Raw genomic sequence first — 72,089 nt, 5'->3', positions numbered from 1 at the left:
CATGGCATGGACTCGCCGAGTCCGAAGAACAGACTCGGCGAGTAGCATGAAGATTGCCCAGCACCACTCAGCGAGTGGTCTTGCTGAGTTAAGGGATTGACTCAGTGAGTCAGGGAGAGTCAGAGTGGGTTGACAGGTGGATTGAGTCAAGCTGGGACTCGCCGAGTTGTTCTTGATACTCGACGAGTTGAGTCGTGGAGGCCCCATAACTCATGCCAGGTGGAACTCATCGAGCTAGGAGAATACTCATCATATCAAGTGAGGATCCCAGGGAAATCAGTGTATGCTCATAGACTCGCCGAGTCGCTATAGTGCACTCGCCGAGTCCGGTCAAAGTTGACTGTTGACCATTGACCAATGTTGACCTATGTTGACTTGTTAAGGGATAGTCAACCTTGGTTGTGAAGTGTTATTTAGAGATGTATTGTGTTATAGGAGGACTATAGATCGGGAGATCGAGCACGAGTGATTTCAGGGACTTGCGAGTTACCGAGATACGCGAGGTGAGTCTTCTCACTATACATACCTTGAGTAGGTAACTAGAGTTATGTGATAGAGTGCTTGTATGCTATATTTGTGTTATGTGTTGCGCTGCATTATTCTTTGTGATTTATGTTGTGCATGTTTACAGAGTTAGAACTTGAGGGTTCACAGAGTTTGGGTGCATGGACCCACAAAGTTATAGCCTCGAGTGGCTAATATGTGTTATATGTGGTATTTTGGGGAACTCACTAAGCTTTGTGCTTATAGTGTTTGGTGTTATTTTTTCAGGTACTAGTGACGACCGCGGGAAGGCACCGACTTGATCTGTACACACGCATGGGATATATGATTTTGAGATTTTGAGATTTTTGTATTACTTGAATTGAATTTCAAACATGGCTGTTTTATGAATATTAAGTGAATTATGTTTTTATAAAATTCGAAAAAAATTGTTTTGAAATTTACGGTGTTACACACACACACTCTCTCTCTCTCTCTCTCTCTCTCTCTATATATATATATATATATATATATATATATATATATATATATATATATTCACAAAGAGTCCACCTACTCGGTTATTTCTTGATTTTAGAAATAATTTAAACATTAAAGATTTCTCAGTTCAAACTACGAGGGTGTGTTAAATTGTTTAGCTATATTTTATTCGTTGTATAATTTAGGGACTCATTTAGTAACTTGTATCCCATGTCTATTGTTTCAATACAGGTAACCTTAATTACAGGTTTTCACATTATTCAACAGAGAGCAATGAAATTTTGAGATGCAGTTTCATTTTTTTAAGGTACAAGAAAGGAAAGGATTCATGATTAAGAGTATGATTATTATTTTGATCTTACAACGATTCTAAGTTATGCAACTAATATGTAATGAAAAAAACTGTGAATGAAATATTGCATGAATACAATATGTAAGAATTACCTAAAAAGGACATTATCTGGTTGATATCTAATACGCAAGGACAGATTCAAACATTTTGTTTTGATTTTCTCTTGAATGGTCACACGGTGACATTCCTAATTCGTACATGGCATTGTCTGATTTTCGAATAATAAGGACAAAGTATGGTCGTAATTACCTTGCTTGGTTACTTGCATTACAATAAAGGACAAAAAGAAGAGTTGTCAAAACAATGATAAAAGTAATATCCAAATAAAGATAAAAATATTACTCGGATAATACAAAAAAGGGAGATAGAAAACAAAATTGTACTAATGCAATTTAAGGTTCATGGGTTTACAACTTTTACATAGACAAAACAAAAGCATTAGAAGAAACACATATCACATGGGTTATTATGGAACCAACCGATTTACATCAAAATTATACCGATGTATGTTCAAACGCATGTGCATAGACCAAAAGAAAATTAATTTCAAGGGCGTGAACTACAAGCAATTTTAATAAATCGTATAACTACACAACTCATATGAAGCATCATTTGGGTTCCAACAAGACTTTTAACACTATTTTCACGTTTGAATGTTTATCAAGCATGTGTGTACTCATTGCAACCAACACGTAAGATCAGTTCTTTTAATGTCTGTGAGTCAACATGAGAAAAAAATAATAATCTACAAAGTGTCTGAAAATTAATTCAACAAATGAGCAAAGTGAGTCCAATTGTGCGATATAACTTATTGTCACAACAAGATTCAGCCGTGGGCTAACACTTAAATTCTTTTTTGGCTAGCCAATTGTAACAGGACATTATGAAAACATAAAAATGTTATAATACATAAAGCCTTTGAAAATATCATTTATCATGAGTTATGACTTATGAGGTTTCACCACTATATATATAAATATAGTCTTTTCTGGTTTTCTTTAGTTTATCTTCATAACTTTGAATTATTTTTTGGAATCATTTTGTAACTCAAGAGGTTCCTAGAGAAAGAAAATTGTTTAAAAGTACTTTTATATATATATATATATATATATATATATATATATATATATATATATATATATATATATATATATATATATATATATATATATATATATATATATATATATATATATATATATATATATAAAAGTTTTGAAGGAAAGGAATAGTAAACAACCTTTTCGGTCAATTTTGGTCCTTTTACTTGCTAGTTTTTTTTTTTTTTTTTTTTTTTTTTTTTTTTTTTTTTTTAATATATATTTTATTAAGGGTATTAAGGGTTTGTATGTCTTTTACATTTTTTGACAAAATTGGTTCCTATGCTCTTTATTTTTTATTTATTTTGATATTTTTAGTCATTGCAATCATAATTTTTACATTTTTTAAAAACCTTTTAATATTTTAAAGTTTGGCCACAAAACTTTAACGATTTGATAACTTTTCTAAAAATTTGCTAATTTCTATCTCTTTAATTTTTTATTCGTTTTGACACTTCTGATCATTGTAGTTAAAACTTTTACATTTTTTCATAAAAATATGAAAAAAACGGTCCGGGGTAAAGCCCGGTCTTTTCATTTCTACGTCTGTTATATTTATCGATTCGGAAACAACATTGAAAACTTTTGACCTCGTGAGCGAGAGTAACTTTCTAGTTATTATTATAATTCTTGATTATTAATATCATACAAACTTTATACGTTACATTTTAGTTGACTGCATCTGACATTTTGGATCGGGCTTATTTATGGCGGGAAAGTTAACACTCTCAACTCTTACCCCCAATTCTCTTTGAGCCCTAATTTTCCTTTCTTCTCTCCCCACGCTTTCGTTTTCTTCAAATTCACGACATCTTCTTCCTTAGCAATGTACAAATTTTCGACTATCTTACGTGTTGGGTGATCTACAAGGCATCGTTGGATTCCTTTATCCGATCAGGAAGTTTTCGCTGTATTCAGGTACCTAGGGTTTCGCTTTCTTCCATGTCTTCGGATACCGTAAATCACCAGTTTATGTGCTAAATTTTAAATTGGCCTGTAGGTTTCCATGTAACTGTTTTGATCTTTGCGTTTGTAGAAAAAAGTTAAAAACCCTTTCGTTTCATTGGGTAAACATGGCTGACGCATTTGAAGATGAAACTGAGCAAACGGTTTCACTGAACGAGTACCTTGATGAAGTTGAAGACCAGGAACTTGTAAGTGTTTTCATTTCAGAGAATTTCTATTATTTAGGAGATATACCGTCTTTGCTGAAGTGTTGATGTGTTATTCGTTCTCTGTGTAGTGTTTTTCTCCAGACGATTTCAATTCTTTACGAGACGAGATTTTAGTTTTTTTCGGTGAACTTGTTAGCACTTTCTGCTTCTACATACGATCGAATCTGATAGACCTTTCTGCATAACTATTTGTTAGGGCTAAACGACGTTAGCAAATCTTCAGTCGCATATAATTTACAACATAGCTTAAACGAGTCCCTAAGCATTTCCTTGCTTAAAATTCTCGAAATTACATCTCAAGCAACACAGGCTCCACTTCACATTATCATTTTAGTGGGGTTTGGATGATCTGGTTTAAGTCATTGCAGCTATCCATAGTGGTGTTTTTTCTCATGTTTGAACTAATATAGTTTTGATAGCAAACATTAGAAAAGTAAAAGAATTGGATGAATCTTTTGAAGTCATATACTTGTTGCTTTTAGTAAGAAATGAACTAAACTGCTATATCAGATAGGTTAGCATATGCCATTTGCATCTGTGCTTATGTCAATCTCATAAAGCCAATCATTGTTGTTATGTTTCTGCTTTCTAACTCTTAACTCTCTAAGCAGCTAATTACATGGAACAGTTCTATCACCCACAAACTACAGTGAATGTTATTGTATATGATATTAATCCACATGATATTTACAATAGTTGACATTCTTTTTGTCTACTTTTTTCTCATTAAAGGAAGCAGATTTAGTTCTGGGTGGTGATGAAGGAAAAGAGTGCACCTATGGCAAAGGCTACATGAAGAGGCAAGCAATTTTCTCATGCATAACATGCACTCCAGATGGAAATGCTGGTGTTTGCACAGCTTGTAGTTTATCTTGCCATGATGGACATGAGGTATCCCTTTCAAGTTTTCCAATTATTTGGTGTACATTTAAACTGAACACACTATTTGGACTTAAACATGTTTCTTTTGGTATCTCTTTCTTGTTTAGATTATAGAGCTTTGGACAAAGAGAAAGTTCAAGTGTGATTGTGGAAACTCAAAGTTTGGAGAATTCTTTTGCAAACTTTTAGTAAGCAAAGATATTGAAAATGAGGAAAACTGTTATAACCATAACTTCAAGGGCAAATACTGTACATGTGGTCGACCTTATCCTGATCCAGAAGCTGAAGAGCAAGTGGAAATGATCCAGTGTTGCATATGTGAGGATTGGTTTCATGAGGAACATCTTGGCCTTACCAATGAGGTTTGTAAATTGTAATAAACTAATAGTATTAGTTTAATAAAATTTATTTAAAGAATGTTATAACTTCATGTTTTTTTTTTTTTCTTTTTCATCTTTTAGGTTAAAATCCCAAGAGATGAAGATGGTGAACCTCTATATGAAGATCTCATCTGCCACATCTGCTCACCAATTTGCTCCTTTTTACATCTTTACCCTCAAACCATATTTGCATCTGATAATCCACAAAACCCCACAACCCCATCTAAACAAAAATCCATAGAAACCTCACCTTCATCTTCTGGACCTTCTACAAATCCACAACTTTCTAAAAACATGATTCTTGGTGAGAATTCCGGGACATGTGTTCTTGGTGTTGACCTTTTGTCCAATGAGTTGACCTCTGACAAAAGTCAAAGTCAAAGTCAACCGATGTTTCTTACAAAGAACTGGAGGGAAGCCTTGTGTGGATGTGAGAAATGTTTGGGGTTTTATGAAAAGAAAGGGGTTAGTTATTTGGTTGATAAGGAGGATTCGATTGCTGAGTATGAGAGAAAGGCAAAAGAAAAGAGGGATGAAAAGATGCAACAAGAAGAAGGGGCTGAAATGAATTTTTTGAGTAATCTTGGACATGTGGAGAAGATGGAAATACTTTCGGGTATTGCTGATATGAAAGATGAGATCCGTTCGTTTCTGGTATGTTATTATTATTATTATTATTATTATTATTTTTTTCTGAACAATTAAAGTTATTTGTTACTTTGTTTGATCTCATTTGTTTAATGTTGTTGTAACAGCAATCGTTTGATGCATCGAAGCCAATCACATCTGATGACATCCACAAAGTGTTTGATAATCTCAAGAAACGCCGAAGAATGGATTGAATTCATTCGGTTAGGCTTTAAGTTAGCCTTCTTTGAAGGAATGGCTTTGCTTTGAAACTAAAAACTTTTATTTTCGTTTTTTTTTTTAATTGTTAAGAATCAAGAACTAGATCTTTGTTTAGACATGTTGTGGTTGTTGGTGTTTGTTCTTGACTTGAATGTTTCTAATCATGTTAAAATTGCACTTTGGATGTCTTTCAACCTGTTTGAGTTTAATGGTTAAGGACTTAATATGGACAAAGTTGCTAATTGAGTTAAACTCGATATTTTATCTGATTAGTAAGAGGTATATCAGAGACTATAGGACCAAATAAGAGAATTCTAATAGTATCAAACAGTCATCTAACCCTAGCATGTTTATCAGACCCATTAAGAGGTATATCAAACAACTTTTTAAATGTTGTATTTTTTGTTGTATGTTTGACATATCGACTTATTGAGATAAGACAAAAAAGCATAGCTTAATGGTTTAAGATGCTATATTTTTTTTCCTCTCAAACTCTTTTAATGTTAAAATTGATGAAAAAGTAGAATTTGTGAAACATAATCAATATGTTTTTTTTTCTATTAAAACAATTAATTTAAAATGTATAAATTTCGGTTTAAAATTTCTGAAGATGGAATCTTTACATTTTATTATTACAAAAAATGTAATGTTCTTTTTTGCAATTTGGTAGATATATTTGATTTTGGTTTATTAGTTTTTATATGTTATTTTTATTAAAGATATTGTAAACATTCAAGTGATTGTCAAATATTTTTAATTAATTTTTTTTAAATGTTAGTTTTATCATAAAATGAATAATAATCAACTCTTGTAAATTGTAATAATAGTTAATATGTAGATATATATAGTTGGGTTGAAATTTTTTCAGGATAAAAATTAGAAACATTGTTTTTCTTTTTTCCCTATAACTTAATATAAACATTGTAATACCTTTGATTGATATACAAAATCTCTGTTTCTAACAAGATTTTTTTTCTTCGAAATTTCATTATTACTAACAAATACTTTATTTAATTATATTTTTAATTATAAATGAATGTTATAAAAAAAAATCTTAAGGTTAAGTGATTCAATTATTTGCGATTGATCATGAGTAGGATGGATTTTAGTTATAGTTAAGTGTAAACATCACCTTATCTGTCATGGTGATGTCACCTTTCTTGCTACTTCAAAACCTGATCCTATAGCATGACCAAATTAATTCTTTGTGTTTTTAGTTTTTACCATGATCCAATATGATATTATACATTAATCATTTACATTTACATGTAAATAAGCAAATAACTGATCTAAAAATAAGATATTTTGATCGTTAACATATAATAACCAAACAACGGGCCTCAAATATGTTTCACTAATTATGCATTTTATAGTTTTTATAAATATCATATTTCTTAAATTAATTGAAAATAGATTACATTAATATCTAGAACTAACAATAAATATTATATTTAATTCGCCGACAAGATTTTCAGCTATTTTAAAAGAACTAGAATATCTAATACACACTTTAGTAAAAACTGTAAAATAGTACCTTTTACTTGGTCAAATATTTATTTTAAATGATGGTTTATTTGCAATGAAAACCCAAATATCACGTCGAAACTTATTTCAAAGAAAAGAATGATTTTCAAGCTGTAAACATATTATTAAATACCGGTTAGTAAACTATTAGATATATATCAATTAACACAATCTTTGCAAGTCAATAAACCAACATGTATCCACATGATACAAAGTGAACGGTGTCGATTAAATAAGCTGAAAATCCATCATTGTCAAAATCACATAAGTCATTAATCTTATAGTTATAGAAGTGACAAACATAAATAAATCAACAGACTTTGGTGTACATTTAACCAAAGAAACTAACCACACATAAATAGGGAATATATTCTAACGATCCAAAGATTCAGGTAAAAAATTTCATTTTTCATTATAGTCAAACACAAATGTTACTTAAACCAATCATTCAAAAACACTGCTTAATTAAAACATTTATCAAAGTTACATCCCAAAATCACATAATGTGGAAAATGCAGGTGTGTGCGTTGCAATCAAGTAGGGAATTTCTTTCCAAAACAATGATACCTGAAACCATAAACAAAATTGTAAGCATGAAGCTTAGTGAGTTTCCCATAACATACCTCACACAATCCATGTAATCACATAAACCATATCAGCATATAAGCTACATAAGTCACATCAACCACATAAGCCATGCATGCAAATATATATGGATGTCATGAAAACCCTCCAAGGTCTTACACCGGGTGCCATGGGAACCCCCACATGGTCTTAGCCCATTATCACGAGGACCCCTACATGGTCTTAACTAACTGCCATATAAACCATACATACAAACATATAAGGGTGCCTTGGAAACCCTCTTAGGTCTTACTCTAGGTGCCATGTGAACCCCCACATGGTCTTAACTACGGATGCCATGGAAACCCTCCAAGGTCTTACACCATGTGCCATGGGAACCCCCACATGGTCTTATATCCAATTGCCTTGGGAACCCCCCGGGGTCTTCCATGCAAGTATCATAAAGATAACTAGCATATCACATACCACATAATCAACTAGCATACCACATAACACATAATGGGCCGGCATTGGTGCCTTTGACCCATTGGTATGGTGAGGAGACTCCTCACACTGCTGAAGCTCCCCGAATGAAATCCTTAGCTGCTGCCCTGTCGGCTTCCCGAGCTATCAATACCAATCATTATACCCAATTAGCAATTGGGTTTCATGCTGTAATCCTTAATCCATACATGGGGTAAAATGACCATTCTACCCCTGGCCTAATATGATCCAAAACTAAGGTCCAAGCCCAAGACAAAAGCCCAATGCTATAATGTCCATATATCCATCAATGGCCCAATTTTCTAAATTGGGCCCTAACCCTTTACGATCCTTATCCTAATACCATAATCTTCTTCATTATAATTTGGTTTATTCCAAACACCCTTTGGGACTAAGTTGTCCAAAGTCAAAAGTCAAAGTCAAAGCTTCGAGTTAACCCAACTCATCGAGTTATACTTCGACTCGTCGAGTCCCCTTTAAGGACAAAATCGCGATATCTCGACCCAATTCGTTGAGTTTCCCTGCAACTCGACGAGTTGCTCCCTTTTTCATCAGGATCGGGATAATCCCAACCCAACTCATCGAGTTCATCCATGAATTCGTCGAGTTCTTCAGTCTACCAACCCACTTAATGTCACACCCCCAAACCAGAACGACAGAAATGTTCGGGGGTGGAGGACGTCATGTACAATATCATAACAATGCACAATAGTAAACAAGCAACAACATCCATTGCATTAATAATATAGTTAATACAAGTGTGTTCTGTGTATAGTTTTAAGACACCAAAAATATATCAAAATAAAAGACGAGTCTTGAACATGCTTCGTCTTCTCAAAACCTGGTCCAGTGTACCTGTCTACTGGTGACCTAAGAATACAAGTTATTTTGAAAGAGAGTATCAACATTTAAGTTGGTGAGTTCATAACTATTTTAGTGTCAAAAGTTTGCCTTTGTTTCATGAAAATGTTTGCAATTGATTGATGAAATGTTTGTATGCTTCTTATAAATTCCTATATTTTCTACTAAAAATCAAAAGTAGTCTTCTACCAAGACTCAACTGTTTGTATGTTCTGTTCTCTTTGAAAAATGGTGTAAAATGTATGTTTGTACTTGAAACAATATAAATTTGTGTTTTTCATATTTGTAAAACTATCTTTACACGAAAAATAGTATGCATTTCTTATGTGAGAATATCACTGTATGAATGTAATGAAAAAATGAAGATGTACAGTAATGTTGTATAAAATACTCTACTGATGTACTAACTACCTTAAAACTAAACTATTAATTAAGGTAAAAATGTGATTAAGTTATAACCATGCTTGATTGACTAGTATAAAAACACGATGTTCTTCAGATATCGAAAATGGTATGACATTAGTCACCCGTAGACCTGCAGGTCCTACTGTAGCTAGCATCAAGGTATAGGATGGTCAATCCCATATAGATCTATACATAAACTCACGCTTTCCCTCCAGGAGACTCTGGTTACAAAACGTGAAACAACAAGACATATTGCTATGCCATGAAATAGTATCTCACATTTTAGTTATTTTGTTCTTGTTGTAGTATGTATGTTCCTTCTTGTTCTTGTAAATGAATAGCAATAGTATGATGTGCTGACTCATGTATGTTTACTAGCATGTTTGTTTTAACTGTTACTGATTTATAGAAAACAATCAACTGTTCACCATAAGCTACTGAGTTAAGTAAGTTCCTTAAAAATGCGGTTTAATATTCATGTATGTATTTAATAAGTATAACTATGATTTAGCCGACAGTCGGACTAGTGATCCTACCCTAAGCCTACAACCAAACAAGGAGCAGGAGTTAAGGTGTTTAGCAATAGTCCTAAGTTCGTTAAAGCATACTTATACGTAAATAAATAAACAAATATGATTTTGTTATAAAAGAAGTTTAAAATAGTTTAAAAGAGTTTTAACAAGTTTTTGAGTATAAGAAATCCTTTTGTTTGATGTTTTCACATGTAAATGGTTAACACAAATATCTTATTATATTTAGGGTATAAGAAATCCTTTTGTTTGATGTTTGATGTGTTCTACTTGTATTCCCCCCTAAAAGCATTTAAAATGTATTTAAAACTGTAAATTTATAGGGGTATGAACTCACCATTCGGAAGTGATTAGATTGAATGTACGATATAGGATGATTGAGTCACAAGCTAGTTCTTGGGACAAAACAAGTCCTAAATAGCAATTTGTGCAACATATTGGCATGAAATTAGTGAATATAACCTCAAAGGTTAGGAAACAACCTAAGATGTAAGGAACACTTACAAAAGAAGTGTTAGAACAGAAATCAAGAAACTTCTTGATGTTCATGGCCAGACCTCGATGTTCACGACCGTAAAGGGTTCACGACCCTTGAAGATTTGAAGGTTTCACGGCTGAAAACTCAGAAATGAAGAACACTTGATTGTTGAAAGGATAAACTTTTAATGATCCACAACAAGATTCTCCGGTTGCTAAGGATCCTCAGATGATAGATGAGAGAAAATAGGGTTTACGGTTGATGATACTTGAGAGAGAAATGGTGTGTTTACAATCAGAAGCGTAGAAGTGAGTCAAAAATCAGTCAACTCTAATATATATATGGAAGAGTTCATGGCTTCGATTCACGGCCGCGAAGGGTTTGCGGTCTAAGGGTGGTTTACGACCGAAGGCTCATTTGCGGCCCATGCAAAGGTTCTCGGTCCTAAATGCATTCCCTCCAAAACACACAACACCTAAGAATTCTAGGTTTATACACCTATAAATTCATTACCCTAAATATAATAAGATAATAAAAAGAAATAAGTTTGACATTTGATTGATATATTTGACTTTAGTTGACCAAGTTTTACTTTTACAAGATAGAAATTACGGGTTGTCACACTTAATGTATTAATTCATTTCCCTTGAATCCAAGGACTCCAATCATTAGATCTCTTCCAAAATGATGTATAGAAGGGTAAAGTTTCCAATTTTACCCTCAAGAACCATCCATTAAGCTTCAAACTCAAACCCTAGGTTCCTTAAAGAGGGTCGTGACCCATTAAGCCCTTAAACTCCCACTACAACGTTCCAAAACATATATATGAAGTCCCAAGGTGGGCAAATCACGTAAATTTTCCGACTTTACGCTCATGCATGCTAGAAACACCCTCTAAGGCTCATTTATGGATTCATAATGGACATATTTTAGGAATGGGACCTAGAGGCCAATAAAATTTGCAACTTTAAGCCTCAAGAGGTCATGTAGGGGTCAGATCTATCACATCAACCCTTGGAAACCTCTTATCTTTGGACAACCCAACCAAAGTCCCAAAACTCGAGTTAAAACTTGAAGAAAGGAGATCTAGTTAACTACAAGTCAAAGTGACGACTTTATACCTCAAAGATGTAGCTATTGATGAAGAGTTTCAAGATCTAACAACTCCTTTTTGTATACCTAAGCTTTCTTTCCTTCCAAGTGGCTTCAAATACACATAAATCCCTCAAAATGGCTCACAATCACTTAAAAGTGCCTTAGGGTTTAGGACTAAGGAAGCTGGAAATAAGGCTAACTTATGAGGTTTAAGTGTAGGTTTTTGAGCACCATAACACTTCCTAAGTGCACATGCAACCCTAAATGCTTTGGATCTATGTTTTCTTTAATTATGCATGCATTATCATTTTTCCAAAGCATTGTCCTAACTAGCATAAAAATTCTCAAATGAACAATACAACTAGTTAGATGACTTACCTCTTAGAAGGACTTGCAATTCTTGACCTTTGAAAGCTTGAGCACCTCAAGTGTGATGCCTTTAATGGTTCAGAAACACCATATGCAAGAGGAGGCTCTAAGAGAATAAGTTACTTGTCTCTATTGAAGGTGCCAGCGATTTTGGTGCATGGAGGGGGCTATTTATAGTTATGGAAAGTGCTAGGGTTACAATTTGTAAACCCTAATGATCCATGACTTTATGATCCATGGGTTTAACCTCCATGGACTATCCATGGGTTATATTATTGGTTTAGCCCACTTACATAATCATGGATTTCTTAGCACATACTATAAGTATCATTGATTTACATAATCAATCCCTCCATATTTAATTAGTCTCTTTGACCACAAAATTAATTTCAAATTAATTCTTGGACAATACTAATTAAATAACCATATTAATATATTATACTTATAATATATTAATAAGTCATAAATAACCTTATTCTCATAAAACCATCCTATCAAATTGCACTGGTGAAGGCAACCTAAAAGGACCATGCTACAATCGGGTCAAGTACATACCAGTTATAGTTATGGGCTTAGAAATCAAATCCATCAGTCTCCCACTTGGATAAGTCTAATAACTATTACTGCTAGTGTACTTCAGGACCCGACTTAGCAATCGTAAGCTTTCAAAAGTCGTTGTCGAACTCTGACCTAGTCAGTGATTCGTCCTTCAGATAAGGGATCATATAATCCTCTGTTCTCAAGATATCAGCTAGACAAATACATGGACAATGTCATACTTGTTTTCCAACAGTTTGTTTCCTAATTTCCGATTCGTCTGACATAGAACATAACTGAACACGTCAATTTAGTTCTAACCGGGCCCGACACATAAGTCAAAACAAAATCATCGAGGGGCTCAAAATATCACTTTTAATCCTCTTAGGGTAAAAGAGAACAGATAAACTTTGACTCATATTCTTGTACTAAATATTCATTGAATTATACACAACAACACATTTTATAACATCAAGTTACCAATGCGTTTTCGTACTATTAATGTACAATCAATTCATAGTCAACAACTCATATATCTAGGTTTGAAGATTTATATGATATTATCATCTCACGATCACTCGTGATAAAGTCCATGAAGTGATTCAAGTGAGTGCGGGTTGAATCTAATACTCAAATCTTATTTCAGAAGTACACATGAATGATGTAGCAAACTTGTTGCTATGCCTAACTCCTTAGACAATCATACAAGCCAACTCATGTCAGTCTTCTTTCATACCTACTTCCAAAGTACGATCGATTGTGGATAGTTTGAATAAATCCTATTATTCTGGAAGTCAAAACATGCAAAGTGAAACACAAGAATAATACTAATCCTATATGGCCCCAAAAATTGTGGGCGTAAATAAAACACCTTTTATTTAATCACCATATTGATTACTCATTATTCATTGTATAATGTTTCGAATGATCAACTTGATACTTAAATTAAAACAATAGTTATCCCATGCTCCAATCGTGCATACTATGTTTTACCTATGGTCCTTACTTTGTGAAATAAATCAATTTGATAACATTTCCTGTTAAACTCATTTCACAATTCCAAATCTTTAAGCGTAAGAATGCCAAATTCTTGCCATTATTAGAACGTGTTAGTTCTAAACTTTTATGCAAAGATTCCTTTTTGTAATGTTTAGGTACAAAAAGTCATAGAGACTTGACCAAAGATATTACAAAACTTTCCACTGGAAATTGTTATAAGACAATTCCAAGGAAGTGAAGTCTCAAATTCAAGGTATATTCCTTTGAACATCCTTCTTGCATAAAAGTTTCTAACTTTCTCAATATACAACTCCCATTATGGAGACTTTTCCATAACTTCCATACGACTATTTATTCTTAGAATCCTATCTATTCATAATTATATCAACATAGCCCATTCATTACTATACTTCCAACTATCCGTAAGCAACCAATCCGTAGCGAACCTTAGATTGTCTTTGACAGTTGTTTAACCACTTTAATCATATCTGGTTCCAATCCTTTTCCCCTCTTAATGCCCTAGACATTTGGAAAATTAAAAAAATGTGAATATTATAGCATATGCAATCGATCCTATATCCCAAGCATATGGGACACACTTCATAATGTCTTACATAAATACATGGTACTTGACCAGTCTTCTGCTATAATATTTGTTTTTTTCATATTCCCACAATTCGATTTATGAAGAGGGATGCTGTAATTATAATCGAATTTTAAGAACGCAATTAACATTTCCATATATATAATTTCCTTATGTCGAATCTTTTCAACATAACATTCATATACGTCTTGACTAAATTTGATTAAAATCTCATAATCTAAACTTTTAGATTTGAATGTAGTATAAGTTTCTCTCTCTTAATTATAGCAAAACAACTTTTCAACCATGCAACTTTGCTAATTGAAACCTTTTTTTTTTCTATAATTAACATTGTTAACTTGCAACACTTACCATAATAGTTATGCTCCCACTAGCATAACAATTAATTTTTGTTACTAGCATAACTTTTATGCTCCCACTAGCCTTGACATGTATCCTAAATCAACTGGACTTCTAAAAATCAATACTTATTAACTTTCTTACTAAATTTTAGATTTCTGATACAAGATGATTCGATAAACCTTTATCTTAGCTCATACACCTTTTATTAGAAAGCTCATATGTGTGTCTAAACTATTTTAGAATTTACAACAATAAGTTCTGAATGTCCAAACTTTATTTTCCATTTCTCACAATTCGAACTATGAAGAGGGATTTCGTAATCATAATCGAATTTGAGAATGCAAATATCACAAATGCTATCTCCTTAAAATCTATTTAGTGAAAGTGTTTCCTCACAATCATTTTCATGAGTTGAAGAGAAACTTTATGGCACTTAGATCTTATGGTGTATGTGTTCCTATCCATGTGAATTTTTAATAACCTTAATCACAAGACAAGGTAAGTGACAAAATCTACCTCATATGGACTGAACTTACCCAATCTTAATTTCTTGCCACTTGGTAGCACAAGGGCCTACCATATCTTCCAAGTTATTCAACAGATCACTCTTACTGATCAATGAACTTTCACTGACCAAGGTGCTTTGCCATATGCAAACAATTAAGAACTCATAGAACTCACATGCATAGTCAACTTTAACTGGAATGGTCACAAAAACAAGAATATGTCAACACGATAAGCTACAAACCTCAAGTTGTGTGCAAATGATTAACAATAGGTTTATTCTTGATTAGTTCTTGAAACTTTTCAAGATCTTGAAGACTCCCACTGACCTCTTGACATATAGGATTCTATTTTTCAAGAAACATTCATTGACAACCAAATATTCAAGTATAAATTAATTATATATCTTTCAGTTTTATCATGCTTTTATAAAACATCTCAAGATTTAACATAAAATCAAACCACATATTCTGGACTGAAAATACAATTTAAACATTATTAAGTACCTTTTGTCCATAATATGCAAATATTTAGCTAATAATTGTTAAAAATCTATACTAAATATATGGCTAAATATGCACATATCAAAATACCCCACACTTGACTTTTGCTTGCCCCCAAGCAAAACTGAATTTTAGAACACTAGAATCACATGAGACAATCCCAATCAAACCTAACCATTATGCCAAGACCGCAACACATGCATTTGTATCTAATTTTTTTTTCTTAAACGACCCCCTCATCCTAAATACTCACAATCCTCATAAACAATTGCCCACTTCTTTTGAACAACGCTAATTTTATACATCCCTCCGAATCCATCATCAGAAAACTCCCTTAACCTCAAGGTATTTTTGGTTGAGCAACTCAAGCATACATAATCTAGACAATTACAATTTTCGATACCACTATGGAGCTTTTTGGAATTCCTCACTTTCTTGATAATTTGAACTTTGATTTCTTTGAATTCTTCAAATATTCCACCTTTTTTATTTTCTTTGATTTTTGGGTATCTTCAACTTTTTGGAATTTCTTCAGAATTTTTGATCTTTGATCTTCATACTTTGTACTCCAAAAATTCTTCAAACTTTTCTTGTAATCCTCTACTTTTTTTTATTACATGTACCTCACCTTTTTATCACTCAAAACCTACATGCTTAAGCAGGGGCGCTCAACTGTAAACTTTATTGGTTAAAGATAAAATTTTCCTGAATACATTTCTGGTACACGATGCTAAACATATTGCATCCCTCAAACTAAGTGAGGTTGTATTTTAGTCCCATGATTTCACTAGAATAGGAAGACCAAAAATGCACTAGAACGTATATAAGCTAAACTAAACATTTGGGCCTTCATGCAATCATCAAACATAATACTAGCATGATTCCTAATTGCTTTTACCAAAATTTTCTAAATTAAGATCCTAGCAATATTACTGCAATTTAAAAAAAAAATCAAGTCTAATTTAGGATTCTAAATTTACTAATATAACCAACCCCCTACCCCATACTTAATTCATGCAATGTCCCCATTGCATGTAATGCATGAAAAGAAAAATGCAAAAATAAAGAGGGAATTGGAACAAATTCCCATGGGATAGAAGTGGTGAGGCTGATCATCTTCAATGCAGGTCCATATTCAAATGACTTTAGACATGAGAACAACTCATCCATGCTCGGGTGCCATGTCTCGTATGGTGAAACATCTAAAAAGCTCCAATTATCGAGGAAAGAAAACTCTCAGAAATCTCCAGGAATTAATCTTCATGATAATATGAGTAAAAACTACAGCGAATGTGCCCAAAATCCGAATCATGAGAGTAGAATCTTGAGTGACTCGTCGAGTAGAACGGAAACTCGACGAGTAAAATTGCTTAAATTAGAAAATCGTAATATTGCAGATGGACTCGCCAAATACAATATGTGCACTCGGCGAGTAGAGCGTTAAGTCAAAAAAATAATGTTCTGCTTTGGATCCTTTGCTAATCCGTTGGAATATGACAATTCAGTGACTCTTCTTTGATTTCTTCAGTAAATAACACATTTTTTCACTCTTATTCCTAACAGGATCGATATTAAACTTGAAATTGCATACTCTTATCTAGACCTGACCCTCATTCTAGCCTTGACCAATGAGACTCTTATATTGCATCCTAAAAGAAACAAGGCAACCACAAGTAAAAGAAAACAAGCACACTCCTAATAAAGTCTTAATACATAAAAGTTCAAAACACGAAACCAAAAAAATAAAATAACATCCAAATTAAAAACATAAACTTTCAATCTTCTTCAATATCATCTCCTCCAGCTCCACTCCCACTTGCTTGATTGTTCCTCCTATGCATACACTCCTCCCAACTCATAACATACGGGGATCCGGGCCCGCGCCTCAGCGCAATATTCATTTGTTCAAATAGATAAACAAATGATCCATTACCGTAGTTAATTCCTCGGCCAATGTCATCCAAGTACCCCATTAATTCCGCATCATTCCATTCCGTGTTTTCCTCTTCCATTGGGATGACCGGTAGGTCTTCTTGAGGTCGATCCCTCCTATGCCTAACTCTCCTTCCCGGTTCCTCGGGTACAATCACATCATCCTCATTTGGGATCCCAAATGTATCCCCACCAAACTTATCAATAATCCTTTCCCTCGTAAATAATGTAGTGCTAAACGGAGGGGGAGAAATCATTGTCAATGCCCTTGCTTCTTGCCTATCCAAAATCCCATAAGACCTTGCCAATCTCGTAACTAATATACCCCCATTAATTTTGGAGGTAATTTTTTACTTGACCGCTTCTTCCACAAGGTACTATGCCATGCAATAAGGCAAGTTGCAAAAGACGTCTGGTGTGATAATACTCCACATATAAAAAATGTCAAGAGTGGGGACTTTGTCATCATCCTTCCTCATGTTGATGGTGCTAGCAACGAGACGGTGAATAAGACGATGGATGAGTGAACGGATAAAGCCTTCTTGGGTGGAAGATGGAATATAGACCCGGTTGGCAATAGTGTTCCAGCAAGTAGAGGGAACAACTTCCTCGGGTAAATCCTTATGGCATTGCTCCAAAAATGCCTCGCAATCCTCCGATGTGATCACATTTTGATCATAAATCCCAATCATCCATGTAAGCTCTGCCATGCTGCATTGGTGCAACTCTCCTCCGAGGCAAAAACTTTTAATATTCAGGCTGTAGTAATCACTACCACCCCGGAATGAAATGATAGCAAAGAACTCCCAGCATAGCTCTTGGAACACGAGTTCTTGAATCTTGAAAAGCCGAATCCACCCATCACAAATGATTGTTGTTCTCCTATTTTCATAGGACTTTACCAAGTAAGGGGTTAGTTCCTCCTCCAGCCCCGTATGATTTATCTAACCCCAATCAATTGCATTGGGAACGTATAATGCCTTCTGTTTCAATGTTTCAAGCTTGTTTCTTTTGCGCGCTTGTAAAGATTTGGAGGTAATTTGCGGGAAGTTAAGCCATGGAATGTCTCCATCTCCACCTCCTCTTGAGCTCTGGCCACGTCTAAATGTAATTCCTGCAAAACAAAATCAAGAAAACAACAAACCAAACCCAGAACATATTAAACGTAAGCAAAACAGGTCCATTGTGAGATGTACTCGTCGAGTTCATGAACTACTTGGCGAGTAGTATGAACTACGAGTTCATTTTCCTGTCGGTCTTGTTTAGTCCATCTAAACACTGTAATTTGTATAGGGATTTCTATTATGAGTCTATTAAGCATATATTTACAAGAATAGAGCAGAAAAATGTTACCTTTTTGTTTGTAAGAGGAAGAACTAGCGAAAATGTGAAGAAATTGCTTGAGAGAAAACTTTGCACGACGAGTGTGGGTTGGGAGGCGACTGAATAAAAGTGATTAGGGTAAAAGAGAACCCTATTTACAGTTTGTATAAAATTAATTTTTTTCAGTTAAATATGTGGACTCGCCGAGTAGGAATGCCTACTCGCCGAGTAGAAGCGCGAATCTGCGACTTTGCATAAATTTTAGAAAGAACTCGCCGAGTAGAAGTGAAAGACTAGATGAGTTGCCCAATTAGTTTGACTAACATTTGATTTTTAAGCCACCACCCCACACTTGAGCATTGCTTTCCCTCAAGCAATCATTTTAAGCATAATTTCAGAAGAAGATTGATAAAAACAGATCATAAAAGTGAAAAAATAAAAATAAAAATAAGAACAAAGGAAAATAATGAAAACTCTAAACTCGGGTTGCCTCCTGGAAGCGCTTCTTTTTAAAGGAATCATTAGCTGGACTCCTTCCCGCTTACGTTTCTATAATCCCTTCCAACAATAGCCCTTCTTCAAGTTCTTCATTTCTCAGAATTCCTTCTTCATATCTTTTCACCCTATGACCATTGACTTTGAAAGGAGTTTCATCTCTTGATATTAGCTCAATAGCTCTATGTGGAAAAAATTTCTTCAGTATAAATGGACCATCCCATCGTGCCTTTAGCTTGCTTGGAAAAAGTTTGAGCCTTGAATTAAAAAGTAACACGTTTTGTCCTTCGTGAAAGTCCTTATTACCCTTGAGTCTTTTTCCATGCCAATTCTTGGTCTTTTCTTTGTAAATAAAAGAACTAGTGTATGCCTCATTCCTTAGTTCTTCAAGGGAATTCATTTGTATCAATCGGTTGTTTCTAAGTTCAGCTAAATCAAAACTGCACATCTTTAAAGCCCAAAATGCTTTATGCTCAATCTCAACTGGCAAGTGGCAACTCTTACCATAAACCAACCTATACGGTGTAGTACCAACAGGTGTTTTGAAAGATGTTCTAATAGCCCAAAGTGCATCATCAAGCTTATCCGACCACTCCTTTCTATTACTTCCAACCGATCTTTCTAATATTTTCTTCAACGCCCTATTTTTAACTTCAGTTTGCCCATTCGTTTGAAAATGATAGGATGTTGAAAACCTATGGTGGACACCATATTTTTGCAACACCTTAGCTAATTGATCATTTGCAAAGTGGGTGTCTCGATCACTAATTAGAGCCCTTAGAACTCCAAATCTTGAAAATAATTTCTTGAGAAAATGTACCATTACTCGAGCATCATTCGTAGGTAATGCTTGTGCCTCCTCCCATTTGGATACATAATCGACAACTACCAAAATGTATTTATTTCCCTTTGACATTGGGAAAGGTCCCATGAAGTCAATTCCCCAAAATCAAATATTTCACAAACTTGAATGCTATTTTGGGGCATCTCGTTTCGTGATGAAATGTTTCCCGATCTTTGACATGAATTGCATTCTTTGACAAATTTTGCAGCATCTTTAAAGATAGTAGGCCAATAAAAACCCGAATCAAAAACTTTCTTGGCCGTATATTGTGCTCCATGATGTCCTCCGGTGGGCCCGCTATGACAATGATTCATGATTTCCTAATTTTCTTTCCCGGATACACATCTTCTTATCATACCATAAGCACAGCTACGGAAGAGGTATGGATTATCCCAAAAGTAATACTTAATTTCTGAAAATAACTTTTTCTTTTGTTGGTGGGTCAAGTCTTTTGGGATGTATTCACTAGCTAAATAGTTAGCTATATCTGCAAACCATGGAATCTCTCATGCTATAACCAATAAATATTCTTTGGGAAATTCATCTCCAATCTTGTTTTCTTCTAACTCTTCCAAGTGCGGGGTTTCCAATCTCGATAGATGATCGACAACCATGTTTTCCATCCCCTTCTTATCTCTTATTTCAATGTCAAATTCTTGTAGCAACAACACCCAACAAATCAACCTTGGCTTAGCATCTTGTTTAGCAAAAAGATACTTAAGGGCATAATAGTCGGTAAAAACGATGGTTTTTGACAAAACCAAATATGAGCAAAATTTATCAAATGCAAAAACCACTGCTAATAGCTCCTTTTCTGTAGTAGTGTAGTTCTCTTGTGTTGGGTTCACGGTCTTACTTGCATAGTAGATCGGCTGAAAATGCTTGTCAATTCTTTCTCCCAAAACAGCTCCCACCGCAAAGTCACTAGCATTACACATGAGCTCAAAAGGAATACTCCAATTTGGGGCTACCATAATAGGTGTAGTAGTCAATTTGTCCTTCAACAAATGAAATGCATCAAGACATTCTTTAGAAAAGTTGAATTGGGCGTCCTTCAAAAGAAGTTGAGTCAAGGGCCTTGCGATCTTCAAAAAGTATTTAATAAAGCACCTATAAGTTTCTTACTCCCTTGACATTTGTTGGAGGTGGTAATTTGGCTATAGTGTCCACCTTCGCTCTATCCACCTCTATGACCATCTTCGAGACATTGTGTCCTAGCACAAGTCCTTCCTTCACCATAAAATGACACTTCTCTCAATTAAGGACAAGGTTGGTCTTCTCACATCTTGCTAACATTAGATCCAATTTGGACAAACAATCTTCAAAAGAGGACCCGAAAACCGAAAAGTCATCCATGAAAACCTCCATAAACTTCTCGATCATATTGTGGAAAATGGCCATCATACATCTTTGGAAAGTAGCCGGTGCATTGCATAACCCAAAAGACAAGCGTCTATATGCGAATGTTCCATTCGGGCATGTAAAAGTAGTCTTCTGTTGATCTTGTGGGTCGATTGGAATTTGAAAATACCCCAAAAAACCATCGAGAAAGCAATAATATAAATGCCCGGACAGCCTCTCAAGCATTTGATCAACAAATAACAATGGAAAATGTTCCTTGCATGTTGCATCATTTAGTTTCCTATAGTTGATGCAAACACGCCACCCGGTAACCATTCTTGTTGGAATTAATTTGTTATTTACATTTGCTACCACCTTCATTCCTCCTTTCTTCGGTACCACCTGCACCGGACTCGCCCACGGGCTATCGGAAATTGAGTAAATAATCCTGACATCTAATAGTTTCACCACCTCCTTTTTCACAATTTCTTGCATGTTCGGGTTTAGTCTTCTTTGGCGTTGAACTACACGTTTAGCCCCATCTTCTAAGTTTATTTTATGAGAGCAATAAGTTGGACTAACTCCCTTCATGTCGGTTATCTTCCATGCTATAGCACCTTGCCTCTTCTTTATTACCCCCACAAGACGTTCTTTCTCATGTTTGGCCAAATCAGCAGCTATAATTACATGTTTTTATTGACCCTCTTCAAGAAATGCATACTCCAAGTGATCTGGTAGTTCTTTCAGCTCATTTTTCATGTTTTGGACGTTGCACATGTCGAGTCTAGTGAGGGGACTCGTTGAGTCTTGGGAAAAATTTGCGGCTGATCGAGATTCTTTGGATGGACTCGTCGAGTAGGCTGTTCAGGAAGCTTACTCGGCGAGTAGACCGTTCACTACTTTTGGTCAGCTCATTATAATCAGCTTCCTCAAGCAGTCACTCTAATTCTAGCAGGTCTCTTTCAGCATCGAATTCTTCATCAATGGTGATGGTGGACTTGTTTGGTTCCTCATCATTCCATTCCTCCATTAATTCTTCCAACGTATCAATCGAAAATGTTGTGTCATCACTATTCCTTGCGTGCTTCATGGCTTGATCAATCCCAAAAGTGACTGAGTCATCCCCCACCCGTAAAGTAAGTTTGGAATCTCGCATGTCATCTATAGTGCTTGCGGTGTTAAGGAAAGGTCTTACAAGAATGACCGGGACTTGAGGATCCGCTTCTATGTCTAAAACTATAAAGTCTGCAAGAAATACGAACTTATCAACCTTCACCAATAGATCCTCGCATATTCCCCTTGGGAATGTAACCGTTTTATTTGCTGGATGAATTGCCATTCGAATTGGCTTCAGTTCCGGGAGATCTAATATCTTGAAAAATGAGTATGGCATGAGATTAACATTTGCCCCTGAATCAGCCAATGCATAGATGGTAGCTAAATTTCCAAATTGACAAGGTAAGGTTAAGCTTCCCAGATCACCCTTCTTCTTCGGTAGTTTGTTCAACATGGCATTTGAACAATTCTCATTTAGAACCACTTTCTTCACTTCTTCCATATTCTTTCTATAAGTTAGAAGCTCCTTGAGAAATTTGGCGTATTTTCAATTTTGGCATTTGTGTAACGACTTCTATGAATGGTATATTAATTTGAAGAGCCTTTATATGTTCTAGAAACTTCTGGTATTCTTCTTCATTCTTTTCTTGTCTAGCTCGGGCTGGATATGGCAGTGGAGGCTGATATGGATTAGCAGGAGAGTTAATTTTCTGATCAGGTGTCGGACTCGTCGAGTCCATATCTTGGACTCGGCGAGTAGTGTCTGGGATCAACTGAGTCTGATTTTGGTTCTGATCTTCTGCCTCCTCCTGCACCACCTTGGGGTCTTCTTGCTGAATAGGGGTCGGGGGAGTTATAATCTTCCCATTCCAGTTGTTATAATATTTATATGTGTGCCTTTTGGGTTACTTTCGATATTACTAGGTAGTCCACCTGGTTTTCTCTCATTTACTCAGTGGCGGAGCCAGGATCAAAGTAAAGGGGTATCCCGAATCTTAATAAAATCCTTAGCTAACCTCAAATCTTAATAGAATCCTTAGCTAACCTCAAATCTTGTTATATAAACATGAAGTTGAAGTATATTTTAATACTTGAATTGATGTGGGACTCAAAGTAGATGTGACATCCCCAAAATCACGGCCAGGAAAGACTGATTTTGTTTATGCTTTATAAAAATCAGAGTACTTCATTTTATAAAAAGGTTGCGGAATTTGTTCCCAGAAAAACACGATAAATACGTTATTAAAACATTTTCGAAGAGACGTATTTTTATTCATCTTAAAACGTTTGGGATGTCATCGTTAATACAGAAACATAAGCATAAACAGAACTTACAATTTATTTACACTAGTGATCTACATCTCTTTAAATCTCTCAGTGTAAAGTGACTTCATATCAACACCTGTGATATAAATAAACTGAGTGGGTCAGTTTGGGAAACCTGGTGAGTACATAGGGTTTTCAACCCACAATAATATAATTATTATGTTTAAACAATCAAACAATCAACCCAATTACCCATCCCCGTTATCTTCTTTACTCTTAAGGATTTAACCTAAGGGTCGTCTATCCTGCATTCGTTTATTCCGAAGTCCCTTACTTCCAGGGTCATAGGACTGACACTAAATCCATAGCTGCCAATGTTCGTTCGTAAAGCACTAATTCCATAGCTGCTATATCTTACTCATCGGGTACTAAATCCATAGCTACCAACGCTCAACAGGTACTAAGTCCATAGCTACCAATTCCTACAGGTACTAAATCCATAGCTACCAGTGTCTAACTAATAGGTACTAAGTCCATAGCTACCAACTCCTAACAGGTACTAAATCCATAGCTACCAACGTCTGACAGGTACTAAGTCCATAGCTACCGGTGTTTGTCCCATAGGCACTAAGTCTATAGCTGCCAATGTATACTCACATCATCCTCTATCTCTCATCATTTGTCTACCCATCATCATACCCAACATATTCGTATATATAAAATACGTATACAGTTTAAATCCTTTAAAACATGTATAAAACGTTCATCCAGCATAGACAACAAGTATTCAGATAATATGCACACATAACACGTAGTTTATATAAAATACTTCATATCTATGTGTAAGATGAAAGGGACTATGCACTCACTTGATAGGCGGTGACTCAACACTCGGACAACACTTCGATACTCTCAAAGCAAATTCCTTCGATAAAACCTAGTACCAATACCACTAGGGTTTAGTCTAACGATAATCGTGACTAATTAATAGTCTAGCTATTATTATTATTATTATTATTATTATTATTATTATTATTATTATTATATAAGCTTTAAATAAAACTCAATATAACTCATAATAATAGCCCAAATAATTATTTTCAGGTCCTAATAATGTTACTATAATTAATTAGAAGCTATATTAAAACTAGCGTAGGCGTAGCTCACTTACAGCGGGTTTTTCGCAAAACCGGGCTTCGCTGGAGCAGCGTTTCCCGAGCCGAAAGGCTCTTTTCTCGGAGCCTTCAGGCGCTCCGGGGCTTCCGCCTCGTGCTAGGGAGTTACCCTAGGCTTTTAGGGGGGTTAGGGGGCTTAGAGAGAGAGAGTTTAGAGAGAGAAAGAGAAGTTGGAAGGTGTGAGAATGAATGGAACCCGGCACCTCTATTTATAGGGGTGCTGACTGGTCTACTCGCTGAGTAGGGGGGACCTACTCACCGAGTTGGTCCATGTGGTGGCCTTCTGGTGGTGCCACGTGTCCAATTCTGGTGGTGCCACGTCACCCCCTATCGTGTATCAGCCTTCAAACTTAGAAAAATCATAACTTTCGTATACGAGCTCCGTTTTGGATGTTCTTTATATCCACGTGTAGGTAAAATCAAGATCTACAACTTTCGTTTAGACTCCGTCAGCTAATTCTCGACCGATCTCAAATTTAACAGTAGGAGGCATTTAGACTGTTAAATGACCGCGAAGAGTTCATAACTCCTTCATACGGACTCTGTTTTCGTCTGTCTTTTTACCGTTGAGTTCCTATTAATGATATTATCAACTCTCATTTAGGTCATGTAAGCCAAAAACCGCTCGAACTAAAATTCGAGTTTCAGGCTGTGCACTCCTAAGCCGAATCTTAGAAAAATCATAACTTCTTCATACGAAGTCAGATCTGGGCATTCTTTTTATCGATGTTCTTAGTTTAACATATTCTACGACTTTTGTTTAGATTGCTAAGGATAAATCTCGTTCTATCGTAAATTCACTATTTACGCTTCCCGGTGCCGTGCCGGTTTTGCCGTAAAACTTCGACGGGCCATAACTTCTTCGTTATAACTCGGATTTCGGCGTTCTTTATATGTATGGAAACCTTGTGACATATTCTACAACTTGGTTAAGACTATGTATTCTAAATAATATTTTGTAGAAAAGTCATTTTCGACCCCTATTGCCTCTAAATTGACTAGCCCGGATCTACGGGCGTTACAGTAGATATAAAAAAAAGCACGAGCATAACATGTTTATATAATAAAAAAAATGGTTGAGTTTACATGTGTTTAGCGATGTGGGATAGAATAGCTGCGAAAATAAAACAAAAATAAACAAAGAATATGTAAGAAGTAAGAGTAGAACTCAAGACCTTTGCTTGAATAAGCCAACGCCTTAACCAGCAGACCAACTGTTTGTTTGTGTTTATAAGTGGAGGGATGCGTATATATACATTACACCGAATTTTTTTAACGGATACGTAAACAAAAATTATACTACCGAAAAAAAAAATTGAGGGGTATCCCGGGCTACCCTGGGATCCCCTTGGATCCGCCCCTGCATTTACTTGTTGAGCAAGTTGACCCAACTGCTTCTCTATATTGAGGATAGATGCTTGCTGATTTCTCAACAGAGCTTGTTGATCTTTCATCATAAGTTGGTGTTCTCTCAACATATTTTGTTGATCTTTAAGTGCAACATCGGTATCATTATGTATTTTCTCGGATGCAGCCACGAATCTTGTAAGCATGTATTCCAAATCTAACTTCTTTTCATGTACCAATTCATCCTTTTGATAGAAGCCTCTATCTTTTTTCTTGTATTTCTCCTTCCTTGTCTTTTTATATTCATCATATGGTAGCCATTCTTTCTTGGGTTTTCGCCAGTTATCATCGTACCTGTCTCCACTTGAATAGCATACTTGTACCTTCCTGTTTCCATTCTCATCAAGGTTACAATCTTTTGAAAGGTGGGGCCATCTACAGTTTTTGCATCCCACCCTAATAACATGGATGGATTGGTCCATCTTAGTCATTCGCCGGTCCACGCTCTCCAACTTTGCCATCATCGCTGCCATGTCATCGGTAATGGAGTTCACCTCCCCTCGAGTCAAGTCATTCCTTGGGTTGTGGTACTCCCTAGAATGCTTAGAGAATTCTTCAATTAGTTCTTTGATCACCGGGGGTGGCTTCTTTGTGAGAGGTACTTGTGAATCAAGGAGTTTCCTTGTGCTCACATTCACTCCATCATAGAAAATGGAGACTTCTTGTTGACTATTAAGATCATGATGTGGGCAAATTCTGAGTAGAACTTTGTATCTCTCTCACGCCTCGTATAAGGACTCTCCAGCTTGTTGCTCAAAGTTAGCAATGACTTCCTTCAGTTTGGCTATCTTTGAGGGAGGATAAAACTGATCAATGAATTCTTCCTTCATTTTAGCCCATGTAGTAATGGGTCCTGGTGGTAGTGATTTGAGACAATCCTTTGCAGCACCCTTGAATGTGACTGGAAGCATACGAAGCAACACGGTTTCGCGAAGCACATTTGGAACATTAAAATAATCAGCCACATTGTTGACCTCATCCAAATGCTTGTAAGCATCTTCGTGATCTTTCCCGTAGAAAGGGATTTACTTAAGTTGAGCAAGTATGTGGCCCTTTAGTTCGAAAGTAGCAGTAGCGGGAATGATGGGTTGCACAAGTCCCGGGCTGGTATCGTCACGTATCCTCTTCTTCCATTTTCCCATGGGAACTTCATCGATGTTAGCCATGGGGTTTACTGGTTCGTCTTCAAATTCACTTTCTTCTTCGGATTTGGAGTCATAATCGTACTCAATCTTGGTTTCTTTTGTATTATCTTCAAAAATTTCTAATTTAGTTCCTTCACTTTATTGAATGCTGGCCTCACCTGCTTTATTGTCCTTTTTCTTCCCAAAAACTGATTTGAGGTCTTTGAATGGTGATTTCTTCGGCGGGTGATTGTCTTCAATTACTTTATCTTTATTTCTTCTAAGTGCGGATTCCGGGTCCTTAAATGGAGGGACCAAAGGTGTGTTGGATCCTCGGGTCATGTAAACCTGAAATCAAAACAAGAAACACGCGTAAAAATGAAAATTTGAAATAAAAACAAAAACTGGAAACCTGCGATGGACCCACCAAGTAGCTACGAATGCACTCGGCGAGTTCAAGGCAGAAATAGAAAAAATTTGAACACAATTTCTAAAAAAAAAAACAAAAACTTATAAAACTATCCTAATAACTAAGTTACTAAAAAAAAGAACTTTGTGCAAGATGGGTCCCACACAATGGGTCGATAAAACTGGAAATTAGTATTAATTTTTTTTGAACCGTTCCCCGGCAACGGCGCTAAAAACTTGATGTGTGTGAACTCAACTAGTTTTAAACCTACTTTTAATTATAAAATTAACACACAAAGGCAGTGAACCTATCAATTGTGGTATAGCTAAATAAGTAAGGTATCGAACTCAGGGAACGGAAAATTGAAACTAATAACTATAATTATCTAAAAACAAGTAAGAAAAGGGAAGGTTTTCTCTAATTTTGCAAGACTAGAAAACTTAAATAAACTAACTAACACGCAATTTAACTAACTAGCAGCTAAAACAAGTAATTATTCACCAAATTTAATAAAAGGTTTCTGCTTAGGTTCAACTCATTCACTCCTATAATTAACTTTATAGCAAAACAATAGATTAATTGTTATTGATTACCGACTAAAGTGATTAGATTTGCATTCGCTATTACCAATCCTTAGAAAATCAATTAATTTAAGCAGTGATCAAGTGTTTAAGCTAATTAATTCCCTAGTTCAATTATTCGGGTTAAATAAGACTTGTGTTGGTTAATCAAATTACTAATTCAATTAGCCTCTTGTTGTTGGTTTATCAAATAGCTTACACATTAATTTACCAATTCTCTAATTAATCCTAGTTTCATATTCACTAGTCCTAGGCACATAACAAAGTGTTCACATAAATCATATGAGGTAAACAATTAAGAGATGTTCATGCAACCTAATTATCTTCCTATTAACAGAGAATAGTTATGGTTAATGCATAAGGATCTTTAACAAACTTAATTTAACAAAATCACCAATAAACAATTAACTAAACTATAAAATTAATCCATATAAGTAAATTTGTCTTCCCTAAACATAAATCGAAAATTTAACTCATGATGATAGTAGTCATAAAGCCAAAAACAAAAGTAATCAACTCAAACATTGTTCAATTCGAAGATTAAGTGGAAAATTAAACCTAAGTCGCCTTGAATATTCTAAGAATAAGAGATTAGGGTTCTTCTCACGTTCTTCAGGTTTCCAAGGGTTTCCTTAGTCGCAAAGTATCCTCCAGAAAAGCCAGAAAAGTCCTTAGATTCGGAATTTGACTTCTATTTATAATATCCTCAAAACAGGGGCAACTCGTCGAGTAGATACCCAACTCGCCGAGTTCCTTTGTAAAATCCGTGTACGGCAAGGATTCTACGTATTGTTTCGCGAACATTCGTGGCAACTCGTCAAGTAGACGATTGGACTCGCCGAGTAGCTTCAAGTTTGTATTTTTTTTCTTCATTTTCCAACTTCTAATTGCTTATCCTTCCTCATTCTTGCTCCCGAGCATGATTTCTGGACTGAAAATACAATTTAAACATTATTAAATACCTTTTGTCCATAATATGCAAATAATTAGCTAATAATTGATAAAAATCTATACTAAATATATGGTTAAATATGCACATATCAAGCTTCAACATTTTGATTATGGCTCCACCGTGAGCATATTGTCTGGAGTTGTAGTGTCCATTCCCCCATTAGTCAACTCCATCGCTATCTTCAAACATATCCATTATCTACAATTTTCTAGTGAAGAGCTCAAGTAATCATTTTTTCCTTAACAAATCCATTATCTGTAGTTGTAGTTTTCTGGTGAAGAGCTCAAGTAATCATTTTTTCCTTTCCCAATCATTAAAGTAATCTTTTGGTTTCTATTTCAAATGGGGTTTTGTTAAATTTAAAGAAGCTTCACAAGCAATTAGGTTTTATTATGGAAATAACATTTATTCTTATCATCCCATGTGCCAAAACATCACGGCAAATGTCACATTTTTAGGTTACAGTTTAGTTGCTCATCAAAAAACTATATATATATATATATATATATATATATATATATATATATATATATATATATATATATATATATATATATATATATATATATACTAGTTTATAACCCGTGGGAACCACGGTTGCAAATTTAATCACATTTTCATACTAAAATCTTGTAATTATAAAACAAATAATATAATTAAATCATTAACGAATAGGTATTTTTTAGAGTTATATAAAATTAAAATCATTGATTTAAAGCTGTGAATTTAATTTTCAATGTATATTATATAGTTTTAATTTGTGAATAAAATAAAAAAAAAGGTTACGATATAATATAATTAAATATTAAATTTATTGTAAAAATAAAAAAACACCAAAAAGTGAAGTAAATAAAATTTGGTAAAACAATGAAAAAAATAAGTTGTTAAAATAAACATATATTATAAAAAAATTATAAAAGAAAATTTAACAACATCTTTTAATAATAATAAGAATACATATTATGAGGAATATTATATTACAAATAACTTACAAATTTCTAAAAACTTCTTTATAAACAACATTAGAAGTTTTATTTGTAAGCCTACCATCCTTATCTAAAATTAACAATTTTAATCCTTCTCTACTTTGAACTCTAGATAGGGCAACATACAACTGACCATGTGTAAAAACTGGATCTTTCAAAAATAAACCAACCTTAGATAAGGACTGTCCTTGGCTCTTGTTAATTGTCATTGCAAAACAAACAGCTAATGGAAATTGTCTTCTTTGGAATTTGAATGGGATTTTTTTTTCCAGATGGTGTCAAGGTCATTCTTGGAATAAATGTCCGATTTCCAATATTACTTCCAATTATGATAACTGCCTCAATAACACGTTTGCCCAAAGATATCACTTGTAGTCTAGTGCCATTACATAAGCCATTTTTTTGATCAATGTTTCTCAATAACATAACCGGAACCCCGATTTTCAAAACTAACTTATGATCAGGCAGTCCTGAGACTTTAAGACCATTTAAAACATCTGGTGAGTATAAATTAGCATCAAAGTGATCATGGACAAACTCAGATTCACATAATTTATCCGAGCTTAGATATTCGACTTTATCTCCTGGAAATAATTTTAGCAAACGATCATTTATTTTTCCAACAACTTCATTTTTTGGAGCAAGTATTGCCCTTTCTTGAAAATATTTTGGAATGCTAGAAGCTTCAAGAATTGAAGGGTATACAAACTCGATTAATGAACCTATAGGATCATAAGGATCATTAATTAGAAGATCATCTGGAATATCAATAATTGCTTCGCCATCGTTAGAACCACCAACTTTCCCTTCTCCTATATCCAAAAGCCATTTTGCAAAATCCATTGTCTTTTGAATAGCAGATGTATGACTTCCGACAGTTAGCCTCATATTCTTGGTTAGTTGATAGACTTTGCATTGTTGCCATAAATATGATGAACTTAAGGAAGCATTGACAATGTCTTGTCTACTACCAGTTGGGATAACAGGAAAAATTTGTCTAAAATCTCCTCCAAAAACAATCACTTTCCCTCCAAATGGCATATTTGAGTTTCTAGAATCATGACACTTGAATATATCTTTCAAAGTTCGATCTAAAGCTTCAAATGCATGTTTGTGAATCATGGGTGCTTCATCGCAAATGATTAATGAGGTTTTTCGTAATAAACTGGCAAGTTCACTATCTGGTGATATCGAACAAATAGAAACCTCAGTAAGAACCAAAGGAATTATAAACCGTGAATGTGCCGTCCTACCACCGGTTAATAATAAAGAAGCAATCCCACTTGACGCAACATTTAAAACAATTTGAGCTTTACATATAACTGCAACAGATAATGTCTTCCAAAGATAGGTTTTACCTGTTCCACCATAACCGTAGACAAAGAAAACACCTCCTTCGTTATTATTTACTGCAGTCATGATATCATCAAAAATGTTTCGTTGCTCGGATGTTAATGCAATATAAAGCCGTTGAAACTCGTTCTTTAAATTCGGTATGTCATAATCTAGTTCCTCACTGATAAGACGATTGTTTGAAGAGGATACAGAATCAACATCAGGTAAAGGCATTCTTGTAAAGTTTTTGAGACTTGAATTGTTACGAAGTAAAATTTGTTCAATCTCAAACAAAGTTAGGTTCTTAATTTGATCTTCATTAAGTGTTAGACCTGAAACAAAATTGGTATAATAATTACAAAAAAAATATAAACAAATTTGTTATTGAAATAAATTAGTACTGTATATTGATTTAAACATGTATTTTAAAATAAAAAAGTAAAGAATATTATAATACCTAGAGATTTTAATCTTCGTTGTTGAGTGTAAAGAATTCCATCTGATAAGTATTCCCATGTATTTTCCCACACAACATCCGGGCTAGACAAACTGTGAGATAATAACATGATAGCGAATAAGAAACGTAAGTAATAACCGGATCCAGATTGACTTGCTTCCTTAATTGCTTCGATGTATTCTTTATCATCATCTAAGAGGCCGAGAGCATAACATGCATCTCTAAATGAAGGACATATTTCACCATTAACCATGCGGATTTCTTCAAATGATTTTGGTCCTTTCACTTTGTTTAAAAGAATTCTTAAGAAATATGCTTCACCAAGATTAGGTGACACTGAATGAATTCTACCAATTGAATATCCAACCTCCCTTGGCTTCCAAGTTTTCAAATCAAGCTTCCAAACAAACTTTGTTGGAAATTCAACATAAGTTAGTTTTTTTGCTTGTTTGTAAACTTTATTGCACTCCATCCAAGATGTGAACATGGAAGAAGCAACAGAAGGCTTGTTGAGAACATTGTCGATGTCGTCATCTGCACCGTAGATAACTTGTTGTTGATTTGGAAGATGAAAAGGAAGTCTCATCACTGAAGGATGTCTGTAATGAACATCATATCCATAAATTCGCCAAGATGCTTCACATGCAGAAAGATATCTACAATCATAGTATTCTTTTATCTCATCGACTGTATCATCTTTATCACAGTCATTGTTGCTTTGTACAAAACCAACAGTTGCTCTATCGGGACCTTTATTAATATATTTGAATAAATACTTGATGGAAGATCCTTGATTGCACCATTCAACATTTATGTGTGCTTGGTATCGTTTCAACAGGTATTTGTTGTATGGAACAACATTTCTGTTATCTAACTGGACACCAGATTTTTCGACAAACGATCCATCATTTTTTCTCCTATATATAGGAAAACCATTCTTATCAATTGAAGTATGTTCAGAGAAATTCTTTGGGAAGTTTTTAGAGCATTTGTTATCCACCATGCAAGGGCAATTAACATTTTGAGCACCACATGGACCATGTATCATGAACTCCTTCACAAGTTTATACAAAGCATGATCTTGGTTAATGTCGGGAATCTCAGCTGAAATAAATTGATGAATGTGTTCCACGGTAGGAAGCTTGTAATCAGGTTGCATGAATAGACAAATATGACTGTGAGGCAAACCGCGTTTTTGAAACTCAATTGTATAGACAACTGCATATATAGAAATAAACAACTTTGTATTAATAAATTTAATAATGTAGAAAATGTAACAATATTTTAAATAAAACATGCCATTATAATAAAATATGGTTAGTATGAAGTTTAAATTTTAAATACCTGCTTGAACCATGCCAAATACTGCATTTTCGCGTAGGTCTTTAATCAATGCATCAAGTTTGATCTTAAACAACCTACAAAGGATATCAGGTCTATCCTCTGGATTAAGAGTAGTATCTTTAAGAAATCTTCGAACTTCTGGCCATTTTGGATTGCATGTAAATGTTATGAAAAAATCAGGATATCCAAACCACTTACAAAGCGACATGGCGTCTAAGTAGTTTTGCATCATGTAACGTGCACCGCCAGTAAAAGAAGAAGGTAATATAACCCGTTGGCCCAATTCCGAAATATTCTTATTCCCTTGATCTTGAAACTTACGCAATTTCTCATAAGATTCACATCGGAGAACTTTTTGTTGCTTCCGTACGTAATATAATCTCTCGCTTTCAATCATTGTATAACCATCTACCAAAAACTGTTGAAAAAGCCTTCTTGAATTCAAAATCAATGAAAAATAATTATCCCTGTCTTGAATTCTGTAAGCGAAAAATTCCCTCATTGTAGTGTTCGGACGCTTGCTATTGCTCGAAGACGTAACACCTCTATAGGGGATGTCAACTCTATAACCATCGTCACCATATGGAAATAGTAGAGGATATTGTAAAGCAAGGTAAGAAGGATGTAATTCACTGATACGACGTAGAGCTCCAGATGAAGTTTGCACTACAATGTCTCTGTTATCAATAAAATCACCAATGTCTCCTACAATTAAAGCAGCAACCTCAGATGCAGTTGGTAGGTTATATGTCCTTCCATCATGTTTTCTTTTTCCAATAATTCGTAACTTTAGGTCAGCACGAGGATTTGAATTAAAAACATCTCTAACCATCCTATAACACTTGACCAACTCGTTATTTGAATCCAACATAAGCTTCAAATATTCTATAATTTGAAGATCAGTTGAATCATCAGTTGATGTAGAGTCATGCTTGGTTCCACTGTAAATAAATTTATTTTAATATACAAATGAGTAATATAAAAGTAATATTGTTAATGTGATAATAGAAAGTATTAGTAAATTAGAATGTATACCCGAAACATTTCTGTCTATATGATGTTTCATTTTCGGTATCATATATGTACAACTGAGAAAATCTTGGTTGACATCCATTCGTAGGGAGAAGGCTTCCGATACTATGATAATTTTGACCGCTAAGCCTGAATATGTATGGTGCGTTTCCTTTATTGATGGATGAATCAACTTTCCCACCCATCGATGTAAATGAAAACATTGAATTGTAACGACGAATGTTTTTCATGAAGTATTTGCTTTTAGAATTTATCTCAACATAAAGTTGTTTGTAACTTTGCGGTGGCTCTTTTAAAGGAGGTAGTTCTACCTTCCCATAACCACAACATAGAGAAAAGATTTTATCCCCTGTTTTATTGCCTCTCGAAGATTCGTCTTTCCATAATTTAGCGTGACATAGTTCACAAACAACATTCTGATCACCATGATCTAAATAACCTGTTAAATAGAACATTATAAAAAATGTAACTATAATAAATTTATAATTACCAACATAAAATATGTAAAATGTTGTTTATGATTATTACCTGTTGATATACCAACATGTGTCGGTTGGATAATATCTCCACCATTAATATTATCATCTCTCGTTAAGCCAAATATAGGTATAGGAGATATATGTGCAAACTTTCTTTTTGAGTTGTGTACTCGTGAAGAATTTTGATTGTGTGTGATCGTCGAAAAATTGCTTGATTTCTTGGAATTAGAAGATGATGAAAATCGTCGGTTACTTGATAAGTGTGTTGGCACATTATGTTGACTGCTATAAGTAGCTGAAAGAAAAACAATATGGTAATCATGTAGTTATTGTAATATAAAATAATATTGTATGTATAATAAAAAAAAATATACATACCATTTGAGATATTGGAAAGTGGAGTCCTAAAATTTAGATTTGAAGGAGATGGCAATGTTGTAGAATGATATTGAGGAGTCTTGCAAGAGGTGATATTTTCCTTTTGAGAGGAAATATGTGTGAGCTTTTTTGATGAGTTTAAATGTTGATGCCGATTCAAGACATCACCTGCATATAATTTTAACTTTGTTTAATAATAATGAAAATTAAACACAATTGGGCAATTTCATAAAACATATTGTTAGGATAATAAAAATAAGTAAATCACACAAAATAATTACCGTTGAGGCTCGTGTTAACACGTGGCGTTGCAGACGAACTTTGACCGTTTGATATGGTTGATTTCTTTTTATATTTTCTAATATCCAAATATAACTTCCTTACTTTTCGTTTCTCTTTAGCTGAAGAAGAATCATTTTTTCTCTCATAATCTATAATAGAAAGAAAGTTTAATTAAAATATAATCTATAAGCTAAGTTTGTAAGTTATGTTTGTATCTATTATGATTGGTTTTTGATATAACTGCATGTATGCATAGAGAATATGTGGATCGTTAATATGATCACCTGTTGTTAGGTCGAACATACGTATAGGAGATATATGTGCAGACTTTTGTTTTAATTTGTGCACTCCTTGAGAAAACTGCTTGGATGAGGATGTTGGACCTTTATAAGATTGTTAGATAAAGCCGAAAAAAAAATGTTAGTTTTTAATCATATACTTATTGTAATGTGAAAGAATAGTCCATGTATAATAACAATAATAAAAATTATACATACCATTTGATATATTGGATAGGGGAGTCATATAATTGATATTTGAAGTAGATTGAAAGGTTGAGCAATGATATTGAGAAATTTTATTATAGCTACTTTTCAAATGTTGATGATGACCGAAGACATTAGCTACATATAATTTGAAATATAGTTAATAAGGAAAATAACATTAATATTAATTAATTATATAGATTTAAAATTTTTATATTTTTTAACAAATAACATAGTAATTATACAAAAAAAAAATTAACATACGAATAAATTACCGTTTTGGGTACTGTTAAAAGGTGTTGAGGTAGATGAAGTATGACCGTCTGATATAGTAGGTATTTTTTTAAATCTTCTATTATCCAAATATAGTTTCCTTAATCTTCGTCGTTCTTTAGCTGAAATCCATGGTATATTCTATCATCTGTATATAAAAAAAATTTAATTAGAATTTAAAATACAAATGGGAGGTCAAATAAAAGTTATGTATAACTTTACAATTATAACAAATATTATAAAACAAATATAAAATATGATGAGTAGTTTAAAAGTAATTGAAAAAAAGGTAATGATCATATTTTACCCTCATGTCTTTGTATAAATGAAAAATAGGTTTGAAAATGTCCGGTGATTGCAATGGCCTTCAATTAATGTTACCAACTGTGAGATTTAATCAATATCAACCGGGAACCCAAAAAATAATATAATTTATTTTCAAAGTACAAATATAGAAATTGGTAATTAGTTACTTTTTAACCAATGAAAATAAAAATATTAAAGGATTCAATAAATAATGTTAACCAAAATTTAAAAAGGAACGAATTAGATTATAAATTATAAAAGTTTATTACAACAAATAGAAAATAAACAATTCTAATTGTATATCAAAAATATTAAAGGACTCTCTGTCTTCACCCTCTTCTTAAAGTTGTTTCTGTATCACAAAAATAATACCACGGGAACTTATCTTCAAAGACAAAGAATACAGTGAAGTAAATGATGAAATCGAAGGGGAACTTATACCAACGAAGAGTCGTGCAGCAGTGGTAGACGGGATTTAAAGAGTCCTATAGTGTAGTGACGCCGTATTAGTCTACCGACGGACCTTTATCGTAGGCTGACGGACGGAGGCAAAAATCGAAGGGGATTGTAACACTTATTTCACTCAGTTAGCAAGCGACATGCCGACAGTTGAAGAAGAGGGTGAAGACAGAGAGTCGGGACTGAGAACGGAGAGGGATTAGAGCGTGATCAACGTATATCAGCAAAAGGTATTTAGGTTTTTTGGATCTAGGGTTTAAACTTTATTTGAATACTTTTCGATTTTTAATATTTTTCACTCCTGACAGGATCGATTTATCGTAAAATTGAATGCAAAGGGAAGATGTCCAAGTCAGACGTCATTGATTATATAGTAAAAAAGATAAGTAATTTTTTGTGTATATTTGGTTTGCTAAATTTCCTAAATTGTTGCCTGAAATTGTGGATCGACTGCTTCTAAATGATTTGAAAAGTCACCGGATCACTTAAATTCGAATATGAAAGAATGGATTTTTTTATTATTCTGAAATTTAAGGTTTTTAGAAAACACGTAGTTTTGCCACTTGTTCTTTCCTAACGACTCATTATGGATTGAGGGTATTTTTGGAAAGTGACAACCCTGTTGGGCGTTTTCCGACCATAACACCTGACATTAAACCTGATCGTATATATAATTCCCATTAGCCAAAGTATCCGTTGTGCTGAAACAACTTGGTTCTGTTTTACAAATATTGACATTCACTTTCTGCTGTCTCTTATTCTTGTAGTGAAGGCTCTGAGTTTGTCCCGCTTGGAAGACATAATGTAGATAAATGATGGATTTCAGATTTTTGAATGAAAGTAAATAGTATTATCCTTTTCACCTCGCTTCTTATTCAAGTAATGTTAAAAGTTGTCAGTAAAGGAATTTATCTCATTGTTTATTGTTCCCATGTTGGATCCTTATTGACAGATTTTAGGTACTGATTGTACCTGAAGCTATTGTTATGGACATGCTAAAAAAGAAGAAACAGAGGGGACAAGTAATTGATCTAGTAATTTCATGGTTGTGTTTTTACATTAGGGCGTTATAGTCATTTTACACATTTCAGAGAAAAAAACAGCAAATAAGATAAAAGCATATACACATTTTAGAGAAGAAAACAGCAATGGTGCAACCCAAGCATAAGCATACTGTGCAAAACTTTTTTATTGTGTTGTCGGGCTTTGTTTATCTGTTTCTTTTATATTGTTATAAAAAAATTATTCCCTATTAATTATTGGTTATTATCTACTGATTAGTCGTTGTCAGGTTGTTTGGCTTTCTTTCTTTTTTTCTTTTAACTGTTTGTATGATCTCTATTCTAATAGATGAATAGTTATGATGTAAAGTAAGTTTGTGCAAGTTCTCTATTTAATCATGCAATATCTAGCATCTTAGGTTTGGTGTGACATGTTTCAATTTGTGTACACATGCAGCATGACTAAAGGAGGTATTTCTCAGTGTTGTCCCCTTGAAGATTTTAAGAGAGAAGAATTTAACAAATGTCAGCAGGTTTGATACGTTATTATTCTGTAAGTTAGAATTGTTTTTTTTTTTGTTGCGTGTTAAACTGTAAATCAAATTATGCTTGCTTTTTTTAACTTCCCTAACTATGTTGTCATTATGTTTGAATTGATCTTCAGGAACTGACAAAGCTTTCTCGAAAATTTAAATGATTAAGGTTTTTCCTTTTTATCATCCCATCCATTCTCCTTCATAAGTTTCTATTGATCACATGTTTGTAACTATTGTTTTATGTTAATTTTTAATATTTCAATTTTTTTTGACGGATAAACTAATTTATAAAGTTCCATGTGGTCTATTGTAGTTTCTGAAACATCAATTCCTGTAAATCCTTCAAAGTCAACAATGAAGATATAAAAAAGGTATGAATTTCTTTACTTATAAAATTTTGTAGAAAATAGCAATATATTTTAATGAGCATGATAGTGATTTACTGATTGTAGTTTTTAACAAATAGGAAGCAAATTATTAAGAAAATAACACATAATATAGAGTCATTATCAAATTTATTAAGAAACAATCAATGTAAACCAAGAAACTCCCAAATCCATCAAATCTCTTACCAAAAAAATTAAAATGTCTTAAAAACCATAGCAAAAAATTTAAAAACTGATTCTTGTTCTTAAAAGGTAGGTGACGAATCACTTTTCCAACTTAACTTTGACAAGTTTGTGTTGCCCACCTTCCCCTCCTCCTTTGGCTTTCATAGTCTTTGATGATGACATGTTGTCATTGACATCCAAAAAAAAAATCATCCTCAAGAGCTCGCTTCAAACCTTTTGATTCATTAAATTTTTTTTTTTGGGCTTGTGGCTGTCGATTTGAAAACATTCATTGGTGTCACATTATCATCAGTCTGAGATATGGCATCCTAAAATTAAAAAACAAAAAAAGTAATATTAGAGTTTATTAAAGTTAAAGATAATACTAACATGAGATATTTAGATTACTTATAATACACCTTTATAAATATGTTATCTTGAGATTCACAATCAGTGGTACCATGTTCAAACGATTGTGAATTAACTCCCTGTTCAAAAAAGAAATGAATAATTAATAAACCTGTTTATTAGTATATTATATTTTGGAAAAAAAAATCAATTATAATAACCTCTGCAATGACAAACTTTTTTTCCAACTCCTCAATCAATATCTCATCATCACTAATCCTGGAAATAGTATATTGATTGGTGTTCCTTTGCACATTGTATTTCGAAACAGAAACTATGAAAGCCAATTTCATATCTTTCAACACATTAATATCTGACGGGTATGCGTTAGTACAAAAGCCAAGCTGCAAGTAAAATATAAAAAGATGTAATTATATATATATTACCAATAATTTATTTTTAAATAATAATCTGAAAGACATCCACCTTAGCTGTTTTTGCAACCAAATCTTTTGCAGAAATTTTTAGAAGCTTTTTCGCATCTTGTTCAAACATTGTTAAAGTCATACTTCCAGTATGATCTTGAACTCTTACCGGAATCATGAACCTTTTAAGAAATGTAAAATTATCAAAATTAGTCAACATGATGGGGAAATTACTATTATATTTTTCAAAATGTTTTTCAAAATGTATTAACCTCGGAACTGTTAATGTTTCAGTTTTTGTGCATTTTGGATTTCGACATTCATATGTTTCATTTTTGAGTGATCCGGTGAGACTGGGTTCATTGGAAGGATTTTTTGGAACCGCCTTTGTATTGCAATTTGTACATGCCGGGTAATGCCAAGATGTGTGCTGAAGAATTCCTTTTATGGTCGCAACAATAACATACTTTTTTATCTGATTTTAAAAAATACAATAATATTATAAGTAATGAATATTATAATTTAAACGCTGATATTGAAAATGTAATAAATAACGAAATGTGTTAATTACATAAATAATTTCTTAAAAACATAAATTAGAAAGATTGATAGAAATTTCAGAATTTTGTTACCTCAATTGGTTCGAAAATATCAGCGATTGTTTTCAGCTCATGATTAAGCACAAAATCATCCTTGTCAGAACTTCGATTAGATTTCATATAGGAACTTCGATTAGATTTCATATAGGAGAAAGTACTGGATGAGTTTTCATGGGGACCATCTTGATTCAAACTGTTAATTAACCACATAGTTACATCATTTATAACATACATTGGCATTTATTATTAACATAAAAATAACATAAAGTAATATACATTTTTTTGAAAACTTTTATCTCATCAATTTCAGTATTGATGATGAACTTTGTTACATCATAATATGTATTAACATATCGCCGATCTATAAAAAACAAAAAAATAAATAAAGAAAGAAAATAGTCATTGCAATATGAATCATAATTAAAAAAACATTATACCTTGCCACAGATTAATCTTTGCAAATTGAAGGATTATGACAATGCGAAGAATGTTTGGATTCTTTTGGATGTATTCATTCAATTTGTAACAATAATCTCCCCATAGGTTAACATCCAATTGAGAACCACTAACAAAAAAGATGGGAATTAGAAATAGCAAATAATTAATTTTTTTGATATTGCAATCAAAATAGTTAATATACACAATAATTATATTATTTTATTATAGGTAATAAAAACAAACTTGACGTCTTGGATTTGTAGTCTCATCTTATGCCTCTTTCTATCTTCATTTCGAGCATCAATTTTACCAATTGCGACCACGAAACCGATAACATCTATATATCAACATTAATACAGAAAAAAACAGATTAAATTAAATTAACTTATTTAAAATATATATAATTTCTTAGGTAAACAAAAAATACTAACCCAATGAAATATTTAGTGGAACAGTGCCGACGATAATGGAATGATACTCAATAAAAGCAAACCCATTAATTGATCCAGAAAAATCGACACACGGAGCAACAGTAGTCTCATGAGTGAAGGTGAGCTTTTGCATTTGATCAGTTAATTGAAATTTTCCTTCATCCATCTTTGCCAAATTTGGATTTTTTATGAAAAAAGCTTCCCCTTCTTTTAGAACTTTTCGAAACTTGTAAATGTAAGCATTGAGGACATAACCTTGGATCTTCTTACCCTAAATGATGATTTATGTTAACATGAAAAGTCAAGTTTGGTTATTAAATTAAAAAGTTAAAAAGAAAAACATGAATATAAACATGTAAATAATTAAAACCATATATAGTGGACCTGTTCGTCCATTAGAATAAGTTGAATGGCGAAAATTTCATCTTTCTTATAATAATCTTCTAGTGTTCATAATCTGATAATACGAAGCTTCATAGTGAAGCTGTCCTTCAAGACATCAAGATCACGTATGAGAGTAAAATCACCAGCAACCATGAATCTGTAAAATAGGGAGATATTATAAATACATGACAAAAAAAAGTAAAGAAAAATATTCCCTGTTTATCAAAATAAAAAACGAATGAAGTGAAACTTAAAGGTGAGTAACTATTATGTTTTACAGTGACATAATTGATAAAATTAAAGGTGAGTAACTATATATATACATGTAATATATAAAATTTTTATTATTATTATCATATATTTCTGTTTTTATTTAGATGACATGAATATAAAAAAATTATTCTGTTTTACAGTGACATAATTCATAAAATGTAATGACATAAGTTTACATGTATTATTATCAATTCAAAAAAAAGGAGGGTTGAAGTGAAGAATTTAGTGAGCAATAAAAATGTAGTTAGAGTGAGAAATAACAATATAGTTACAACGACATAGCTATGGAAGTGAACTATATACATTAAATAGCAATGTAGTCTAAATTTTTATTATTTGAATAGGTGTTTAAAAGATTTAAACAACATGTAATATACATAAAAGCTTAAAAAACAACAATATAGTAAAAAATATTTATGCAGATTACATATGTGATGAATGTTTTAAAAAAAAAAAATAGTGTCAATATGATTATTGTTTAAGAAAAAAAAGCACGATGGAAGTGAATAGTTTTGTATACTAACCTGATGGATCGTTATGAATGTATATGCAGAGATGCAGAAGAAAAATACTCTGAAAGCTTTGAAGAGAGAAGTGAAGAAAACATTTTTCTGGATCGATCGTTATACGTATTTATAGGTATAATGATAAAAGTATTTGTAATTTGAATAGCTGATTTGCAGAGATATGATATCTCGATATCTCTATATCTCTATAATATCTTTATATCTCTATGATTTTTAAAGTAAAAAAGGAAAAAGTAAACCGAATATTTTTAATTGACGAAATTGTGGCAATGAATCATGGAATTAAAGAGATTTAAGAGGGGGATATTGGGATATCAATTGTTTTTTTTAGGGATATTATATATGTAATTTTTAATATTGCGTATCTTTAAAATTTAAAGGCAACAAAATAGTGGCAGTCAATCACGTAATTAAAGAGGTTTAAGAGAGGGAAAGTGATTTAATGATTTTGTTTATTGTATATATTGTATATTAGGGAATTAGGGATTAGGGATATTATATGCGGCTCTAATTGATTTGTTTACTGTATATTTAAAATTTATATTTAAATTCAAATGCCGGTTATTTAGAGGGTTGATTAAACGTGATTTACTGATTTGTAGGCAGAAATTAATAAAATATAGTTATTTAGTATTTAGTAATTGTAACAAAAATTTGGAAGATATTATTGAGAGGGTTACACGTGGCAGTATACAAATTGTACACATGACAGCATGGTATTGAAGTTATTTATTTATTAAAAAGGGATATATATATATATATATATATATATATATATATATATATATATATATATATATATATATATATATATATATATATATATATATATATATATAAAAGCTGTAGTCTCAAAAAGATATTTTTTATGGAGTTTTGACATATCACAAAGGAATATATATAGTGAAGTCTTAATATTTTTAACCATGATTTGACAAGAAAATCTAAATTTATTTTTTTGACCGTAAAATCCTAATTACCTGTAACTTTTGACACACTTACTGTTTTTCGTCAATTAGCCGGTAATTAAGACTTTACTATCAAAAAAATAAAACTTAAGACTTTCTTATCAAATCGTTGAAAATATCAGAACTTTAGTGTATATATCATTTTTTTTGTTAGAAGTTTAATGGTATGATAGTATTTAAGAATAAGAGTTTATGGAACCTGATCAGCTAGATCTTATTGGAATTCTTAATTTTTGCTTTTTGTTAAATAGTTTTTTTTAATCTAAAAAAGCCGACATTGAAAAAAATAGAGATAGTCAAGAAAGAGTGAAATAATAAATGTCGTGTTGACTTTTTGTAGTTCTAAAAATGGAGATCTAAGAAACTGGAAAAGACGAAACTCCTCTTCTTACCTCTTCTCCACATTCACAATCTTTTGACTAGGCGTGTGTTGTTTGTGTTTGTACAATTTGTCTCCTCTTTTCAGTTCAATATTTAACGGCAAACCAAGAAGAAAGTTTTACAAGTCTTCTCACCCTCTCACGTTCTCTCTTTTGCATCTGTTTTCCCTGATCGTGATTGTAGCAGTGCAAGGATGATGATGGTAAGAAAAACAATGGTGATGCGTCGAAAATTACAATTAAAAGTTATTGGACTATGAATTAGGTCTCATGAGGTTGATAAAATTACTTGTTTGTAGGGAAACTAAGATGTTGTTTGTTTTTTCTGTGATAAAATGTCTGTAGTCTGCGTACCACATCTGTAGACCTCTGCAGTAGAAGAGGTGGACCAAACGTCTGCAGTCTGAAAAAGGAAGATTGTTTGTTTTTTTTAACATCTACGAGCTACTAAAATAAACTGAAATTTAAATAAACTGATTTTTTTAAACTTCAAAGTGATTTTTTAATATTTTTATGACTTTGTTATAAATAATTAACGAATGTATAACAACTTTTATGTATTATTGTATAAAAAATAAAAATGGTATGAATTAACGTATATATTTTATAAAAACCAACAACTTTGGTTGAAAAGTTATAACTAAACATTATAATTAGTGATCAAAGAATTTGATACATAAATGGATGAAAATAAATTTTGATTTTTTCAATTAAATCCATTAAAAACGTACCATAAATATTTTCTCGAGAAATTGATGATACTGTATTAAATAATGTTTTATAAAATTTGGCAATAAATATAAGAATATATTATGATTTTTTTTCATATTTATATAAACAACTCAGTTATCATTGATAAAGTTAGAAAAATTATAAATTAAAAAAAAAAAAAACTTACAAAAAATTAAGATATATATGTTTTTTAGGCTAGAAAATATTAGAGGATTCTGGTCCACATCTGCGCCAAATAATTGGTCGCGCAGACATTTTTAGGTCTGCAGTCTTAAAAAAAACAAACAGTCTACGAAGGCTAATGTCTGCATGTGGTCTGCGAGACGCAGATAGAAGAGGCCACGCAGATCTGCAGACAAAAAACAAACACCACCTAAGATTACAGACTAAAGGCTCAATATTTTCAACGATTTGATAAGATAGTCGTAATCTTTTTTTTTTTTTTTTTTTTTTTTTTTTTTTTTTTTTTTTTTACAGTAAAGTCTTAACTACCGGCTAACCGGCAAAAAGAGTAATGGTGTCAAAATTGCCTGTAGTTAAAACTTTACTTAAAAGATATTAGGATTTTAACTCAAACTGAATTTCAAGCCACTCGTACTTTGAAATCTGAATTCTTATTTAGCTTATTAAGGTAGTTATTTGGATTACCAAGTTATAAACTAATGGTTTAGATTATTCATAATCGGATTGCCCGTGTGTCAACCAACAGTTCAAACCCTTTAAATTGAAATTCATAAAACAAATAACTCAATTTACAAAGGAACTTCATAAGTCATGTAATGAGGTTATGTACATTGTTACTTAGAGAGATTTGGGGCTAGACATTATGAAGGTGATATCTCTTTGTCTAAGTATACATGAATATTTAATAAGTTTGTCTATATAAGACGAGAAACATTAAAACATGGATTAGGAAAGAGGATTTGATACAACTCGTAGTAGAGTAGATAGTTGGTAGTTGTGATTAAGAGAACATCAAACTTATTGTGTACCGTTGGTAGATGCTAGATGCGACAATTTGTGGGTCACGTCATTTTTACATAATAATCATAAGCTGGATACATTATAATTAAAAAACGATCTAATATGATAATAATCTAACTATATTAACTTTTAATGCAACTTTAAAGTCGTATAAGTTTTTTAAAGTTACTCATTTAATCCATTAAATTAATATAAAACATAAGATAACTAATTTTGTTTACAAATAACCTAATTAAAAATGTCATACATGGATTTCGATTACTAATTCAAAATATTGTAATTAAACTACATTACTTTAAAAATCGTCTTATAAGTCTAAGATCGAGTTGCCTCCATTATTGGAGACTTGACGTGTTCGGCAAAATTAGCTGGTAGCAGATAGCTGATAGCGGTTAGCGGGTAGCGGGTAGCTAGCAGCAGGTAGCGGATAACTTTTGATTTTGGAGTTTTTTTTGTTGAAAGCTACTTCATGTAGCTTTTGATTTTGAAGTTTTTTTTAGACTAAAAACTAAACGCTCCTGTTGCCAAAAGGTGGGTGCTGAACACCCCCTTGGTTGATTTTTTGTCACCCATTAACTGGTAAAATAGAATGCATTTATTTCCAATTTTTGGATTTAATTAACCTTCTTTAATACAAAATTAAGAGAAAAGTCAAGATCACGGGAAACAAGTTCTACATGATGCCAATTAATCGCACACTTTGATTCTAAGATCACAAGATACACACAAAAGATTAGGCACAAAGAAAACGAAGATTACATGCATGTATACGATAACTTCCTATTTGGATTAATGTTTATTTTAACTTTAAAGCAATTTATTATTTATATAAGATATAAGATAAGATAAGAAACATAATTAATCACTTTTTTCCATAAAGTCACTGCTGTTGCTTTAAGTTATAACAACCAAATTCTAATACAATGAATTAAACTACATGAATCATTATCAATGGCGATAGTTTAAAGTATATTGCTATGAAAATTTATAAAAGTAGAATACCAAAACTGGACTAAAATTTAAGTGTTTGAAATTTTGTTTCTTTTGTTTCCTTGATGCCTTTTCCAAATCTGATTATTTTAACCTAAACATTGCACAAAGCCACATAATTGAATCTAGATGTTTGGATGTGCCTTACAAAGTGATTACTATGGCTTAAAAAATCATACTCAAAATAATCGGATTAAAATTAGACATGCTAGAAAAAAAAAAAGGTTTATGTAGCTTTTAGTTTTAAAAACTAAATGATAGGTGATAAGCTAGCTTATTAATTAATAATATTTTATAAAAAAAAAATAGCCGATAAACTATAGATTGCAAATATAACATGACATAAATGACATTTAGATTTATATAACTAAAAACTAACAATAGATATAATTAATAAAATATTTAGAATATTACCTTAATAAAACATTTAGAATATTTTTGAAAAAAATTAATAAGCTTATCAAAAATTATTTCAAAATAATTTATTTTATAAGCTACAATAAACTATTATTATTGTAATTTTACCAAATAACAAACTATAATAAACTAGTTTACAAACCGGCTTATTTTTACCAAAGTTTTACTCTAAAAAATATCGTTTACTTTAAAGTTAAACATTAAACTAGTAAAAGAATCAAAATCACAAATTAATCAATTTTGTAACAAATCAAAACACACCATGTGTTTAAACTTCTATAATAATAACCACAATTATTCATGATCAATAGGGTATTAAAAAATTAAAATGATGTCTGCTTTAGTGGGCCATTGTTCTAATTCAAAACAACAATAAATTTGTCACCTACATATACCAATATACGTTCCCCACACCTCACATGCATTAGTTGACACTCTCTAACAACTCCTCAATTTTCTCTCCAAATCTCTTCGATCATCATAAATAAAAAATAGTTTTTCAGTTAACAAACACACACACACACTTTCTTGGAAACATATTTGTGTTACAGTTTCAGAAAATTAACAAGTTTCTTGATTGTGGTAATGGGGAATTACATGGAGACGTGTTTACAGAAGGAGCAAAGAGAAGACGAAAAGCCACAAGAATCTTGGAAACCAAGGGGTAGTTATGGAATGGAAAGTGGTAGAGTAAGGGTAAAGTTGGTATTAACAAAAGATGAGCTAGAGTGGTTGTTATTACAACTCAAGAACAAAGAAGGACAAAGATTGGAAGATGTGTTGGGGGCAATTGGGAAGAGTAGACTCGAAGGGAAAAGTGTTGCGGGATGGAAACCTTCTTTAGAGAGTATCATGGAAACTCCTGAAGTTCATCATGAGATGAATAGATCATGATGTGATTCTTGGAAAAGTTACAATTTTACCCTCTTCTTCTCTATCTTTTTCAAGATCATGGGTTTCTCTATGAGATGGGGTCATGCCCAGATTTGTAATTATGTGGTTTCATTTGGAATGGTGTGTCTCTCAAAGGAAAATGTGTTTTTCTTTCTTGATCTTTTAGCATATTTTTCCTAAACTAGATCTATAGTATTGTTTTTTGTGTTGTAGCTTATATTTGCTCTTTGTTTGATACTTTTTGTGGATATTCTACTTATCTATTTGATGTGAGTTTTTCTAGTTTCAACGGGTCTAATTGGACAATCATTATATTTTTACCTTTCTTAGAACTTAATTGTTCGGATAAAAGTGATTATAATTATGATTTTACGATTATTTAGGTTCAAATAATTAGATTCGAAGAAGTTGGTAAAAATTGGTGTAAGAAAACCGATTATTAATATAATTGTAATGTTATCTAACTATTTTAACTTTACACTTGATTAAGTGATTTTTGATACTTTAATCCATAAAAATTGATGTAAGAAAACCGATTTGTAAACGGTTTTCATTAAAAAAAAATTTTAAATAGCAACACAAGCATTCTGTAAAATACTTTTAAATTATATAATTATTACAGACGATAAATGAATCCTCAACCACTTGCACTGAGAGAGAGGTTATATGTTTATTGGTCTATGGGTTTTCTCTCTAGTGTTACTGTTGATATTGATTTTTTTAGATTGAGATTTTATAGCCATTTGTCACCAAGAAATAAGGAATATAAGTCTAAGTTATTTAATGATAGTTGAAAAGGTCATAAATGGAAAGGAAGAAATAAGTAACAATTGTGAAGAAAATAGCTGTGGATGAGTCCAAATAGTGTTGTCTTGCAGTCAAATTGATGGGGACAACTGCATAAAAGTAAATATTTGGAAGTGTGAATTGGATTACCATTTAATTGACTGACCTTTTCAAACGATCTTTAACTAAAACATGATAATTATAATAGAGCAAGCAAGGAAGAAAGAATTCGAGAACTAAATACTTATACGAAGATATGCAAAGATCAAAGATTTCTAAACATAAGGTGGGTTATAGCTATTGATATTATTAAGACGAGAGAGAAAAGTTTTAAAAGAAATCGGATCTAAATTGGTCAAAATTTGTTTGATAATTTTAAGGGAAGTGATAATTTCATTTAAAATGAAAAAAATAAATAAATAAATCACTTTTAGGGCCGTTGAAAGTCCTCTACATCCCCTGTTGTTTAATGCATTAAATATTTAATAAATCACCGAATTATAGAACAAACAATTGAACAAATATCCTCAAGTTCTAATGTTGTCTAAATACAACCTAAACTTTACAAAGCTACAGAGTAGCCACCCTAACTCTTGGTTAAAAATATGAGATTCCTAATTAAAAACGGATATCCATTCATCTGTAAATGTAATTTTATAGTAGTACTTTGGTTTTATTATTAGTTATTTCTTATAAAGATTTATGTAACATCTTAATTTCAATATAAATAACAACTTCAATTTTTTGCTAAAATGTACACAAATATTCCATTTGTGTATGCGAAAATTACGAATCGGATCCTCATCTTTATATTGTAACCATTATAGTCGTCCATACCAGGTTTCATATTTTAGTTTCACAATTACACTTGAATTGGATGCCTACAAGAGTAAAACTGGAGAGGGATGGATATTGTTTCAGTTCTTTTTGTCTAGTTTGAGATTCCTCACTTAAATCTATGAATCATTTATTATCGTGTGTTTTGCAAATTGTTATAGGCTTATAGCTATTTATGGGATATAGATCTCCTCTTATGAGAGTCAAGTGGCTATGTTCGAAATTCCATAAATAAAAGTTCTAATCTTAAAACTTACATACTCAAAATATTGTTAGTGCTTCGTGATTTATCCAACATAGGTCCTAAGAATGTTCACCAATCACTATGATGTCCAAAGAGCATGCTTTGTCTTTTTATAGGATATATGTTAGAATTATGGGTTTAATGGCACTTGGAAATCTGAGAATCGTGTATAACGCTTTTAGATTAAAGTATTTGAGTGGTACTTCCAATCTTTAATCGGATAAGACTCAGAATTGAAAAAAAAAACAGAAGAGATAATGTTTAAGATGTTATGAAGAAGTGTACCAACAACAAATTTCGGATATGATCGTATAACAGAAAAACTTTCCGTCTTAAAACTGTCACATGACAGTTTTATGTCTTAAAACTGCTCCCGGACCCCGTTGGTTCAGGGGCTTCACCCATAAATAGCAGTATACTTTCAACAAAGACAAAAGTTAAACAATGTGCACTCCGCACCATACCGATTTGTTTAATAATTATCAAAGTGATATTGATCAACAAATTAACTACATTATACTTAAATAACATTAGTGATATAAAATCACCTATAGCCAATTTTTATAGTTATTCATAAAATAGTTATTACGATATTTAAAAGAAAAAAAAAATTAACTCGTAAACTTGTTTCAAATTTTAGACAAAAACCCTTCACGCAAATGGGCCTATATAGTTGCAAAATGGACCGAAGTAGTCCACCTATTTAAACCTGTGAGAAATTTCTCCACAATTTTCATCTTTTATTTCTGCATTGCAACAAAAAAAAAAAAAAAAAAAGGCTCTAAAAATGGAAGAAGAGGAGTACAATGACATGATGGAAGTAAGTTTTTTTTTTTTTCAGTTTATTCTTATACTTTTGCATAAATTTAACATTTACTTAAAAAACGATTTTTTCTGATATTTTCACATGCATTCTTTAAAAAAAAGAAATCATATTTTTGTAAGAAAATATAGTATTTCGTAGAAATATTATATTTTCTGACAAAAATATAATGTTTTTCTAAATAATAATCTTTGTTTCCATATTAGTTTTATTTTAAATGTTAGATCTACGAAAAAACCATCTTAGATCTACGATAAAGGCAAAATTAATAATGAAACAATCTTTTTATGATATTTTAGCAGGTTTTTCTATCAAAATATTATCTTTTAGGAAGATCAACAAAAATATTAGAAACAAATATCATTTCTTTTTGTACAAGCTATAAATCTATGAGAGAATATACGAATAAAATAAAATAAATACTTACTTTAAGGTTATTATACTCATTTTCCTCCAGTGAGCTGTGAAAAATATAATATAAACTTAAAAAATAATACTTCTATTAAGACATTGTACTTATCTTCCTCCACTTTTAGATTTTTTTGCAGCTATATGGCCATTTAGAAGGAAGGGATTGAAATTAAAGGCTTTTTGTTTCCTTTGTTTAATATTAGTCTTAATCTTAGAACAAATTTATTAAATTTATATAAACTTGTCTTTTTATCTATTTAAAATCGGATAATCAAAACATTTTTCATTCAAGTTTGTGACAGTTAAGGTTATAGATAAAAATCAAATTCCTTTTACTTAGGATCTGATTATTTTATCTTCAAAAATAAAACAATCAAGACAGAGAAATTTCAAGCATGGCAACTCTTATTTTTCTACTTTCAACTTATCATGAAACTCACGTATACTTTGAAAATTATTGTGAAGACGATCAAAAAATCATAAAAAAATAGTACAACTAAAAATCATTTGATATTTTTACACTTATCCTAAGAAACTTCATACAAAATTCTTTTTTACATGTCCACCAAATCTAATTAAAATAAAACATAATAAATTATATTAAACACATATTTAAATCAATTTAACATTGTAAATTGTAAATCACAATAATCGGTTAAATATGTATTCTCACAACCCCAAAATCATCAAATTTTTAATAATTTAGAAACCATTCATGTAAAAAAAATTCACCCAAATAAATAGATACAAACTCATAATTACCTTTTTCTATTTCTTTTGTAATAAAAAATGGCAATAATCACAAAATTCCATCACTTTTTCTCATTATTCTATAAGCAACGAAAGCTTCCTCCGAAGTCGCAACCGCAGAAAGTTCCCTCGCCATATTCGCCGCCGCCGTCAACGCCACCACCGATCGATCGAGATATGGGAGCAGCACAAGCGATGAAGAGAATCCCCCGGATCAAGTTTCCTCAGCGTCATCCGGCGCCTTCTGGTTTGTCTCTTCTTAATTTCTGTAATGTTTAATTCGTTTGTATGAATGTCTGGCCAGGTCATTTTTCGTTAATTTGCGTTTCGGCATATGAGAATTTGAATTGGATATACAGGAAGTTTCTTAATTCCGATCTAGGAAGAATCACCATGAAGAACATCATTATAGATTGATTTTTTGACCTAGTTTGATTAATTTTACAGATTAGGTTATAGATTCGATGGTATTACCGGATATACAAACAGTATTGCGCAATAATTGTTCATCTAAATATCAAAATGAATCGTTATGGTTTATATCTAATCTACTTACATCATATTTTAGGTTCTGCTACTCAAACCCAAGCAACACCTGTTGCCAATGATGTCCCTTCAAGCTTTTTCTCAAAGTCTGCTCCTTCTGAAAAAACTCTAGGGGGGAAAGCATCTCTTCAACCCAAAAGAACACCAATGTCTCAAGAAGAGATTGATGCTATTATGGTATAATACATTATGCAACTTTTTTATATTGCTTATACATTATCTTGCATCATTAAATTAAACATCATTTGTTGATTGTTTTGGTTTTCAGTCTCCTTTTTCCTAATCAAATTTTCTGGGTTGTGGTTTTGGCAGTTGGGAGGGTGTTTATGAAGCTGATGATCAAGCTTCAAGAAGAGAGAAGAGTCATGTTTTCATTTCAAGTTCTTCTATGAAAGATTGCTGTATGTTATGAGAAATCTAAACCATTTTCACGTTTTGTCCATAAACGTATGGTTGAATATGAATTCTCCATTTTATATATATATTAGGTATGTTTTTATGTTCTTTATCATGGTATTTTGCCCTTCAATGTAAACAAAGAATTGGGCTTTTGTTGCTTAAATTCCCAATTTCAGAGGTTTGGGGAATACTTTTAACCTTTTCAATTTGGTTTGGTTTTTACATATTTGCAACTTGAATTGTCTTGGAAAAGTAATGACTGACTTTGGTCATTGGATTGATACCGAAATTAATATCAAATTGTCAATGATACAAAAATAATTGCAATTTTTGTGTCACTCAAAAGGTAAATCTTTATTAAAAATAAACACAAAATTATGATAAGAGATACAGAAGCATGAATTGGAAGAAATGTTATTAAGATATAGCGGTGGTACACCCTATGTCGTCTTTGTATCAATATGTGTGAAGCCATCGTGTATCTTAAATGTTTAGTGACAAATCTATAACAAAAAGTTATATGTTTCACATATATAGAATTAGATAGGCCTTTTATTGTGATATAATAACTATTATTATATACTTAGATTAAAAAAACATTCTAATTAAAGGAAATGGTGGCTTAAAGTATTTCAACTAATTAAACTTTATTTAATAAAGAAAATTTTCAGATTTTAAAGAATAATTAATTACCTTAATTTTTAAAATGTGACTTTAAAGGATATTAGTTCTCTAAATTCGAACATTCTGTAAGAATATATTTTCTGACAACGCACAAATTATGACAGAATGCATATTCTATCAATGACAGAATACATATTTTGATATAATGAACCTATGGAAGAATAACAAAATTTTAAACCATGAATTAAAAAATAATAACATTCTTATAGAATAATCATTTATTATTAATATTATTCAAGAATATATGGTTAAAAAACACAATTTTTAGATTATTATACTTCAATGTTTTATCAGAATATATACTATTATATATAATTGTATAATTCTATTGTAGATTATTATGTCATAATATATGATATATAGTGATTTTTTTGTGAATGTCGATGATCATTGTTCATCTCCATCTCACACCATCATCCAACCTTCAGACCTTCGATCATCATATTTCATTTATGCATTATGTGAGAATAATTGACATGGAATCAAACGTTCTATTAGAATAACTATCATGAAATCGAACTATATAAGAATATTATTATATGAGATTGCTTTTATATGAGAATTAATAAAACAAACTTTAATATTTCTATAGAATACATACCAAATGATCAGATCTTCTTCTAGACATTTCTACAAACACTTATCAAATATAATAAAGAATCAAAATTCAAAATATTAAAAAAAAAAAAAAAAAGATATAGTAGGTGAAAAGATTTAAAAAAAAAACTAAATCAAAACCCTTAAAACATAAATTGAACCACTTACACTTTCAAACATAAATTGAAAGGATATTTACAAAAATTAGTTAATTATCACATGGTTTTGTTATATTGAAATGATATCATAGTTTTTCTCAAAAAAATCATGTGATAATTAACTAATTTTTGTAAATATCCTATCAATATAATGTGTTTATAACTCACACAAACACCCCCTTACACTTTCAAATATTGTCGTTTTTAGAGCAAAAGTCAATAGTTTGATGTCAAAACGTGAAGGTATTTTTTGAATCGTGGGGGGCAAATTGCAACTTCGCCAACAAACAGTATAAGTACCGTGAGGTGCAATCTTTTATTACCTGATAGAAGATAAAACAGCCTCATTAAGTAAAGTAATCATAATCCTAATCATCATCATCTCTCTCTCTACTTTCTCTCCCTCTCTCTCCATCTACTTCTCCAGAAATCGCTTCTTCAATCTGCATTATCAGGATCTCCAGCCTTCTACTGTAAGTTGTTTGTAATCCATATGTGTTTAGTATACTGTTGTTAAGTTCTGTATCCATCATATACTTCGATTCTTTGTTGATTTCGCGTATTTGTATGGTTTCTTTCGAATTTGAGTATGTGTATGTATCGATATGTATTTATAATGGAGATAATCGTGTTAATTTTGAAGTTGAACATCTTAATATTGCTTTTCCCCCTTTCTCTCGCTGCTTGATTTAAATAGTTGATGATGAACTACGAGGTAAAGAAACAATTGGTTTCTATTTGATTGTAAGTACTTGCTAGTATAATTCGTGGCATCACCAATTGAATTTGCAATGATAGCACAAGCTCGAGGGGAAGAAGTAGAAGAAGAACGATCGTATTCATCTTTAAATCAAACAAGTTTTTAATCCGAATGCTGAACTTTAACAATCTTATATTATTCAAACCCTAGTTTTACACCTGAGTGGAAGCAAGCTTCATGGGTGATGGTCCTAGAGGAGTAGACGTTTTTCCAGATCACTTCCCGCATTCAACTTCGAGTGTAGAAACCCCGCAAACGACAAGTTCTTCAATTTCACATTCAAAAATCAATATTGAGGTATTTCTGACATAAATCAAGCAATCTTATACATACATCCTCTTCTTTTAAGTTGATTTTATTTACAGTTGCTTTGATCTGTATTAGCATAGCTCAAACAGCAGATTGTGGGCTAAAAGAAGATTAAGAACTGCTTCTTCCATGTTGAATCTTTTCAATCTACGCAGACTAACTTGGGGAACAGACACAAATGATAAGCAAAAGGTGAATAATATTAATATAATATAATATAATACAATACAATACATCTTTTTTCAACCCAATTCACCATTTTGATCCAAATTTGCTCGAAAAACTATTCGACAGGTTATATTATCTGCTCCAGAAGTTGAATCACTTCGATCAGAACTTGCTGACATGGAGGAAAAAGAAGCTCATCTGAAAGCTCGGTTGGAACATATTGATGAAACTTTGCGTTCTGCTCGTCTCTCAGGCTATCTACAAATGCGAACTGTAATTTTTTATAAACTCATTTTATACATTTTCTATATAAACTCTTTATTTCGTATTTACACTCTGCTTGATATTCGATTACTAACATTTTACAGAGATGGACAGCTTTACCTGGAGAACCACTTCCTCTTGATGATACAGAAGTTGATGATTGGCTTCCACGTTTTGTTGTTCTTCTAGGACCATGCATCTTCTTGTATTTCATGTCTACAGGTAATAACAATTTAATTATAAATTAGTAAATTACATTACATATTTTTTAATGTAATCATTAAAAACATACGTATTCTTTGTTTTTGGATGACATTGGTAGATTTTTACAATGTTGCAGACATAAGTCCTCAAGACTCCACCCTTTTGTCTGATGTTGTGGAAGTAGGGAGGATGCCACGTCATCCTGAAGAAGAGGGAGAAAAAACTCGGTATTATTTTTATATAGTTACCCGCCAAGGATTGAGATATGAATGCTCAAGCACTTCAAAATTACAGGTATAATACTGTCTTGTACTGTGTTTGGCTTGCATTGGTCTGACGATACTTTATGAGACAAAAATTGCAATTTATGTCCCACACAAAAAGGTGATAGACGGATTTGCTCGTCTCAAAAGACGAAAATAGCCCTGTAAAGTTTGTAGGGTAAAAAATGGAGACTCAAAAGTGTTTTTATTTTATTTTATTTAAGGTGGATGCTTGGTTGACGACATTGCAAGATGAATGCAAATTGGGATCGGAGTCAACCACTGTTGATGATTCACTGGATTCGTGACATTGACAAGTGTCGATGTAAGGGTCAGGTGTACATAGTTGGTGGTTGTTGGATTGACTGTGGTACGTTGTGTTTGTCTATTTGTACATACAAAATGTATCCTCTTGGTTAAATTTCTTTAATTTTACGATTTTAGCTAGCAAATTATGCGTTTATAGTTTATAATTTGTAAGATGTTATCCAATTAATATACAGTAGTTATCTATTTATAATTGATGTATATTTATAGAAATAAATAATAATTTTAAGGTAATGTGACAGCCTATAGAGTTTTATTAAAGTTTAATAACATGTAGAAGACTAGAAGTTACAAATAAAATTCCATAAATAATCAAATAACCAAAAAAAAAAAAAATGATTTGTAAGTTTACGAGGCCAGGGGAGTTTCTTTGATGGCCGATATACATTCCGAGTTTACTTTTTGACCCACTACTTCGGATCTGGTTGATCTAACCAAAGCAAATCACAAACATTCTAAAATTAGTAGTCAAAGTTAGAATTTTGACGTTCGACACTTCAACAATATATAATTAGAGAAAATTATATAGAAACACATGTGGTTTACTACATGACAAGAAAACCCTTGGTTTTCATAGCATGAATAATAACACCCCAAAGGTAAAAGGTTTTTTAGTTTGACGTCCATATTTTATGTAATGAAAGTTATTCAGTATCTTTTAGATGAAATGGGTTGACAACATGGTCAAGAGAACAAACGGTTCTTCTCTAGTGTATAACTTGTTAATATGAGATATGATGAAATCATATATGTTATCGTGTTTTTTTGCCACGTATCTTTCTTGTTCTCGTTGAATATTCAGAATATCTTGTTGGTGTGTAACATAAACATTTTTTTTTTTTTAATATAACATTGTCACACTTAAATTCCTTTTATGTAAAAGTTCTTCCTCGGACAAATTTCCACACTGGATAAGTCAATAATGGAATGACATGGAAAAATAAATCATGTAACCATGATTTGATGTCATGTCAGTGAAATATATAAATGGGATAATCATTTAGCTGTACTATAATTGAATAAAATTTCAAAATTCGAAATAATAAGAAAATTATTACATATATAATGTTGTAATAGAAAAATGAAAACAAAATGCTATAAGTAAAAAAATAGAGCATGTTAGAATATTTGCATTCATGTCTCTATCGATATATGAGTGGTAATGTTGAGTTAATCTTGTTTAGATGATTAAAAAAATCAGTTAAAAATAGTTTATAGTTTCTTGTTGTAATTATTGTTCTTGTATTTGGCCTATTAATTTAAAATAATAGTGTTCCCATTTTAGGTTGTGCTAATATTATCACATCTTATATTTTATCAGTGTGTTTGAAAATTTTGATTATAATTTTTATAGAGTTTATAAAATTAAGATAATAAAATATTGACTAAATAAAAAGTTATTATAACAAAACTTCTTATTGGAGATAAATATATTAATATCTAACCATTTTATTTATGAAAAAAAATCACTTTAAAAACAAACATCCAAACACTCTAGGGACTTTGATTTTAACAAAAGATTTCTCCAACTCTAAGTGTAATGATTTAGAAGTTAGTGGATATAACTGTCAACCGATGAAAACTTCATGGGTTCTCTTCTAACTTTTTTAAAATTTCAACCTCATGATAAATATACTTCTCTCCATAACTAAACCCAATCAACTTGCCAAACCTTCCTCTGTTCTCACTCCATTCCGCTCCATAAATATATATCTCCGAAAGAGAGCTTCTCAATCTCCACTTCACTTTTTATTCTATTTTGATTGCTTCGATTTTGATTGACTGGTTGATCGATCGAGAAGGAGAATGAGTTCTCAAATCTACAGATCTGCATCACGAGCTGCTAGGTCTTTTCTCTCTTCGGCTTCCAAGCACAAACATCGTGCTGTTTCCGGTGAGTTTTTTTGTACGCCGTTATAATTCCATTTGTGTTGCATTGAGGTTCGGCTTGTAGGTTGTGAATTATCGAATGTTTATGACAACTTTAACTATGATTCCGTGATTTCATAAGATGACATGCTGTAGATGACTGAAAAATGTGCGATCGTAGTATTATTTCTTCTACCATGTTAATTACATTCTGGAAATTACACTATCAGGAAACCAGATTACGAAGATTGATGATATTTAGATTGTGGTTGCGTGTTTTTTCTATATCATGTTTGCCGTTTGAATTTTGATATAACCATTAGCATGTAAAATTCTGTTGTGTCATTTATATTTGAGTTGGATAATACGAATTATGTGCGTTCTATATTGTACATTCTATAAGTGTGGATCTGGTCATCTGGTTGATGGAAATTTTAACGACGATGAATTACCATAAGCGTATGATAGACTTACAACATCAGATCTTAATATCATCTCTTGCGCTCTGTAAATTACAGTAGCATTGGAACCAAATTGTGTCGATAAGTAATATCTACATTGTGCTTGCTTGTTTAGATCTCAATATCACCATTATTATGTTAATCTGTTTCATGAATGAGCTTCATAAGTGACGTAGATTTTTTGTTAATATGAAATTTACTCCGACTCTTTTTTTTTTTTTTTACACAAGGACGAACAGCTGCAACAGCAGCAGCAGTTTCCTTCAAAGGAACACTTCCAGCTCTAGCTTCTTTCACCGATTCCACAAACACTTCCAACAAATGGATTGCCGGAGCTCTCGCACTTCCTGCTGCAGGTTCAAACTAACTTTCAGATTCCATGATTCTTAATTTCTTATGATCTTATTCTCTTCCTTGTAGAGATTATTGATATGTGTAATTTCATTTCAGCATACATGCTTCAGGACCAAGAGGCACATGCAGCACAGGTATTCGATTAAATGCCACTATCATTTTCTGTGATTTCATCTTAACAAACGCTTACTTCTCTTTCCACAGATGGAGCGAACCTTCATTGCGATCAAGCCTGATGGTGTACAAAGAGGACTGGTAATTTACTAACTTAACCCTCAAATCCCTCATACCTGTCAATTCCCCGATTATTTGATCTCTAATTCTTTTCCAGATTTCGGAGATTATAGCCAGATTTGAACGTAAGGGCTTCAAACTTGTAGCTATTAAACTTGTGGTACCTTCAAAGGCGTTTGCTGGGAAGCATTATCATGATCTTAAGGATCGTCCATTCTTCAATGGCTTGTGCAACTTCCTCAGCTCTGGCCCTGTTCTTGCAATGGTTAGAAGTAACTTAGATTAGTTATTGTTTTGCGATGAGGAAACAAGGAATTTTAGTTACGTCATTGTTGTTGATTTATATATATGCAGGTTTGGGAAGGAGAAGGTGTGATTAGATATGGAAGGAAGCTTATTGGAGCCACGGATCCATCCAAATCAGAGCCTGGAACTATCAGAGGTGATTTGGCCATTGTTGTTGGAAGGTACTGTTTGTTGCTACTTACTTTGGTTTCAGATGTTACTTTTAATTTATAGTTTTTTTAAACACAAATGATATTTTTGGTAGGAACATTATCCACGGAAGCGATGGACCAGAGACTGCAAAGGACGAAATTAACCTTTGGTTTAAACCTGAGGAGTTGACTAATTACACTAGCAACCAAGAAAAGTGGGTCTATGGAGTCAACTAACTCATCATACACAGTTACACACAAACAATAACGAAATACACAAACAGAAATAACACTAAACCAATTTCTTCAAAATTTCATCTTTTAAAAAAAATAAACTTAGATAAATAAATCTATCGTTCCTTGTCAAAAAATTTAGAAGACATTTTTTTTTTTTTTTTTCGTTTTAATGTAGAAGTATCATCTTTTACAAGTATTGAAAAACTGAGAGCAATGATTGATCGTTTAACTCCGTGTTCAATGTTCATTTAGAGTCATGACTCCGATATGTCAAAAGACAAAAGGTTACGACTTACGAGTATTCCACTAAAGAAGAATTGTCTTTTAAGTAACCAACGGTTTAGGCATTTACTTATTTTCACGCACGAAAACATGGCTTAAAAAAACAATCAAAACGCTTTTTATGTTCTTTGATGAATTGATGTTTTGTACCAACTTGAAAAAGTTTCAAGGATAATATCAATATAGCTTTTCTTGCATGCACGTGATAGTCGCTTATATCTTTGTCATCGTGATGAAGACGTCGAATAAAGTGTTAAACTTCTAGATGAATGTTGATTTTAGTTGCTATATTGCAAAGGCATCCAACAAATTCCACCCAAAAGATTGTGGAAAAAATTAGTTCTAAATTATCGAGTTGGAAAGATAAAAATTAAGTTCTAAATTACTTTGTCTCATTTAAAGTTCTGAAAAAAGATTCAATGGAAACAATATTGTTCGTCATATTTTTTGGTTTCATTATCGTATTTGTTGGGTATGTTTTCCGATTTTGTTAGTATTTCATTATCGTTTGTATTTGTTGTTAGCATCATTTTGTATGTTTATGGCTCCAAAAGATCATTATCTACGATCTATTAGTACCCAGTTTGATGATAAGAATTATGTTTACTGGAACTATGTAATGAAAAAAATTATATGTAGGAAACATATATGAAGTATTTTTATTAGTGTATTAGGTGAAACAACACATGAAAAAACTGTTAATTGTACAATGTTACTAGATGCATGAGAAACTGATAATTATAATATTCTCATTTGGAAAAAAATAAATAAATTATGCAGTTCAGTCAGTTGGCACCCAATCAACGAAATGTGATATATGACGATAGAAATGTGGGATCATTTGGATAGGTTGTAGACTCAGTTTAACTTTGCTAAACATTACTAGTTGGAGACTCCTATTTGAGCCCTCAAATAAAATATGTCTGATTTATTACACCAGTTGACTCTCATATGATTTGTAGAGTTGAAAGCTTTTAGAGCGTACATTGCTCGGCTGGAAGAGTAACGTTTGGTTATGTTTTTTATAGCATTACAATATGATTATAAAGGATTGCTCGGAACAATTTTTGTTTATAATGAAAACAATAAAAAGATTCATTAAGTGGATTGGAATACTATTAGTCGATTTAAACATAATGGTTGTCTTGGTATTGGAGGTCTTAGATACTTAGCTCCCCTTACTAAGTGGTAGTATACGGTAAAAAGTGATCAAAATGCTTTTGGTTTTCATACATCAAAGTTATTCATAAAGTTTCTTATATAGATGATAAAGCTTTTACTAAACCTCATTTACTCGAACCAAATTTCAATCTTTGAAATTAATTTTGATTTTAAAGATTGGGGTATACCTTTAAATAACCCCTTTTAAGAGACATATTAGTGTTGGAAATTACACTTTTTTCATGAGAGATAAGTGGTGTAGGAATATAGTTTGAAGAAGAGGTTGAAATATGGTGGCGTATATCCATAGTTCACTATTTTGTCCACCTTTTGTCATTTGGAATCCGTAGGTTTCGACATGGAAATGTCATTGTGTTCAATAACATCGAAGGCTTTACAATGGCTGGAGAAAAGTTCACTCCATGCATCTTAATTGATTTGCTCAAAATCAAGGAGAGGGACATAAGTTTTGATGTTTGTAGTGCGATAGACTTTGTGTGGTGGTGGTGGTGGTGTAGCGCCAGACATGGTGGAAAAGAGGTCGAGGAGGGAGACACAATTAATGTAGAAGGCGGCAATAAGGATATCGTTTAGGAGGAAGCGAAATTTGAGGGGTGGGTGTAACAATCCAAATTTCCAATAAATATTTTCATTTTTAAGTAACGAAATCGTTTCCATAAAATATAAAATTCCGATCACATTTGTTTTCAAAATCCCTAACATCAAACAATTTATTCATAATATCATATTGTCCTTAATAAAACGTCAGAGTGCATGTCGCGCCATCATGACGAGCTTTTGCCCTTAGATCCTGAAGTACTTGAAACAACCAACAAACTGTAAGCTAACGCTTAGTGGGTTCCCCATAATATACCCCACACAACCCACATTATCACAAAAACCATATCAGCCATATAAGCTACATAAGCCATGCATATAAACATATAGGGATGCCATGGAAACCTTCCAAGGTCTTACACCGGGTGCCACTGGAACCCCCATATGGTCTTAACTTACTGTCATAGGAACCCCTATATGGTCTTCACCCACTACCATCGGAACCCACACATGGTATTCACTAATTGCCATGGGAACCCCCACATCGTCTTAACTAACCAAGGAAATATCATACAAGCTAAACACTCAAACATACTAGGTTGCCATGGAAACCCTCCAAGGTCTTATACCGAATGCCATGGGAACCCCTGCATGGTCTTAGTCCACTACCATGGGAACCCCCACATGGTCTTCACATACTACTTATCATACTTATAGCATGTATGCAATAAACATCCCAACTAAATAACATGGAGTGGCCTTGGTGCCTTCGACCCATTGGTATGGTGAGCAGACTCACCTTAAATGCGAACTGTAGCTGAGTAGGTCCAAACTCTGAGTATTAGCTTTGCCACCTCCCTAATCATAAAAAATTCCTTAGATACAAATCAACCCTTCAAACCTTTTAAAAGTCAACCTTGGTCAAGGTCAAAGTCAAAGTCAAAGTCAACACTCCGAGTTGACCTGACTCGTTGAGTCCATCCCAAAGCCAGAATCGCAATGTTATGATCCAACTCGTCGAGTTCTCCTACAACTCGTCGAGTTCCTTCGTTTTCCAACAGAATCGAGGTAACTCCAACCTAACTCGTCGAGTTCCCTTGTGAACTCATTGAGTTCTTCAGTTTTTCAACTCACTTAATGCATTAAGCCCTTTTTCTCGAATCCAAAGGTTCCAAAATTTAAATCCATAACCATAGAGACATCTAGAAGGGTAAAGTTTCCAACTTTACCCCTAAAGATCATCTAATAAGCTTTAGACCCAAACCCTAGCTCCTTTGAGGAGGGTCTTAACCCATTAAGCCTCTAACCCTTGCTTCAACATTCCATATTACAGATCTGAGGTCCTAAGGTGGTTTAATCACGTAAAGTTTCCAACGTTACGTCCATGCATGCTAGAAACACCCTCTAAGGTTCATTTTTGGCTTCATAATGGATATATTGCATGAATGGGACATGGAGGCTATTAAAGTTTGCAACTTCAATCCTTTAGAGGTTTTATAGAGGCCATATCTACACCCTCAACCTCTGGAAACCTCTTTTCTTTGAACATCTAAGCCAAAGTCCCAAAACCAAGCCCAAAACTACAAAAGATGAGATCTAATAAGCTACATGTCAAGGTTATGTGTAACACCCATAATCAGAAAGACTAAGAAAGGAAAGGAAAACCCTAAGTCAAAGGGGGGTCAACTCGTCGATTCCAGGTTGGAACTCGACGAGTTCGAGCGGGATCCGGGTCGAAGAGTAAGTGACCAACTCGACAAGTCGGAAAGTAGACTTGGCAAGTCCGGTCTGGATTGGGAAACCCTAAGTTCGGGACTTGGTGCCCTATTTAAACGTCTTATTCTCTTCCCTAGGGCTCATTTGCAGTCTCTCTTACCCAGAATACTGAACCCTAGCCACCATATCCATTTTGAGCAAGATCTAGCCTTGGTGAAGTGATTTGGAGCTTGGAAGAGAAGGAGGTTCATAGTGGTGCAAAAGGAAGCCTTGGATACATAGTTGGTGTGGCTTTTCAGATCCTTTGAGGTAATAAGCTAACCTTATTGCATTTAGATTTATCTTATGGTTGAGATTTGGGCATTTTGAGTATGGAGGAGGTTTATTTTGAGTTTGGAGTAGATCTGAGGTTGCCACCTCAGATCTTGGGTATTAAGGATCCAGAAAACCATAAATTTTATGCCAATAAGTTGTTGGTGCAGCCCCTGGTCACAAACCTTAGCCCTAGAGTGTTTTAAGCCCATATCTCTTTGGTTTCACGTAAAGTTTGCAGATTTACGTGAGGAATAGACTTGGGGAGAGTGGATCTATGAGTTGGAGCCCCTGCATGGCTCGAAAAGCCACTGTATGGATTAAAAACTAAAGCGACTCTCGAGTCACATGGGTGAACTTGGCGAGTTGCATGAAGGTGGGCATGGACTCAACGAGTTAGAAGAACAAATCGGCGAGTCTGTTGAAGATTGTCATGGACTCGGCGAGTCTGTTCTTGGACTCGGCGAGTCAGGTCGCGAAACACTAACCCCTTCTAGTTAAGGCTTATATCAATGAGTTGAATGGTGACCCAATGAGTTGGACAGGATGGGGCTCAGAGATCGTTGGACTTGACAAGTCTTGGGGTGACTCGGCGAGTTGGGTCGCATTATGAGGGTTCTGAGTACATGTACTCGATGAGTCAAAGGAGTGACTCGACGAGTAGAGTCAGCTAAAAAGATTGAATTTGATCGGAGTTGACTTAGTTTGGCTCCTAGAGTTTAGTTTGGAACTAAGTGATATGTGTATTGATATTGGTAGCTCGAGGAGCTAGTGGAGCAGCGGTTCAGAGAATTATCGGTCAACAGCAAGAGGGTTATCAGCAAGTTCAACAGTGCAGGTGAGTTTCCCTTTGTGTGAATGGGTCTATGGCCACAATGCCGGCCCATGTAGCTATGAGTAGGAAGACTCGGGGGTTAGCCCTAGGCACTGTTTGCTAGTATGATATTCCGGACCAAGGTCCGATGTCGGGCGGGTGCCCAAGGAATGGGTTACATGATAGAGTATACTTGTTGTCTGTGTGATGCATGTATGTGCCTGGTAGGAAGGTGAGTGTGGGCGAAGTCCCGTATCTCACCAATAGCAGAGTATGGACGGTCTTCCATATCTCATTAGTAGCAGAGCATGGGCGAGGCCCGAGATAGGCATGGAGTGAGTGTGGGCATGGGCCCATATCTCACTTACCATAGGAGCTTGGACGGGGTTCCATGACTCACTAGTGACAGGACAAGGGCGAGGCCCAAGACAGTCGAGGCTTAAGGACAAGAATGTAGTAGGGTATGTTCATACACCATTGATTAGTCAGCCTGGGATGTTTTACTCTGATAATGAAATATGTTTTGGAATTAATACTTTGAATTTATGTTATGACTTATGATATGTTTTTATGATTATGGCTTTATAAGGATTTAAAGAAATATTTTTGGTACGGATTTTTGGGATGTTACAAGTTGGTATCAGAGCCTTGGTTTGAGGGATTAGGGCATACTCTCGGGTGTGTCTGAACTCAAACTATGGGATTGGTCTAAAAGTTGTTAAAATGAAAAGACAGTTTTGTAAAAAGAGTTTTTAGAAAGGAAACAGTTTTAGAAAAGCGAAAAGAATTCAAAAAGAAAAAGAACTTTGATAAGAGAAAATGGTGTGGTGCATGCAATCAGCTGAGCTCAAGTAAGTACCCCAAAATACCCATACAAGTTTATGTTATGTTTATCAGTTAGTATAGCAACATGCTAGATTACAACTAAGGATCTATGGAGGATGCCTTATGTGTCTGTTATATGTGTTGTGAGTTGCATGATAGTGTTGATTAGATAGTAGTAAGATAGCCTGTTTAGGTTATGCCTGAGTTTATGAGATTATGTCGCATGCTAGTGCAGATTCTTGATATGAGATTATGATTGTTGAGTATGATATGGTTAGATTTTCCCTTATCCGAATGCTGCTTTCTTTGTGCATTGTGGGATTATGAGTGATGGGAGTTAGCCATTAGGTGAATACGTCACGTCACATGTGATCAGGGTTGAATAATCTCAGAGTGCTGGATTTGGCCCTATTGCGCAACTCTTGTGTGAGTCCAACTGTTGTAGGGACGAGTCTTCTACTCGAAGGATTATCTGAGCCTCATCACATGTGATGGTATTCAGGTGATGGCGAATTGGCATCACAAGGAGGCCTTCAGCAGCTGAGAACTGGTTTGAGTTGAGTCAGAGGTTTCCATAGGGTAAGCCTAGGATGAGATAGTGCTGGGAGCAATAGTAGTAGAAAAGGGACCTGGTTGAGTTGAAGCAGTTCTTGAGGAAAGTACGGATAGATATGGAAGGTAGTATGGGCATGTACTACTGAAAGCAGAGGATCCGTACTCGATTCGAGAAAGGCTGAGATAAGATAGGGAAACTCGTAGTGTGTGCGTATGATCCCTCAGCAGTGATGAGTATTCTGATAGTTGTTGCGATATGTTTTCAGCATGGTGACATTGTGAGAGAGACCAGTGGGCGGATTAGGCCCTGAAGAGGGATTAGGCGCCAGAGAGGGATTAGGCTCGGGTTCAGAGGCCGAGCAGCTCGAGAAGAGAATGAGGGAGTTGATATCAACAATGGTTACATGCGGTATCCTAGATCAGACTTCTGTGATCGTTGGCACGGTCAAGGAGGGTATACTGGAGATCTTGGATGAAAGGCTGAAAGCCTTTCGTACCGAGATAATGGCTTTGATAGGAGCGCGTACTATGACATTCCGAGAGTTCAGAGCTTGCGGAGCGCCAAATTATCATGGGGTTAGGGACCCCATCGCTAGCAGCAGGTGGTTGGCCGATGTTGCCAACGCATTCCGTACGAGCAGGTGTCCCGAGGGGGACAAGGTCAGACTCGCCTCCTGTCTTCTAAAGGATAGAGCGAGGGATTGGTGGGAGGAAGTTGGTCATGCCATTGGGGATGATGCCACGTTGGATGCGATGACATGGAGCGATTTCTCGGCCAGGTTGCTGAGTTTTCACCGATTATTGAGGTGCAACAATTGGCATGGGAGTTTCAAGATTTGATGCAAACTACTGAGACTGTGGCGGCCCTTCTTGTTCCGCAGTATGCCGCAGATGAGGAGATGAAGAAGGCCCGATATCACGAGATGTTGAGGGCTGACATCAGGGAGTTCGTGAGCAGGTCCAACTGTAAGATGCTGGAATATATGATTTATCGAGCTAGAGAGAGAGAAAGAGAGATTGATTTGGAGCAGATCCGAGAGAGGAAGTCGGATGAGGTTCAGGTAGCCACAAGTTTGGGCAAAAGGCCCAAGGGGTCAGATTCGAGATCGAGGGATTACCAGAGTCGCGGCCGATATGGTAGGTGCGGCAGGATACACGAGGGTACGTGTAGGAGTGGTAGTGGTGGAGATTCAGGCTACTTCAAGTGCGGTCGGACTGGTCATCTTAGCAGGGATTGTACTGCTACCATCACACAGGGATCAGACTTGATATGTTTCTACTGTAGTCAGCGGGGCCACAAGAAGGCCCAGTGCCCCAGTTTGCTTTCGGCAGGACGGGTGATAACACCTTCCCCTGCAACTCTGAGGATCACAGACTTCCGTCAGGGCCGAGCAGAGGCGCCTGCGGTAGGAGGCAGGGATTTTCAGATGACTACCATGGAGACGCGAGCAACGCCGGACGTAGCAGGTGTATGTCTTTCGTTTCTCTGTTAACTTTGTTCATGATTATATTGTTAAGGTTCTACATCATTATTGGTATAAGTATTTTAGAATTGTGTGGCTTGCTTGTGATTTAGTTATATGCCATCTGCATACCTTGGGTATTAAAATGGTAATTAGGGGTCGTGCCCTATGGAAGCAGGTTACTTAAGATGCTATAACTATAGTGAGCTTGTGTGGAACTCAGTAGTGACTCACTGGATTCAGGAAGGTGTTGTTGAGTGATGGATTGATTAGATCCCTTGTTGTGGCAAGCTTGAGATTTTCAGCAGATTAACTGCGATATAGTAGAGAAGATTGGGAATTCTTCTCAAGCATTGAGCAGTGAGGTATAAGAAGGATCAAAGTAGGGGAGAACCCTCCGAGTGTACAAGGGTAAGAGCACGCAGATCCAGAATGAGTACTCGACCTCTGAGAAGGAAAAGAAGTAGCACAACGATTGATGAGTTGAGGAGTTCAGCGTTGGGAGTTTGGGAGACTTCCCAATAGTTGGTTCATGTATTCGAGATGGTTAGTATCTGGTTGGGAATTCGGGTTGGAGGGTCGCCCGTAGGGCTCGAGAAAGTTGGAAGGAGGATTTTAAGAATAATTAGCATGGGATGCTTTCGTGTTAGTAGTTAGTGGCAGAGTCAGCATGTAGAGCATGGTAGAGCGGCAGGAGAGCCGCAACATTTTGCGTCAACAAGCCAGAGGTGGAATGTTTTGTAAGACTACAGGGTAGCTGGAGCATTCACTAGCAGTCAGTGAGTATGGAAGGTGTTGTAAGACTACGGGTAAGTCGTAGCATTCCCTAACAACATAGTTAACGGAGTTGGAGTGAGGCCCTTACCTCCTAGTGATCCAGGTAGGAATCAGGAATGAGTATTGGATGAGAATAGTATGGAGCTTGCTTGCATAACCCTAGTGAGGTGAGACCTTGGGAGAGGCCACTCCAGGATGTAGTTGGGTGAGACCCGTGAGCGAGGTCCGTATGAGAGTAGCAGTATAGGTGAGGCCTGAGAGCAGGGTTGCTCAGTAGTATAGTCGGGTGAGACCCGTGGGCGAGGCCCGTGAGTTTTAGTAGCACAGGTGGGACCTGGTAAGGACCTTAAGGTCGAGTTAAGGGGGATCAAGGATCCCAGGACTTGCAGCGCCAGAGTGGCAGAATAGATGGGGCAGTATTAGCCTAAGTTTCCTCAGAAGTCGCTGGGAGCGAATAGAAGTTTGTGTTGGGGCTAGTGACCGGTGGGAGTCGGTAATCCAGATAGTGGTAGATCAGTAGGGACCAGGGTGATCTCGGTTCATCCGGAAGGCGGATAAGGGACAGCAGAAATTTCCAGTCAGTGGCAGTGATGGTAAGCAGACTATGGTGGAATACAGTTAGTTGATCGAGGGGTGCTATGCACATCACAACAAGTTGGTTAATCTTAGAGGGAAGGGTTTGACCCTGTTATGCAGCTCTCTTCTGGGTCTAACCATGGTGGGGATGAATCTTTTACTCGAAGGATTATCCGAACCATTCGCTGGGAGGGGTGCTCAGCACTAAGTTATAGTAGTGAGAAGTGTCTAGTGGATACTGGCGGTAATGACTCGTACTGGAAGTAGCGGGATGTTAGGTGCATTTCATGTACCCATTTTGTAGCTTTATTTTATAAAAGTGCATTGCATATAGGCTTAAACTCATGCATTTTGCATGTTTTTCGGGATTTTTCATGAGGCAATTTCATTCAAATACTTTTGTGATATTTTAGGGACTTTTGGAGGAAGGATATTGTTGGAGGAGGTAAATAAAAGTTGCGGACAAAATTTCAGGACTTGCGGAGCACCGAGGAGCAAGATATCAAAGAAATGAGGATTTTGGCTTTACAGACATTTACACGGCCGTGTGTATGGAAGCCTTGCGTTTACGCGGGCCGTGTAAACGTAGATTTCTGCGCATTATATTTTTGCGTTTACGCGGGCCGTGTAAATGACAATGTTAATTTACGCGGGCCGTGTAAACGTAAACGTGGGTTTTAAAGAAGTTTTTCACCATTCTTAAATGGGGGAACCGACTTTTACTTTGGGGGTCAACTTTTGGAGCAGAGAAGGAGAATTTCTTGAGGATTTTGAAGTTGATTAACACTTGGGAACATTTGATTTCATTTTGTAAGAACTATAATTTCATTTTTTAGATTTGTGATCTTGTTCTAGCCATGAGTGGCTAGAACCCTAAATTCTCCAACTTGATGTCTTGACATTTGGATGTGATTTCAATCATATGACTTGATGTTTTCTTTCAATTTTCTATCTAGTGAATTTGATTTTGTCTCAATCGAATGTTTGATTCTAATTGTGATTCTTATTGGCCATTTGAATTAGGGTTAGATCATTCAAGTTATCTAATTGCAAAATCCATAATTGTTTTGTAAATTAGACTAGGTAACAAGCACTAATCTGATTTCTATTGAATGAAATTAGTGTAAATCTTTTCACACATTCTTATGCTCCGGAGCTTGTGAGGAGTATTGAGTGTTGTTGGGAAAATTCAGATAAAGCTTAAAGCAACCTTTCAATCCAATTCTAAGAGCTTGTTTAGATTAGGTTAGTAAGGTTAGGATTAATCAAAGAGCTTGTTTTGGTTAATTATTGTGGTGAATGGGAAGTGTTAGAGCTTGTTAACACTTTCAAGTACCAACTTAGATAGAATTAAACAAATATCTTGTCATCCATGGAATCACATTGCTAATTTGTCTTGCATAGAGTTGGAGTTCTCACAAATCCTGAATTTGTTTCATTTAATTGATCATTTACTTATTGCTTTATTCTTTTGTTTAAATCATTGCATACCAACCCCCCATTTATGTGACCATTATTGTACCTTCCGCAAAAAGGTATAAACATTTGTTCCGTGTCTCTGTGGATCGACCCTACTTACCTTTTATTACGTTTCTAGTACAAAGTAGTAGTGTTTAAGGAGTTATTTTACCCCTTTATTTGTTGGGTTTGGCACGCTTAACAAATTGGCGTCGTTGCCGGGGACACGGTGTTACTAATTGTTTATGTCAAGAATTTTGTGAGCAGGTGCTTTCAAAAAAAAAGTCAGGTAGAAGATAAGTTTTCAATTGAAGGAAGTGGTGAGAAGGTTAATGTTTTGTAAAGGCACACCTACTTAGAACAAAGCACATTTAGGGGCCAAGTCGAGCCAACGACCTAAAACAAGGGCAGCTAACCGGGAGGCAACACGGGGTTATTTTTGTCCTTTCTTTTAAAACTTTTTAGTCTTTGGTAAATTTTAATTTTTTTTATGTCCCAAATGGTTTTAACTTATTTTTTATGCCTAGAAAATGAATCTCCGGCTCCAAAAATACTTCACGAATAGCTTGGAGAGGATGAAGAGGAGGTTCCTACCACAATTGCAAGGCTCCAAGAACAATTTGGTAAATTCTTTCCATAACTTTAGTCGTTCATATTTTGCTTAAAAATTCAATTGGTATGCATTTTGTGTCTGTTTTGGACCCATTCCCAACCCAGCTACCATCCTCCACCACCCGACTCTCAATAGGCCAGCTAAGCCTCTCTCCAAGCATCGAGGATGATGCTTATTTTAAGCTTGGGGAGGGGTATCCATCCATGCATTATGCCGTTGCATGTAGGTTGCATGTAGTTTTGTACATATTGCATTAATTTTCATTTCATTTTCTTTTTCATTTTTTTTTCTGCGTGGAAAATTTTTCAAAAAACAAAAAAGATTTTCTTTCTATTCTAATTTTTATTATTTTCTTTGCATCTAAATTTTTGCATTGCATTCATTGCATAATTTAAAAAAAAAAAAAACGATCCAATCCCAAGCAACCGAATCTTTTCAAAACAGTTAAGCTGGTAAATGAGTCATGTGCCTTGAAATTGGCTTGCTCTTTTTATTGAAAAATCTAAAAGCAAGTTAATCACACACGAACACACCTCCCGAAGCTACTTGTGCAAAACAGAAAATGAGAAGATTGTCAACATTGGAGCATAATAGTAGGTATGAGTGAATTCTTTGGGACATATGACCGGTCTTATGAGTAGTAATGCTCAATTGAACTTAAAATGCCAAATTCAAAAGTTTATAAAAAGAATGCAAAATCTCAATGTCCAGCCTTCC

General features: G+C 33.8%; 6 protein-coding genes and 1 non-coding gene across 8 annotated transcripts; 5 read left to right on the top strand and 2 right to left on the bottom strand.

Moving 5' to 3' along the window:
• The first annotated feature begins 3,148 nt into the window (after positions 1-3,148).
• LOC145001877 (PHD finger protein-like protein) lies at positions 3,149-5,974 on the top strand. Of its 2 annotated transcripts, none has more exons than XM_078961211.1 (6): positions 3,149-3,354; positions 3,437-3,590; positions 4,344-4,502; positions 4,601-4,855; positions 4,955-5,527; positions 5,629-5,974. In XM_078961211.1, exons 2-6 carry the CDS (start codon positions 3,510-3,512, stop codon positions 5,713-5,715), a joined length of 1,155 nt encoding a protein of 384 aa, XP_078817337.1. In that variant the 5' UTR covers positions 3,149-3,354; positions 3,437-3,509; the 3' UTR covers positions 5,716-5,974. The 2 variants fall into 2 exon arrangements, with proteins under 2 accessions (XP_078817337.1, XP_078817336.1); XM_078961210.1 differs by having other exon boundaries at positions 3,150-3,354; positions 3,473-3,590.
• A 21,081-nt stretch (positions 5,975-27,055) lies between these two features.
• Positions 27,056-27,162, top strand: LOC145003608 (small nucleolar RNA R71). Its single transcript, XR_013662062.1, has one exon. It is a non-coding gene; the product is annotated as a small nucleolar RNA R71 (small nucleolar RNA).
• LOC145002945 (uncharacterized) lies at positions 27,100-39,533 on the bottom strand. The gene is made up of 11 exons (XM_078962122.1): positions 39,491-39,533; positions 35,739-35,888; positions 35,458-35,625; positions 35,129-35,374; positions 34,604-35,039; positions 33,569-34,509; positions 32,225-33,442; positions 30,802-32,099; positions 27,684-27,852; positions 27,498-27,632; positions 27,100-27,386 (listed from the first exon to the last, which is right to left on the bottom strand). Exons 1-11 carry the CDS (start codon positions 39,531-39,533, stop codon positions 27,100-27,102), a joined length of 5,091 nt encoding a protein of 1,696 aa, XP_078818248.1.
• Positions 39,534-39,595: 62 nt separating this feature from the next.
• On the bottom strand, positions 39,596-41,757 carry LOC145002944 (replication protein A 70 kDa DNA-binding subunit C-like). The gene is made up of 10 exons (XM_078962121.1): positions 41,592-41,757; positions 41,404-41,497; positions 41,160-41,287; positions 40,999-41,083; positions 40,756-40,915; positions 40,396-40,598; positions 40,185-40,305; positions 39,920-40,102; positions 39,770-39,838; positions 39,596-39,679 (listed from the first exon to the last, which is right to left on the bottom strand). The coding sequence occupies exons 1-10, from the start codon at positions 41,755-41,757 to the stop codon at positions 39,596-39,598; spliced, it is 1,293 nt and encodes a 430-aa protein (XP_078818247.1).
• A 6,074-nt stretch (positions 41,758-47,831) lies between these two features.
• Positions 47,832-48,140, top strand: LOC145002942 (uncharacterized). Its single transcript, XM_078962119.1, has one exon. It carries the CDS (start codon positions 47,832-47,834, stop codon positions 48,138-48,140), a length of 309 nt encoding a protein of 102 aa, XP_078818245.1.
• A 3,875-nt stretch (positions 48,141-52,015) lies between these two features.
• On the top strand, positions 52,016-53,142 carry LOC144999869 (uncharacterized). The gene is made up of 3 exons (XM_078959028.1): positions 52,016-52,238; positions 52,560-52,714; positions 52,850-53,142. The coding sequence occupies exons 1-3, from the start codon at positions 52,031-52,033 to the stop codon at positions 52,865-52,867; spliced, it is 381 nt and encodes a 126-aa protein (XP_078815154.1). The 5' UTR covers positions 52,016-52,030; the 3' UTR covers positions 52,868-53,142.
• A 1,546-nt stretch (positions 53,143-54,688) lies between these two features.
• LOC145002941 (uncharacterized) lies at positions 54,689-60,491 on the top strand. The gene is made up of 14 exons (XM_078962118.1): positions 54,689-54,848; positions 55,286-55,432; positions 55,520-55,636; positions 55,739-55,885; positions 55,981-56,098; positions 56,217-56,374; positions 56,568-56,647; positions 58,470-58,564; positions 59,231-59,356; positions 59,451-59,488; positions 59,559-59,609; positions 59,686-59,853; positions 59,943-60,055; positions 60,139-60,491. Exons 2-14 carry the CDS (start codon positions 55,313-55,315, stop codon positions 60,260-60,262), a joined length of 1,455 nt encoding a protein of 484 aa, XP_078818244.1. The 5' UTR covers positions 54,689-54,848; positions 55,286-55,312; the 3' UTR covers positions 60,263-60,491.
• The last annotated feature ends 11,598 nt before the right edge of the window (positions 60,492-72,089 follow it).

This window comes from Lactuca saligna, chromosome 6, assembly GCF_052625555.1.
Source record: "Lactuca saligna cultivar CGN05327 chromosome 6, ASM5262555v1, whole genome shotgun sequence".
Lineage (NCBI taxonomy): Eukaryota > Viridiplantae > Streptophyta > Magnoliopsida > Asterales > Asteraceae > Lactuca > Lactuca saligna.
The sequence above is the reverse complement of the archived record's forward strand: the minus strand, read 5'-3'. Positions and strand labels throughout refer to the sequence as shown.

What these genes read in the sequence shown, in the direction of transcription:
- LOC145001877 (XM_078961211.1), top strand. Translation starts at nt 3,510, where the DNA reads ATGGCTGACGCATTTGAAGATGAAACTGAGCAAACGGTTTCACTGAAC. An exon ending in AAGTTGAAGACCAGGAACTT is followed by an intron (nt 3,591 to 4,343) that starts GTAAGTGTTTTC and finishes TTCTCATTAAAG; the next exon opens with GAAGCAGATTTAGTTCTGGG. An exon ending in ATCTTGGCCTTACCAATGAG is followed by an intron (nt 4,856 to 4,954) that starts GTTTGTAAATTG and finishes TTCATCTTTTAG; the next exon opens with GTTAAAATCCCAAGAGATGA.
- LOC145002945 (XM_078962122.1), bottom strand. Translation starts at nt 39,533, where the DNA reads ATGTCATCATCAAAGACTATGAAAGCCAAAGGAGGAGGGGAAG. An exon ending in ACATGTTGGTATATCAACAG is followed by an intron (nt 35,040 to 35,128) that starts GTAATAATCATA and finishes TCTATTTAACAG; the next exon opens with GTTATTTAGATCATGGTGAT. An exon ending in TATAGACAGAAATGTTTCGG is followed by an intron (nt 34,510 to 34,603) that starts GTATACATTCTA and finishes ATTTATTTACAG; the next exon opens with TGGAACCAAGCATGACTCTA.
- LOC145002944 (XM_078962121.1), bottom strand. Translation starts at nt 41,757, where the DNA reads ATGGATGAAGGAAAATTTCAATTAACTGATCAAATGCAAAAGCTCACC. An exon ending in TCCACTAAATATTTCATTGG is followed by an intron (nt 41,498 to 41,591) that starts GTTAGTATTTTT and finishes GTTGATATATAG; the next exon opens with ATGTTATCGGTTTCGTGGTC. An exon ending in AAAGATTAATCTGTGGCAAG is followed by an intron (nt 41,084 to 41,159) that starts GTATAATGTTTT and finishes TGTTTTTTATAG; the next exon opens with ATCGGCGATATGTTAATACA.
- LOC145002942 (XM_078962119.1), top strand. Translation starts at nt 47,832, where the DNA reads ATGGGGAATTACATGGAGACGTGTTTACAGAAGGAGCAAAGAGAAGAC.
- LOC144999869 (XM_078959028.1), top strand. Translation starts at nt 52,031, where the DNA reads ATGGCAATAATCACAAAATTCCATCACTTTTTCTCATTATTCTATAAG. An exon ending in GCGTCATCCGGCGCCTTCTG is followed by an intron (nt 52,239 to 52,559) that starts GTTTGTCTCTTC and finishes ATCATATTTTAG; the next exon opens with GTTCTGCTACTCAAACCCAA.
- LOC145002941 (XM_078962118.1), top strand. Translation starts at nt 55,313, where the DNA reads ATGGGTGATGGTCCTAGAGGAGTAGACGTTTTTCCAGATCACTTCCCG. An exon ending in ATTCAAAAATCAATATTGAG is followed by an intron (nt 55,433 to 55,519) that starts GTATTTCTGACA and finishes GATCTGTATTAG; the next exon opens with CATAGCTCAAACAGCAGATT. An exon ending in AAGAGGCACATGCAGCACAG is followed by an intron (nt 59,489 to 59,558) that starts GTATTCGATTAA and finishes CTCTTTCCACAG; the next exon opens with ATGGAGCGAACCTTCATTGC.